Source organism: Fringilla coelebs (genome assembly GCF_963513975.1).
Source record: "Fringilla coelebs genome assembly, chromosome: 21".
In the NCBI taxonomy this organism is placed as follows: Eukaryota; Metazoa; Chordata; class Aves; order Passeriformes; family Fringillidae; genus Fringilla; species Fringilla coelebs.
In genome coordinates this window covers 7,605,229-7,664,423 of record NC_140047.1, presented here as the reverse complement: position 1 = coordinate 7,664,423, position 59,195 = coordinate 7,605,229, and the positions used below count along the sequence as shown (strand labels likewise).

General features: G+C 59.7%; 2 protein-coding genes across 3 annotated transcripts; both read right to left on the bottom strand.

Annotated features, from left to right (window-relative positions):
• Window positions 1-213: 213 nt before the first annotated feature.
• ASS1 (argininosuccinate synthase 1) lies at window positions 214-26,154 on the bottom strand. 2 transcript variants are annotated; one of them, XM_084219509.1, is made up of 15 exons: window positions 26,124-26,154; window positions 23,604-23,715; window positions 23,092-23,160; window positions 22,670-22,858; window positions 20,766-20,822; window positions 20,275-20,349; window positions 17,331-17,401; window positions 16,910-16,940; window positions 13,117-13,207; window positions 11,257-11,341; window positions 10,204-10,268; window positions 6,364-6,495; window positions 2,652-2,808; window positions 953-1,018; window positions 214-466 (listed from the first exon to the last, which is right to left on the bottom strand). In XM_084219509.1, the coding sequence occupies exons 2-15, from the start codon at window positions 23,709-23,711 to the stop codon at window positions 412-414; spliced, it is 1,251 nt and encodes a 416-aa protein (XP_084075635.1). In that variant the 5' UTR covers window positions 23,712-23,715; window positions 26,124-26,154; the 3' UTR covers window positions 214-411. The 2 variants fall into 2 exon arrangements, with proteins under 2 accessions (XP_084075635.1, XP_084075636.1); XM_084219510.1 differs by lacking the exon at window positions 26,124-26,154 and adding an exon at window positions 24,343-24,392.
• A 1,247-nt stretch (window positions 26,155-27,401) lies between these two features.
• Window positions 27,402-58,963, bottom strand: HMCN2 (hemicentin 2; the record flags this gene model as incomplete). The annotated part of the gene is made up of 79 exons (XM_084219693.1): window positions 27,402-27,744; window positions 27,864-27,990; window positions 28,223-28,342; window positions 28,560-28,880; window positions 28,980-29,108; window positions 29,197-29,259; window positions 29,370-29,607; window positions 29,703-29,824; window positions 29,949-30,086; window positions 30,299-30,448; window positions 31,138-31,407; window positions 31,535-31,616; window positions 31,708-31,898; window positions 31,969-32,103; window positions 32,260-32,473; window positions 32,756-32,940; window positions 33,100-33,234; window positions 33,497-33,631; window positions 33,708-33,815; window positions 33,904-34,068; window positions 34,301-34,422; window positions 34,523-34,679; window positions 34,807-34,934; window positions 35,152-35,299; window positions 35,512-35,653; window positions 35,752-35,888; window positions 36,110-36,191; window positions 36,267-36,457; window positions 36,555-36,827; window positions 37,127-37,224; window positions 37,389-37,593; window positions 37,656-37,780; window positions 38,101-38,260; window positions 38,361-38,504; window positions 38,625-38,756; window positions 38,863-38,976; window positions 39,385-39,546; window positions 39,788-39,884; window positions 40,067-40,254; window positions 40,320-40,433; window positions 40,657-40,875; window positions 41,098-41,248; window positions 41,403-41,545; window positions 41,657-41,770; window positions 42,142-42,309; window positions 42,706-42,891; window positions 43,373-43,459; window positions 43,635-43,748; window positions 43,915-44,082; window positions 44,626-44,907; window positions 45,110-45,271; window positions 45,435-45,554; window positions 46,579-46,755; window positions 46,863-46,958; window positions 47,465-47,634; window positions 47,902-48,010; window positions 48,119-48,246; window positions 49,525-49,687; window positions 49,870-50,026; window positions 50,270-50,382; window positions 50,492-50,636; window positions 50,911-51,035; window positions 51,384-51,479; window positions 51,683-51,877; window positions 52,509-52,658; window positions 52,776-52,889; window positions 53,115-53,242; window positions 53,791-53,932; window positions 54,020-54,292; window positions 54,386-54,507; window positions 54,777-54,921; window positions 55,058-55,330; window positions 55,425-55,545; window positions 55,753-55,859; window positions 56,183-56,354; window positions 56,448-56,570; window positions 56,748-56,906; window positions 57,755-57,825; window positions 58,735-58,963. The coding sequence occupies 79 exons, from the start codon at window positions 58,961-58,963 to the stop codon at window positions 27,402-27,404; spliced, it is 12,207 nt and encodes a 4,068-aa protein (XP_084075819.1).
• Between the last annotated feature and the right edge of the window lie 232 nt (window positions 58,964-59,195).

Sequence of the window (59,195 nt, the reverse complement as noted above, 5' to 3'; positions counted from 1 at the left end):
GAGAGGTATTTCCCTCTCCCCACCTTCCCCACAAGGTGCCACCAACCCCCCACGTCCTTCGCAGCCACTTAATCCATCACAAATTCACAAAGCCGGCCTGGGGGAAGAAGCGCTGGCCCGGAGGAGCGAACAAACGAGGCAGGAATAAAGCAATAAAGCCCGGCTCTCAATGCCGGACCCCGCGCGTGGCTGGGGTTTATTTCTTTCCCCACTTCTCCTCCGATGGACAAACCTCTTTTTTTTCCCCCTCTCCCCGATTTCATTTCACTTGCAGCCCCGTAACAAAGCCGTCACCTCCGCCGCCACTCCGCTCCAGGGAGACGAGTTACAATTACCAATTGCCACCACAATTAGTGCTACTTCTTCGAGAAATTAGAAAGGGGAGCGGGGAGGCTCGCGTGCGATTGATTGCTATTCATCCTGCTTTACGGTGACCTTGCTCTGGAGACGATGATATTCCTTCAGCCTGGAAACCGGGATTTGAAAAAAAAAAAAATAATTGTAAATTAACAGTAAGAACACACATTTCCTTTCAATTAATTTAAGCAGAATGAGGGGGCGTGAAGAGCGGGCGTTTGTTAAGGCCTGTACAGTTTAATTATTTTTTTTTTTCCCCCACGAGATAATGTAATTAATCTTAGAGGAGTCGGGGGGACACGGAGCTTCGGGGAGAACAAAGCAGTTAACAGGGAAAGGAAAAATTAAGAGCCCATTATGTAAATGCGGCGTGTTTTACAGCCCTGGAGTTGGGAGGGGTCTGAGAAATAAGTAAAATAACGAGGCTGGCTGTGCTGGGGAAGGCTGCAATTAAACAGGGCTGGTACTGGCGGGGCTGGTGGCACCCCACTGCTCAGGGGGAGCTTGCAAAGGGGGCTTGGTTCACCCCCAGAGCCTGAGTGAGGACAGGGGGAGCCCCGGGGGGCTGGGGAGGGTCGCACTGGACCCCACAGACCTGAGGGAGTTGATGTTGATGAAGCCGGTGGCGTCGGCGGGCTCGTAGTCCCCTTGCACGTTCATGCTGCAGAGAGAAAGGCACTGTCACTGCCACGGGACTCCCAGGGGAATCAGGGCTGCCCTTTGGGAAGGGAGAAGGTGTGGGGGACCCCAGAGCTGGCTGCTCTCCCCTGCTGCTGCCTCCTGATCCATGGGTGGCTGCGGGGGGCTCAGGGCAGGGTCCCTGCCAGCCCCTGGGGAAGGGGCACACGGCTCAGCCATGGCCTGGCTGCACGGGCCCTGCCAGGGACACAGCCCCAGAATTCCCTCCTTGGTCCCTCATGTGCATCATCACCCTTCCATCACCATCACCCTTCCATCATCATCACCCTTCCATCGCCATCACCCTTCCATCGCCATCACCCTTCCATCGCCATCACCCTTCCATCATCATCACTCTTCCATCACCATCACCCTTCTATCATCATCACCCTTCCATCATCATCACTCTTCCATCACCATCACCCTTCCTCCCCGTGCTCTGGCACTGCCCAGGGTTGCTCACTCTGCTCCAGAGCAATCCTACAGGTTTGGCTCTAGAAAAGGGATGGGATCCTGGGCAGGAGACACCGGCCCAGGCACAAACAGGACTCCAGGCAGGCAGGGACAGCCCCACACTGGTGTGGGGGTTTATGGACCCGGCAGTGATTCCTCAGTGCAACCCTGAGCACAGCCCCTTTCCCAAGGCAGCAGCCACCCACCGAATCCCTGCTCCAACAGTTTCCTCCATCCCCAAAACACACGGCTCATTTCCCAGAAACCACAAACCTTAAAGCAGGAAGTGGAGGGAAATAAAGAAGAAAAAATAAAAAAGAGTTTACAACGATTTTACCTCCCCTGACGGGCTACAGAAAAACCTCTGTGCTTTTATTTTTGCTCATTCGAGTGGTTCTGACCTGCTCTATAATTACGTTACTTTCTACCTACTGTGCAGAGGCATTTCCACACAGCTCTGCCTCTCACAGCTTTCTCTCGGGTTCCTGTGACGCCGTCACTCAAAGGCTTTCAAACCAGCGATGTAGAAATCAAAAAGAAAAGGAAAATGGTTGGAGACGCAGGGAGAATAAGTGCCCCTGCTTTTCTCTCCCTCTCTCTTTTTCCTCCGTCCCACCCCCCCCATCCTCCTTTTTTTTCTTCCCTCTCTTTTTTTTTTTCTTTTTTTTTTTTAATACTTTATTCATTTAATCTCTCCAAGTGAGAGTGCAAAGCATAATGAAGGGTTGGGACGGATTATTAGGAGCTGTTGATTTTGAGGGGGAGGGAAGGGGGGAAAAAAAGCCAGAGAAGAGAAAGAGAGAAGATAATTTGACTCCGACTGATCTAAACTCATTCGGGTGTATTTATGGCTTATAAAGTGTTTAGAGAGATTGAAAGGAGTTGAGGGAGGGCTGAGGGGGGAGCGAGCAAGCGAGAAAACAACACGAAGAGAAAGGGAAAAGCCAGAGGGGAAAAAAACCAATATTGACTTGAAACATGGCTCATGCTTCAGCTGGATGCTGGGCTGGGCCCACGGTGTCACCTGTGCCACCAGGGATGGGATAGGGTGGGATTGGGTGGAATGGAATGGGATGGGGTGGGATGGGGTGGAATGGGATGGGATGGGGTGGAATGGGTGGGATGCTCACTGTCACCACTCCTGCCCACCCTGCCCCACTCACCTCACCAGCTCCTCGTTGTAGAGGGACCGTGGGGACTGCCTGCCCAGGATGTAGACGTGGCCCTTGAAGACGGAGAGGCGCACGGTGCCCGCCACGGGCTCCTGCGAGCGCCCGATGCACTCCCGCAGGAACTCACACTCAGGACTGTGCCAGAAGCCTGAGGACACGAGATGGGATCAGCAAGGGGCTTGGGGAGGGCCAGAGGGGCCTGGGATTCCAGGTGAGACCCCAGGGCAGCCGAGGGTGGTCCCCAGGCTAAGCCTTACAAGGCAGAGCCTGGGGAATTTCCAGGGGAAGGGATGCGATTGCAGGGCTGGGTGAGGAAATGAGACGCTGGGAGACACAGGATGAGCCATGAGGGATGGAGACCTCAGGTGTTTCCTTGGTGGCCCTCAGGATGGGACAAGAGGATGGAACAAACCAGAAATAGGCCATGAGGTCATCCTTGTTCCTGCTCTGCTGGGCAGGGGTGATCATGCAAACAAAAAGATTTGTTAGGCAGGTATGAAATTGCCACTCAAACACCACCATCTTGGGAAGGCCAGGTGGAGACAGACAGATGGACACAGAAATGGGGAGGGATCAGCTCCCAGCCCCCAAAGAAAGGGATAAGCCATTCTCCCCTGGGATGGGCAGAGTAGGAATCTGCCCCAAAGGGCCAACCCCAGCCTGTGCTCAGGGGGATGCAGCCCCACAGGAACACCTCACCCCCAGCAGCTCTGGGGGTCCCAGTGGGGCAGTCACCCCAGCAGTTCCCATTCCCCATCCCAGAGGGGAGTGCTCCCCCAGCTCACACAGCCTGGGCTGGCACTGGCTGTGCTTTGGGGCACAGGTGTCTCAGCAGCCCCAGGTGGGCTCTCCACCTTCCCAGCCCCCAAGGTCAGCGAGGCTCAGCTTGTCCCTGCTGCCCCTCTGGGGAAGTTTGACTTGTCCCCAGCACGAGGAGCTGGTGGCACACAGGGAAGCAGTGCTGGCACCCCAGAAAACTCCATCCCACCCCCTCCTGCCCTGGCTCCAGGGGGGACAGCAGCCCCTGGCAGCCCAAACGCCCTGAGCTGAAGCCCAGGCTGGGTGTTGGGGTGATGTGCAGTCACACCCTGGCCCCCAAAACACATCCTGGGGGAGCGGCTGGTGGCACTGCAGGTGCATGGAGGGGCCGTGCCCTGCCTGCCACCCCCACACCCCTCCTGCTCCTAGGCAGGGTTATTAGCCAGGGAGTCCTGGGAGACCCGGAATAAAGCCTGGGAGATGTAGAAGGAGATAGAGGTGGAGAAATAAAGAGCCCATTCACCGCCCTCCAGTCATGCCCTGGTTTTATCTCTCCCATCTCACACCGGTGCCCTCTCACCTTTCCCTTCCCAGCTGGGCTCTGGGGCCGAAGCCATTAAAGAAACAAATATTTTCTTTTGTTGTTTGGCCTCCCCAGCCCCTGAGCAGGGCTGTATCCTGCAGCCTTGTCCCCAGGGTCTGTGTGGCCCTGCTCCAGGGCACAGCACCGTGGTCCTGCAGCCCCTCACCACCAAACCCACCTGCCTGAACTGACCCCCCTCAGCTGCTCCACCCCAGCACGGCCGGGGGGTTTGGGGACCCCTTCCCTAAAATCAGCGCTGCCATGCCAGTAGCAACCCCAGCTCCAGGCAAATACACTCCTTTTTTTGGCATCCACCCTCCAAGTACAACTCTTCAAATAGCAGGATTGATGTAAAAATCCCTGTAAAAATAAACCCCAGACACACTAAAATAATAACCAGCTGCTTAAATCCCGACTCTGACAGCTCCAGGTGGGAGGAAGCATCCCCCTCTCCCGACCCCCCACCGCAGACACTGGAAGCGATCCCCTTTAATGACCTTCCCTCCATCCTGCCCTAATCACGGCGCAGGCAGGGGGACAATGGCATTTCCGCACCTGGAAAGGAGGGAACTGCCTTCAAAGCCGCCCCTCCACAATGGGATCAATAGGAACAGGGGGAAGATAAACACTAATTCTCCTAAAAACGGGGCTGGCCGCAATAATGAGGTGTTAAAGGAAGGTGAGCTCGAAAGCCTGGCCTCGGGCACGGGGACCCACGGGTGCTTTTTGCACCCTGCTGGGGTCGTTCCTTGGATTCAGGGCTGGCTGGCAGGGAAGTCTAGGACCAAGCTGGGAATCTCTGGGGATTCAACACGTGGAGCCAGGGAAACAGCAGCCTCTGGCTGGCAGACATGGGGAGGGAGAATTTAAATCATGATTCCCTGAGTGGATTTTTAACCTGGTGGCTGCACAACAAGCCAGTGGTTAGGAATAAACAGACAAACAGGTTTAGGCTTGAGCTACCAAAAAAAAAAAAAAAAAATCAAAAGAAAGGCAGGCCAGGTCAAAGTCTAATAAAAATGGCCAGAGGCAAGAGTGGCACTGGAGAATGAATGAGGGCAGGGGCTGTGATCCAAGAGGAAGGTGACAAAGGCTCCCCCAGCCCCTGTCAGGGCCCTAAAATGTGATTTAAGCAGCAAAGGGGCTCAGGCATTAAATGCCAGTTGCTGAGGAAGATGCAAGAGGGAATGTCCTTGGAGGGAAACGTGACAAGCACTGCCACAGAAACTGCAGGGGAGAAAAGCCTGACCCAGTCCTACTGATCTGCTGCTGCCCAAAGCCTGAGCTCCCCAAACCAGGTTATTTCAGGGTATCTTCCCATTGGAAACCCCGCAGGAATCATCCCAGACCTGAAAAGTGATGAGAGGAGGAGCTGGGAGGCTGACAAATGTTTGGCCACTGGGCAGCAATCTCCTGCTGTGGGGCCTCCAGGGGTGACAGCTCTGAGCCGAGCACCCAGCTGTGGGCAGTGGGGTTTTGAGCCTGATTTGGGCGTTTTGGGCTAATCCTACTTCCTTCAGCTTAGCACCAGAGCCTGGCTCGGGGTGGATCCGGGGAGCAGCCCCCAGGGCAGTGCTGGTTCTCCTCCCAGGCTGCCAGGACAGGGAGCTGCTCCTATGGCACAGGGGAAACCCTGAGCTGGGACCCTTCAAACTGAGCTGGGACCCCTCAAACTCAACGCACGGTCTGGGGCTGTGGCTGCTGCCCAGGAGGGAGGGCACGGGGCTTCACCCTGTCCTTCACTGCCACCTGAGTCACTGTCCCCTCGTTCCTCAGGGCTCCCAGCCCTCTCCAGGCAGTGCTGTCCTGTCCCAGAGCGGGAGCCCCAACCCGCAGTGCCCCTGTGTGGGCTGTGCACCACATAGCACAGCCAGGACCCTCCATCCCTCCAGAGAGAGTCCCCTGTGCCACGCTGCCAGGGCACAGGGACAGCTCCCCAGCTCCAAATGCCATGGCAGGGTCTGAAGTTTAAAGTTTGGGTGCCCCCTGTCCCAGGGTGCATGAGGCAAAGGTGGAAGGGGTTGGAGGTGAGAGCTGGGGAAAGGTGACACGAGAGGGGACAAAAGGATGGTGAGTTACATCCAAAGGTGCTGGCTGGGATGAAGTGGTGGCACTGGGCTGGGAGAGATTCCATGAGCAAGCCCTCCTGGAATATGACACTGCCTCCCAAAGAGGCACAGAGCTCCCTGGGCAGGAAAGCAGGCACAGCGTGGAGTTTTGCTCAGCCCAAACCCACCTTTCTCGCCAGGAGCAGCCTCAAAACCCACACCTCAGTTTTACAACCAAGGGGACCCGTAAGCTCCAGCAGCAAGGAGGGAGGATGAGGAGGAAGATGCTGTGGCAGGACTGGACTGCACCTACCGTTGTACACCAGCTCTGAGAATTTCAAGGAGAGCCCCTGCTTGATTTTCCTCACTTCCCGGTCCATGGTGAAGGCCTCGATATCTAAATGTGCATGGTATAGGATCGTTCCTGCTGGGGTCTCATAGATACCTAGCCATTTTTCCAGGCAGGGGGAAAAGCAGAAAAAGAGAGAGAAACGAATGAGACCAAAACTGTCAGCAAATGACAAAAAATAATGACTTGGCTGACAGAAGGAGCCGTGGTCGAGCGCATTCAGTCTCAGCTCGCTGTAAAATGCATCTGTCATTATATTCATGCTGGGGCCGAGACAGTCCACTCCGCACCTTGCGGAGAAAATTTCTAGATTCCCCTCTTTGAAGAGGCACTCTGACGAGGCTAAATGACAGGGTTTGGGAACCGATCCCCCCACCCATCCGTGCCCAACGGTCTGCAGCTGAAAACCTGTAATTAGCAGAACGAGCGGGGCACAGGCATGGGGAGCGCGGGGCCCGCGGTGCCGAGAGGCAGCGAGGCTACCTGGGGGCTGCCAGGGCAACCTCCCTCGGGGCTGGCAGGGCCCCCCCAGTCCCTTCCTGCTGCCCCCCATCGCACGAGGCCCGGGGATGGAGGATGTTTAATTATTTTGGCGTGCTGCTCCTTTGTTCTAGCCGTTCAAGGCTTGTTTTGCGCGTGGTGGTTAAATACGAGCGTGGCCAGGCGGTTCTGCCGTCCTTGGGGGATGCAGGTGGAAATATTGTGGGGAAATGCTGAGCTGGTCTGGCAGGGAGTGTGTGATGGGAAAGGCTGGGAGCTGTCCACAGTCAGGGCTGCTCTGCCAGCATGTCCCTGTCCCCTGCCTGCAGCGATGGTGCCTTCCCAGCATCTGCTGTGGTGCAGTCCTGGGAATGGCAAAGGGCACAAAGTCCCCACTGAAGGGGATGTGTCCCCAACCAGCCCCAGCCCCAAGAGGTACTGAGGGGAGCCCACAGGGCTCAGAACTTCACCAGGCTCTGCTCTGTCAGTGCCCTGGAGGGTGGCACAGGCTCAGCACATCCTGTGCCAACAGGGCCACAGTCCCACAGACAAAACAGGAGCCACAAGGGCAGCAGCCAAAGGCTCTTCCATCAGACCTCGTCCCAGGCAGTGTCCATGATTTCAGCATCCCACAGGCACAGAACACATTCTGACTGTCCCAAAGGAGAGCCAGCCCCTCCTCTCCAGCCACCCCAGTGAGGGTGCAGCCTAGTCCCTGAGGGAATGTTCACCAAACATCCATTCCCTCAGGATGTGGGAGCAGACAGCCAAGTTAACACCAAACCCCAGCTGTCCCCATGGGCAAAGCAGTGACAGGGGCACAGGGAGCTGCTTGTTGTCCCCTCCAGCCCTGGCTGTGGAGCTGAGCCCACTACTAATGCAATAAATACAATTACAATTAATATTCCCTCTCTTTCCCCTTAGGGGCTGTTAAAGCCAGTTTGGGCTGAAGATTTGGGTACATGCCTTGACCCCCACCTCCTGCCACTCTGGGGGTGCTGGGAGACAGGACCAGAGCGTGTCAGCTGGGGCAGAGGGGAGGGCAGCTGACAGCCACTCTCCAGCCTCTGCCGAGGAGACAAGAGACACCTTCAAAGTGACACTCGCACAATCTCCAAGTGTCTATTTTCCTCTCCCCATGTTTACAGGAAAAAGACAGAGGTGTCAGCACTGCAGCCCAACGATGCTTCAATCACCCCATAATTACTGCTAAGGAAGGGGGGACCGGAGCAGGGGGGACATGGAGGGAGGCAGCGAAGGAGACAGCTGCCGCTACTTAAAATTTTCTAATTTGTAACCTCGGCTGTCACTTCACCTCCATCCGAGCAATTCTGCTGTGCTGAGTGCGGGCTGTCACTCCCGACGTCATCCCCGGGACAGGAAGGGATGTGCTGCCTTCCCGAGGTGAAGGGCAGGGTGATGCTGTGCCCGCGGGAAAACGCTGCCCAAATTTCCACCCCTGGTCCGGGGCTGAGGCTGAGCCATCGGGCCGAGTTTGGCCTTTTCGTTGCAGGGAAAGGGTTTTCTACTTTCCTCATCCATCAGCTCAGCACAGCCAGAGGAGGAAAAAGGAGGGAGCCAAGGGGAGGAAAAGCCCCAGCCGCCGGCAGCGCTCAGCTTTTGGCAGCAGCCGTCCCCCTCCTTCCCTCTTCCTCCCCACTGATTTCATTTACTTCACTTAATTAGCCCCCCTTTGGAGTTAAAAAGATAATTTGATAATGAGGATGTGAGCGGGAGGCAGAGGCAGGGCCGTGCCCCCCGGCCCAGCCGTGCCCCCCGACCCTGGCACCCTGTAATTAGCCACCCTCCTGCCACTAAAACAAATGGGGCAAACCCGAGTTAATTGGGCTTGAAAGGTTCCGTGTGCCCTGCGCCCATTAGGCCTTAACGAAGTCCAATTAGGAGCTTAGTAAAAATCAATGCAAATGAATTTTTCCTCTTCTCTGACTTCCTGGGACTGGGAGGTGAGGAAGAGGAGGCACATTCGCCGCCACCTCCACCACAGGGAAGGCGGCTGCCCGTGCCTCAGTTTCCCCTGCAGAACCCCAAATCTGCGGGGCAACCTCACACTGCTGGTGTTTAAAGGATTGTCTCCTCCAAGCCCAGCTCCCATCTCCTACACCATTGATCCTAAACCCATTTGGGGTCCAAAATGCTCCAGGCAGTGGTGGGGTCACACCCTGAGTTCCAAAACCCTGGGAGAGAGCAGGTGCCCGCAGCCCCCTCCTGCTCTGGCTGGCTCCCATCCATCCCACTCTCCCTCTCACCACATTTCTGGGTGGTTTCTCTCAATCCCAAAAAGCCAACCAGGGGCAGAATCCTGCTCGAAGCAAAGGAGGGAGGCTACCCCAAGGTGTCATCCCCATGGGGAGCCACCCCAGGGTGTCATCCCTGCAGGGCTGGCCCAAACCCCCCGGTCCCCCGGCGCAGGGACGCGGCAGAGATCGCTTGGCGGTGTCACACGGGAGACAGACGTGACAGTTAAATGGGGTTTGGAGGAATTATTAAATGCTGGAAGGGTCACTAGAGCGTGTCAGTGGCTCTTAAAAAAAATAAAGTAGATTTTGACAAATTACTCAGCATCCTGAATGCAAATGCACAGGCTGGCGTGTGCGGGTCGGGGTTGGGGTTTTTTCCTCGCTTCTTTTGGTTTTAATTTGATTATTCAAACTCACATCAAATGATCTGGGATTTTGTTTCTTGCCCAGGAACACTGCAGGCTTAGTCTTACCAAAATATTTGCTGTTGTCCTGCAAGTTTAAAGAAAGGATGCATCTGATAAAGTATTAACGAGATTTAAAACAAGAGTTGGAACAAGGAGTTGGGGAATGATGCTGAACCACCTCCTTACTTTGTTTTGCACAGGGCAGCTTGCTGCCTCCAGAGGTTTCCATTGAAATTGATCCCAATGGAAGATCAATATTAGGAGACATGGTCTCAAAAATGTGTGGATAAATCAAATATTTGCTTTTTAAAAAAAAAATCAAACCAGTAAATTGTATCAGCTTCCTGTGGTTTGTACTGGTATTGGAGAGTCTGGCACCGTCCAGGACCTTCCATGAGCATATCCCCACAAAACCTGGAGCCTGGTGTGTTTGCTGTGGGGACAGGTCTCACCTGGGGGCACTGGGACCCCCAGGCTGGTGCCAGCAGAGGCAGCTGCTGTCATTAGAGAGACACGAGGAGTGCCTGTCACAGGGAAATCTCTGCCAAAGCTGATGGGGAGGGAAAGGCTGAGGGCTGACCTGAACCAGAGCACCCCAGGATTACTGAGCACCACCATGGTTTTCCCATTTTTTTGCCTTTCCAGGGCAGTGCTCTCACCTCTGGACTTCATCCCAACGAAGCGGTTCTCCACGATGTCGATGCGCCCAACGCCGTGCTTGCCCCTGTGGGGAGAAGGGAGGGTGCAGCAGTCCCAGCCCCACAGGTGGGTCAGGGCGGTGGGCAATGGGGAAAAACCCCAAATGACAGCAGGCAGCACTGCTGACCAGCAGCAGGGACCCCAGATAAGGCAGGTGACAAGGAAATGGGTTTTTCTCTCCACCAGTCTCTCACGTGTCACTGGGGCCACCAGTGCTGCAGGCAGCTGTGGCACTTTGACCACTGGGGAATGAACTGGGCAAGGAGACAGGACATGGCACAGCTGTATTCCCAAAGTACTTTTAAAACCACTTATTAACCATTGAAAAAGTGAATGGAGTGGAGAAGTTCCTTCCCATTCACCACCAGAAGGATAAAGGCTCAGAGGAGGATGGCCAGGGACTGGGTGGCACTTAGGGGGGTGGGTGCCCTTGTGGGTGCCCTCATGGGTGCTGCTGTACTTTTGGGCAAACCCCTGAGGATGGTTCTGTGCCAGCAGCAGCAGAAACCAGGCATGGGGTGGCACATAGAGAGAAAACCCCAAAGGAACTGCTGCTGTGGAGACAGGAAGAGAAAAGGGCAATGAACCTGGCCAGCAGGTCTCCATTCCCCAAAAAGTCAACTCTCCACACAAAAAGGACCCAGAGCCCTCTTAGGGAGACAGGGCAAGGCAAGATGTGAGAGCAGGGGCTCCAGGACTGAGCTAGCAAAGGGTGCCCTGCAGTGGGCAGGGCAGCTGGGGCACACAGGAATCTGAGAACGCTCAGAGGACTTTTTAATCCTCCTCATGCCCAGTGAGCAAAACCTGAGGTATTTACACCCTTGTGCTCCTGGCCTTGGTGCCCAGCTCTGCTTGCTGGCATTTATGGCACAGCTGGCACCATCCCACCGCTGGCCACCGTTCCTGGGCTCAGCAGGACGTGTCTGCTGCGAGCATCCTACTCCCACCCCGCGCTGGCTGCCCTGGGGATGCTGCCCTCGTCCCCTCTGCTGGCCGGACAGGGTGGCACTCACGCGATGTCGTTCAGGTACACAAAGAGCTCCAGCGCCGAGGAACGAGTGGCTCCGTCCCCAGTGTTGGTGACCTTCACTGGGACACCTGCAGAGGCGGGGAGAGAGGATGGGCAGGATCAGCCGGTGTCGGGATCCCTCCGGAACATCATCCCCTGGGCGTTAAATAGATGTGACAGATATGAACTCTAAATAACTTCTTAAAAAGGCATATCCAAGCTGGTGCGAGGGGGAGGCGAGGGGAGGGGGACCCACCTCGGGAGAGGAGCGAAATAAATAAATAAAAAAGGCCATAAAAACGTCACCCCCCCCTTTTCCTCTCTCTCCTCCCTCTCTTTTTTTTTAGGGCCTGTGAAATTGCAACCAGGCCCTTAACTAATTGAATTTCACGCTCCGCAATTGTCTTACGGCGCAGCACCTTCTGTCCCACCAGCCCTTGCTGGGGAGGGGGGACAGAGTGACAAATGTGTGCCACCCCCCCTCCCCTCGCCAGCATGGGGGGTGTCTGGGGGGGACCCCCACCCCGGGGCACGGCTGCTCGCACACGCACGCACACGCACCCCGCGGCGGGGTGCTCCCCGCCATGAATTAATTATTGCACCTTTTCTTTCTTTCCCCCCTCCTTAATTTTTTTTTGTTTTTTTTTTTCTTTTTTTTCTTAAGGGCACCGTGCAGGAGCAAAGCAGAGCGGGGTGTTGGTGGTGGTGGGGTGGGGATGCTGAATAGAAAGAGGCATTTTTCTTTAGCGGTGTGAAATGAGCAATAAATGTATTAGGAAGCTGACAAGGGGGCTGCGGAGCCCACAAAGAAAAGCGGTGCGGAGTTGGAGGCTAATCCCCCCTCCATCTGCCCTCCTCATTACCATTTAACGCACTATCAGTTGCCAATCAGCCTCAATGCCTCCCTTTCTAGTCTTTATTATATAGGCGCCCGCAAGAGCCCTGTCTAGTGATGGGGGCTGTCAGATCCCCCCCACTGCCCCCCCCTTAAACCCCCTATTTTCCAGGGGTTTATAAACTCAGTTGTAAATTGCTATTAAATGTAAACTCGCGGCCATAATGAACCTTAAGCTGCTTCTCGGCGTGGGCCCCCCCACCCCGCGCCCTCCCCTCGCCCCGGCTCTTTCTCTCCTCATCCTCCACCGGGATATTGGCCGGGGTCCGCTCGGCGAAGAGCCGACGTTGTCGGGGCTGTTGTTGCTGAAAGCTGCTTAGCCTTTGAAATAGTTAATAATTAGATTAAAACTTCAAATAAATTAACTAGGGGCTGAATGGGCTGCCGGGAGGGGGGCTGCTCCTTGCAGGGGGATCATTATAATGGAGCAGGGAGGCTGGCGGCGGGGAGGGGGTGTCCCCTCCCAGCAAGGTCTCCCCCCAGCCTGTGCTGGGCTGGCCACTGCTGCCAGGATGGGTGGTGGCACGGGGATGCTGCTCAGTGCTGGCTGGGCCCTGCCGTGTGTCCCCAGGGATGGAGCATCCCTGTCTCCTTCATGATGGCATCCCCAGCCACATCCTGCTGAGCAGCTCCCCAGCTGTCACCTGGCCAGCATCCCCTGCATGCCCTCAGAGCCACCTGCAGGAGAGGGGACCCTGTGCCTGCTGTGCCCTGGTGGCAGCTGAGGGAGCTCAGAGCCCTTTCCACTCTCGGGGCGGGTCCCAGAAAGCCCCTAAAATCTGAGCAGACCCTCTGCACACCTCAAAGGGCCCCGGTGTGCTGCAGGCACCATCCTCAGCCCCCATGTCAGGGCCCACCCTTCTGCCCTCACCCTGGGGGTGCTCCCAGCTGCCAGAGAACCCCAGTCCCAGCTGGGAAGTGATGCTTGGGGGCCCAGGGACAAGGGCCTGGCAGCAAGGAGGCTCTTACCCCGCTCAAACTCAATCTCCAGCACGTCTGGGGTGTCAGGAGAGTTGGCTGGATCACAGGTCTTGGTGTAGAGCCCGGGAGGAGCCTGGTTCTGCAGGGAGAGGGAGAGAAAAGGGACAGTCAGTGGCATTGCCATGGCCAACGCTGCTGGCAGACCCAACCTGGAGTGCATCCCCCATCCCAAAGCACATCCTCCTCCAGGGGTGCATCCTGCATCCCAAAGCACATTCCCCATCTCATGGGGGCATCCTCCGTCCCAAAGCACATCCCCCATCTCAAAGCATCCCAAAGCACATCCCCCATCTCACAGGGGTATCCCCTATTCCAAAGCACATCCCCCATCTCACAGGGGTATCCCCTATTCCAAAGCACATCCCCCATCCCAAAGCACATTCCCCATCCAGGGGTGCATCCCCCGTCCCAAAGCGCAGCACCAGCACGGCACCGACGCTTACCGGGGGCCCCGGGAACAAAGGGGTTGGCAGAATCAGCCAATTTTTCCCCTCAACTTGATCTCATCTTTTCCTCCAACGCCCCCACAGCTGGAGGCGGGATGGCTGAGGAGAAGCAAGTCAGGCAGGGAAAAGCAGGACGCTGGCAGCGGGCGGGCGGGCCCCGCACGTCCCCGCACCGCGGCCGGGCTCATTCGGCACTGACCGAAAAAACTGATGAGGGAGCCTGACCCCAGCAGGTGCTCCCGGCACACCGGCTCTTTCATGGTGTCCCCGGGGTTAATACACACGGGGGAAAATAGAGCAGCAAAGCAAAAACCCATTTCAGAGCACATCAACCTTTATGTATATATATATATATTTTTTTTTTTTTCTCTGAGATTTATAGGGAAGAGGCATCTTATCTCCATCAGAGCCAGGCCAGCGGAGGCTCGGGTGCCGATGGTGAATTGCTGCAATTGAAGTGCGTGCCAGAAGGGGGGTGGGTGGGTGGGAAATGTAATATAAAAAAGCTTTCCGTCCCGGAGAACAAATGCTTTGCAATTTCACGTGGCCCCTCAGCACTCACCCATGATGCGACTGCACAGGCTGACCCCAAAATACTTTCAGATCTGTGTTTGTAAACTCCTGCCTCCAGAGGGACTCCCCACCCAGCCACAGCTCCAGGGGTGGAGGGGAATGGAGGCACAGAGCAGCCAGGGCACTGCAGCACCAGGGAGAGTCCAGCTCCCTTTTAAAGGTAAGGGCAAACTGGTATTTCCACACCAAACCCAGCTGGGCAGAGCTGGAGCTCTGGGTAGCTCTGGGCAGGGAGGCCCTGCCTGCACTCAACCACCCAATGCCTGCCCCATGCTCCTCTTTTCCTTTTTTAAGCACAATTCTGCTCACTTAATCAAATAATGAAATAGTTTGGGATGGAATGGACCTTTTAATGTCCTTTTTCCTGCCTTTCTTGCATTCCAGCAAGGAAAAAAATGATAAGGTATAAAGCAAGTTAGGAAAAAAAAAGCCCCAAATAATCCAACCAAAAGTGATTGCTTTAAAAAAATTTAAGCTTTTTAAATGGAAAAGTAATTTCTCTATGGCAGAAGTTTTCATCTAAAATTTTTCCAGACTGGCAACAAGAATTCTAGTGAAAACTTCAGTTTATTTTTGTCCAAATGCATTTACATTCGCCGAACCACTGCCAGCACCTGAGGGAGCCCCACGCAGCTGCAAGGGAACCCCATCCCACCCTCCACACTGGGGGGTACCCCTTGCCTCACCCCAAACCTCGGGGTGCACATCCCAACACCAATCCTGGGAATACAGACATAGCACTCACTGCAGCAAACCCCTCCTCAGTTCCCATTTAATGTCATTTTTGTCCCTTTCCCTCACTTTAAGGGACGGGCACTGGCAGGCGGGCACATCTCCCCCGTGCCCCCACACACAGATTACACGGGCTGTGGATTTCAATTTTACATCGTCTGGCCTTTCCTAGCCCTGATCACACTTATTAACTAGATGAACCTGTGAGAGATGATGAAAAACTTTGAGTTCAAAAGGAAAAGGTGAAAGGGGCTGGGAGAAAAAAGAACGGAAAGTATTAAAAACTCTTTACTAAACATTGGAAGTCAAAGTCAGGTAGTTTCCAATTTTCCGAGCCAACTATGAAAACCCCTATTAAATAAAATAACTAAATAGAAATAAAAGTGACATTTGGCTTGCATTCCATCATTACGGTGTGAGTCTGTCCTCTTTTTATTCTCTCTCCTAAAAGCACAGTTCAAATGACAAATAGTTTGTTGCAGTGTATCAATGCCTTCTATTTATCCCTCCCCGCAGGGGGGCTAGTCCTGCAATGTCATCTTTAAAGGGAAGAGAGAAAAAAAAGGGGGAGAAAAAAAAGGGGGAAAAAAAAGGAAGAGTGTGTGGAAAGTGAGAGAGGGAGGGGGGAAGAAAGAAGCAAGAAAAACGGGGCAAGAAGAGAAGAAATTGGAAGCAAATGGTCCATGAAGTAAACCATGATGCAGAGCTATCGATGCCGCAAATGGTTTATTCATCCGGCTGATATTGTTGTGCCCGGGACTGAATGAACTCTTTCAGAGTGCCATATGAAGTTAAAGCAAGTAAATTTCTATCTTTCTCCACATTAGCTGCCTCATTGCCCTTCAATCGGGCCTCACAGAGGCAGAAAATAGCTCAACCATCTGCTTTCAAATCCCTGCGTTTGGCAGGTCCCGGGGGTTTGGGGAGGGGAGCCGGCCGTGCCTGGCACCCCGGATCTTGCCAGGGCCACCTTGTGCCCAGCACCGCATCCCGGGCCGGGCGGGGGACAGCAGTGACGGTGACAGCAGTGACACCGCGCTCTGGGAAGCCACCCCCCAGCACTGTCGCAAGGTGAGGTGCCCGAGTAGGGGATGCTCCAGATGGGGTCAAGGCACTGCTCAGCCCCGCTTGGGAAGGGAACGGGCTTGGCAGAGCCTGGGGAGCGCGGGGGAGAGGAGAGGCGCTGGGTGCGGCGGGCTGGCTCGGGATGGGCGCGGGTCAGGCCCGTGCCGCCTTCAGCTAAAGCCGTGAGCGCCCATCCCTGTGCCAACCACTCTCCGCGAGGCGAGACCCCACGGGAACCCGGCTCTGAGCCACAGACACCCCTCCGGAGGGCACCAGAGTTGGAGCGGGACCCCCTCTGCACCTTCACCTTCCTCTTCCTCCCGCCCCCGCCGCAGGCACGCGTCAGCCCCGCTGCGGGAGCCGGCTGCGGGCACGGAGCTCCAGCGGCTCCGCTCGCTCTGCGCTGCCTTCCCCTCCTCTCCCCGGGCTGTCTAATTAGGCCTGATGGATAGTTTAAATAGATCGTTTAAATAGCGGCCGGGCTGGAGCGTGAGCGGCGCAGGCAGCGCCAGCAGGACGGCGGGCACGGCTCGCAGCGGCCGGAGATGCGGCGCTGTCACCCGCGGCGCCCTGCCCCGAGTCCCGGCTGGTAGCCAGAGCTGGTGGCCCCATGGGCGCCCACAGGGTCTCCAACACCGCCACCCACCCAAAGGGAGGTTTTACCCCGCGCCCCCATGGGAGCGGGCTGGCAAAGCGAGGAGGGCCGGGCGAGTTGCAGGGGACACGCCGAACCTCTGCCACCCGCCACCAGCACCGCGCCTGTCTAACTGCTCCTTTAGCGCTGCCCGCGACACTGTCCCCTCCGCTGTCACCCTGAGACGGTCCCTTCCCCTCTTCGAGCAATGAACGTGCCGGGGGCGGCGGCGGAGCCTCCCCGCACACACGGACGGCCCCGCCGTGAAATTTCCAATTAGGCTGCAAATACACGAGACGCCCCCGGCCCCGTGGCTGGTGTGATCGATTACCTTGGGGTTCTCCAGGATCCCGGCTTCGTAGCTGCAGCAGGCAGGGATGGAGAGAGAGGTCACTGCAGCACCTGCAACTTGCAACCCCAAAACCCACCGGGACGAGACCCCCGCTCCCACCCACCCCATGAGGATGGACATAAGTACACGTTATGGATTTCCAGAGTGTTTTAGCAGCAACCCTGAAAGGAGAGCCAGGCTTAGGAGAGTCCAGGAGATGAGTGCTGCCATGTGGAATGTGGACAACTAGATAGAAAGGGAGGATGGAGGATTTGGTGTCACCCGTGGTTAGCAAGTGGTGGGGGAGCCTGGGGCAATGGATGTGCAAAGGGCTGTTCTGGACATGTAGGTTGGAGGGGACTGGGGCTCCAGATCCCAGGTCTTCACCTCATGGGAAATCCCCACATGCTCAGCTCCTCACCTGATGTGCATTAGGTTCTCATCCATGCTCCAGGGTGTCTGAGGTGTCACAGGCACTGGGATCCCATGTTTCTGCCAAGAAAGGGAGAGTGGGGGTAAGCCAGTCTGCAGGGAATGCCAGTCCTTATTGATGCTGGTTCCCAGCAGGATCAGCCCCAAAAGCACAAACCATGCACCAGCAGGGCAGCACAGAGCAAGGTGCACTCCCATGTCCCTGACCCTGAGCAACATCAGCTCCCACCACAAGGGCCACCTCAGCAGGGACACAGTGTGGCTGGGTGGGGGGAGAACAGGAGAACAGCCATCCCAGCCCTGCCACAGGCTGAGAGCACCCAGTGAGCCCCAGACATGGGGACACCAGCACAGAGGATGTCTGCTTCTCCCAGCTCCAGGGCCAGGATGGTGCCATGCTCTCAGGCACGTGGTGGGATTGTTGGGGGGTTCTTTGCAGGGCCAGGAGCTGAGCTCGAGGACCCAGTGGGTCCCTTGCAGCTCAAGGTGTTCCATGATTCTCTGATTCCCCCAGCCAGGCTTCTCAGCAAGGGGAGGTGACGCCGGGACCCGAGTTCCCAAACCCACAGGACACTCTAGAGCCTAGAGAGGACAAATGCCCGGTCACGAGGGGACAGCAGCACATCCTCCCAGCCTCGTGCAGACCCCTGGTGAAGCTGACACACCCCGAGCAGGCTCAGTGCCCAGGGCACCTCGAGCACGCCGTGCCCAGGGACGTGTGGCCCCACAGCAGCTGCCTGGCCAGCAGGATGTGCAGAACCGAGCCCAGCTCCCTAACAGGGTCACCAGCGTGCCATTTATCCACTGACACTTCAATGGGGGAAATTGCCTGTGAAAACGAGGTGAATACGTGGGGGAATTAGCGGCAGCAGGCTGAAACTGGAGCCAGTGGGGACGTCACCCACCCTGCAGGGACACTGAGTCACAATGTGCTGGCTGTGGCATGGCCATGGCAAGACAGGGATGGGGACAGTGGCTCCCACTGAGCCTTGATGTGCCTGTACAGCCCGGGCACTGCTGGGCAGCTCTGGCATTTCAGTGTCACCGCAGCAGGGACTCAGTGGAGGGCTCAGCTGGGGACAGAAGAGCAGGGGCTGAGGGGACATTTCTTATTTTGCCAGGAACAGGGGAAGGAAATGCTCGTGGTTGTTGCATCACAGTCCTCAAACCATTACCTGAGGTGGAAACAAGATTCTGAGATCTCCTAATGCTGTAGAGGGACTGACTCAGCCCTGCTTCTGGGGGGACATGGCCTCAGGCTCATGGGTTCTGGTTTGCTGGTTCCCCACCATAATTCCAGCTGAGACCCCCCATTATCCAATCTAGATCTTCTCTGTCACAACTTAAGGCCATTTCCTCTTGTATTCATGAGAGGAGACCCAGCATTGGCACACCCACCTCACCTGGGGTGCACAAATCCATCTTCCAGACCTGAATGACCAGTGATGTTGAGCTGGCTTGTGCCCTCAGCCAGCCCTCTCCTGGCAGCTGGGGAAGCTGGAGAATCCAGTGCTCCCCAACCCATCCTCACCCCATTTCAAAGAGGATCCTCCAGATCCAGACCAAATATCTACAGAGCCTAGGCAGCCTTTGCAGGAGCCAAAGGTGCTAGAACCAAAGAGAGATTTTGTTCTCAGCTTCACCTGTTCTGCACCTGTGGCCAGGCTAATCCTGGAGCAGCACCCAGGAGAGTTTGGCTCTTCTCATTAAGGTGTGTGAGAATGAAGTAGCCACTGGCACAAATTTGCTGCCAGAGCAAGGCTGGCTTCAGCCCCTGGGCAGCAAATCCATGGAAAGAGCTGTGCCACAGTGAAACAGCCTCACTTTCCCTGGCACCAATGGAGCCCCAAACATCAACATTTTCTAATTCCCCCAGCACCAAGGTGAGCACACACCTGTGCTCAAAGGACCTGGCCATGCATCTCCCTCTCCTCAGGATGAAAAAGAAGGAAAGCCACCTTTTCTTTTTGCAACAGATAACCAAAGACTGAAAAGTACTTAAACCCTCACCCCACAACCTCTTGCTCTTGGAATGGGGCCCCAACCCATTTCATTTCCCTTCCCCCCCCCTTCCCAAACAAACAAAACAATCCCACAACCAAACAAAACCCCCAACCCCAAAACACATGTTCCATTTTCCATATAATAAAACCGCGGCACTCTTAATAACTCCCCTATTTGACAATTTGTTTGGCAACATATGGAAAGCTCTCGTAAACTCTCCCCCTCATAATACAGCAGCAGATGGCAAACACAATCCTCAACACACCACGCTCTCCTGGCAGCCCTAATGGGCTCAGAGGGCTCCTCACCCCACGCCACATCCCTCCAGCTCCACACCTTTCCTTCCCTGAGATTACCCAGGCAGCTTCAGTGGCAGCTATTTAAAAACTGAAGCAATTTTCTGGTTTATGCACAGAGCTGATTTTTCCCTTTTGATTGATTGAGCTGAGTTGTCAAGCATTTCCATGAAGTCGCTAAAAAAGAAAGGTACCCTGGTGGGCACATAAAAACCTGATGCAAAACTTCTAATATGTTTTATTGTAACTTGTACTTCAAAAAGGAAGGGACAACAAAGGTGAATGTATTTGCTTTGTCTGTTACACAAGTCAGGGAGCTGGGACCCGTTTCCTTGGAAAGAGGGCTACAATTAATAGCCAGGTAATTATGGGGCTTTTAGAAAGGAAGGAGAAAAAGAAATAGAGGAAAGGGGGGGTGGGGGAAACTCTGACCAGGAGGCTCCTGAGTGGTGCTGCAGGGATGTCGTGCAGGGTGTGCTGCTGTCACCTGCCAAGTCTGGTAAGCATCCTGTGGTGACCCTGAGCATCCCATGGTCACTCCAAGAATCCCACGGCTACCCTGAGCTTTCATAGCCACTCTGAGCACCTTTTGCTGCCCTGGGCATCTTGTGGCTACCCCACACCAGCTCCTACCTTGGCATAATCCATCAGCTCACAGCGTCCAGGAAAGCGCTGGTAAAACTCGGGCAGCCTCCACGGTGCAACAACCTGGCAGGAGGGCAGGAGCAGGAGATGAGAAGCCCCCTGCCCTCTCGTAGCCCCTGGGAGCCAAGACCCACAGGGTGTTGCTCCCCCAGCTGAAATTTAATCTCCCAGCACAAGGTGGGAGTAAACCAAACCCCGACCCTAACCAGGCACTGGATGCAAAGGGAAACAGGCAGCATCGATTATCCAGCAGCTGCCTTGGTACTGTCTCCTCTGTGGCCTCGTGGTGTTTGGGGTAAAAATAGGTCAATTAAGGATCATTACAGCCCCCTGAAATGCCAAAACGTCGCTGAGTGCAGCTGGTGGCTTGTTAAAGTGAGGCAGGGCCATTTGCATCGGTGTTAAAACAGAATTCCCAGCAGCTGCAGAGGGCCAGGAGCCCGGCAGTGGGGAGGCAGGGGATGGTTTTGGTGCCTTACCTTGATCTTGGGACACAGGGCATAGCAGCTGAGCTCAAACCGAACCTGGTCATTGCCCTGAAACAGGAAAGGGAGGTGCTGAGGGGTTACCCCAGCCCAGGCTGTGACCACACACACACACACATACACACTCTGCCTCTGAGGAGCTGCTTGGCTCCAGTCACAGCTCCCCTGCTGGTGTTGGAAACCACCTTGGGCACAGAGGGCAAGGATCCTCTGCCCCAATCATTCCTGGTCCGTCTCCACGGCTGGTTGGAACCCAAACCACCTTTCCTATAGCTCCTGATGTGTGTTCAAACCAGATTTGGGTATTTTTTCCCCCAAAGACATCAAAGGAGAAAGAAGAAAGAGGGCAAGGTGGGGGTAAGACCACGGTGAGCAGAGGGACGCAGAAATTCATAATTAAATAGCTCCAAACCTCCCTTTGCCTTAATTGTCCCTTGCTGATTAGATCCCACTAATGAGTCCAAGTATCTGGGAAGGAGCAAGGAGCAGCAGGAAGGCTGGGAATTACGGGCACTTCCAAGGGAATAGCACTCACTGAAACCTATTTTGCACCCTCACCAAGGGGTGTAAGGACCCCCACTTCCCTGCCGTGGGCCCGGAGGATACATTTACACCGGGCTGGGCATTCCCAGAGGGCTATTACACACATCCAGCAGAGCACTCATCTCCCTCCCGGGCCCGGGGCTCGTCCATCTGCTCGGCAGCGGGCACACCGCAGATGGTCCCATTTAAGGCTCCGGGTCGAGTTACCGGCAGTCAGTCAGTCCGTCAGTCAGTCAGTCCGTCAGTCCCTGCCCGTGCCCGCGGCTTAATGGCTCGGGGAGTGAGCCACCGAGGGTGCCCCTGCCAGCAGGGATGGCTGGTGGCACCTGGGGGCAGAGGGGACACCGTGGCTTTGGGGGTGTGTTACTCCAGGGCATCCCTGAGCCGGAGCTTTCAAGCAAAGCGTGCTGGGGATGGATGGGATGGACAGAAAGGGGTGCAGGGACCCGATTGCAGCAGGAGAGAGAGCAATTCTGGTCATGTGTCCCCCCCAGCTGCCCCTCTGCCCCATCTCCTGACTGCACGGTTCCCACCGTGGGGACCCCCAAACCCCCCGGGACGCTAAGGGATCCCCGGGGACGCCAAGGACCTGGCCTTAGCCCGAGGCAGGGGGTGTGGGAAGAGGAGAAGGAGGCACCCGGCAGGTCCTGGGTTCACCCGCTGAGCCCTCACCTGCCCCAGGTGTCCCCGCCCCGGACGGGGCAGCGGCTGGAGGTGCCGGGGGTGACCCACGGTCACGTCTCGCAGGTCCCACGCCCCCACCACGGTCCCCGAGGGGGATTCCCCCTCTCCAGGAACGGGCTGGCCCCGAGCATCCCTTTTCCACGGTCTCTGGCTGCCTCTAGCGGCAAAGTGTCCTCCCTGCGGCCAGCGGGGACAGCGGGGACGGGGACAGGAACAACAGGGATGGGGACCGGCACAGCCGGAATAGGGACAGGAACGGGTACAAGAGCGGAACAACCGGGATAGGGACAGGAACAGCCGGGACAGGGGCCGGGAGAGTCAGAATTGGGGAGAGGAAAAGGGACAGAGCCTGGGACAGTCGCACCAATTCCAGGACGCCCCTGACCCCGCCGGGCTGTGCTGGCTCAGTCTCAGCCGGCTCCTGGCCCGGGCAGCCTCAGCATTTTGAAATCCTTGCCAGCGTTCAGCTGTGACTCCAGCCTTCCCAGCAGCGAGACGGAACCGAAATTGGGCACAGAAATCCCAGAAGCGAGGAGGAAGTGTTGAAACACGGCTGAGTTTTGCACAGTCCGCCCAAAACCCCCCTCCTGGCACCCCCAGCCTGCCCTGCAGACTGAGCAGCTCCCCCATCCGAGCACCTCGAGCCATCCCGGTACCCGGGTCCCCCTCACCTTGCCCGTGGCCCCGTGGGCGATGTAGGGCGCTCGCTCCTGCTGGGCGATGCCCACGAGCCCGCGGGCGATGCAGGGCCGTGCCAGGGCCGTGCCCAGCAGGTACCGATCCTCGTAGAGCGCGTTGGCCTGCACTGCCGGCCAGATGAAGCTCTCCACGAACTCCCTGCTGACGTCCTCGATGTAAACCTGCCAGCAGAGGGACCCTGATGGAAAGGTTGCTGCAGGGGAAACCCGCTCCTTTGCAGTTTTAGGAAGAGTGCAGAAAATCTCTTCGCCTCTTTTTTTCCTAAACGCTGCTAAAATGCTTTGGGGCAAATCCTCTGGAGAAGGGATTTCTCGTTGGCACAATCCCCTCCCTGGGGTAGTGAGACCCCAAGGCTCACTCCGATGGTGGGGAGCAAGAGCAGGGACACTGTTACCTTCTTGGCCCCTAGTGCCAGTGCTTTCTTCCGTGCTGCCTCAAAATCTTCCTTCTGCCCGATGTTAGCCTGGAAAGGAGTGAAAAGAAAAAAAGGCTTGGTGTGAAACAAGATCACAAAGCCCAGAGCAAGCCCAGTTTGGCACAGGGCATCATGCGTGGCATGACAGAGTCCATGTGGCTGGGCTTGAGGACACTCAGGGAGGGGCAGGAGGGGAGTTCCACCCCCTGAGCAGGATATCTCAGGGCCATGCCCCCCTCTGCCAAACCCCTTGGCTCTGCCCTGATTCCCTGCCTTCATTAGCAGAGGGTCATTAGCGGGCAGGGACAAGCTGTGCCACGCAGGGCTGGCAGCTCAGCAGAGCAGCAGTGAGCTGGGCCATGGTTTACCAGTGCAAGCAGGGTCAGCACCAAAGCACACACCCACACACAGCAGGACCCCCCATTGCTCACCCAAGCCCCCCAGAACAACGGCCCAGCACCCCCAGCCCCTGGGCACAGCCCAGAGCTCACCAGGTAGGCGATAACATCGTAGCCCTGCTCCTTCAGCCACACCAGGATGCAGGAGGTGTCGAGCCCCCCGCTGTAGGCCAGGACCACTGTGCCCTTGCACTGAGCCATGGTGCTGCCAAAGCAAAGGAAAAGGGGGTCGTGAAGCTCCTGCCCTTACTGCAGCCATCAGCCACGGCATCACGAAGGATCAGCTGAAGCAAGAGCCCTCCCAGGCTGCAGGGAGCCAGGGCAGGGTTGGGGGCAAGAGGAAAAGCCACAGCACTGTGACCATGGCCACATTGTGGCTCTCAGCCAGGGGGGACACCCTGCCTGTGCACCAGCCTGTGCACCCTGAGGTGGCTGGACAACAGAGGAGCCAAGGGCAGCCAGGAGGGTGGTTTTGCTCTTACCTGTTCTCCATGCTGGCAGCCCCAGCACAGCCTGCCCCACACTCTGCACGTGCCCTGCAATGCTGGGGAGCCCAGGCACAGTGGCAGAGGCACAGCTCAGTGCCTGGTTATGGCACAGCCCAGCACGTCCTGCCCGTCTGCAGAGCTACCACAGGCTCAGCCCCCTGTGCCCATCAGGACAGCGATGGCTGCAGGGCTGGGGGGCTTGGCAGCATCCCCTAGAGCCCAGCCCAGCCCCAAGTCTAATTAATGCTTACAGAGCATTTGTTCTAATTATGCTGCAGTGTTTTCTGCCAGCACCGAGCACCTACGTGGGGATCCAGCACCCCTCACCCTCCAGCCAACGATACTGAGCACTTCAGCCAACAACAGGAGACGGTGAAGGATGCAGCAGATCCCCTGGATCTCAGGGGAGGCTTGGGGCTCCCGGGCAGGAAGGGGCTCTGGACTGTCCCTGCAGTCCCCGGGCCAGGCTGTGAGTCCCAGGGCCCCACGAAGAGGCGATGCCAGCTGACCCTTGGCCGGGGGAGGCGGACGTGGAGCCGGCCAAGCCCTGTCCTGAGCAACTTTCACACTGCTGCTGCTGCCAAGTCAGCACAATCCTGCTCCTGCAGGCCGCTGCGGGCCGTGCTGCCGCTCCGGGCTGGCCCACCCAGCAGCTCTCCCAGGGATGCGGCTATGCCGGGGTGTGCCCAGCGCCCCGCTGCTGCAGAGCCAGCATCCCACCGGGTAAGGCTCGGAGCCAGCCGTAGGCAGCTCTGCCCTGCTTCTGCCGGGTTCTTGCTGAGGAACAAAGGGGTCTGGCAGCCCCGTGCCCTCCCCTCCGGCTCCCCGAGCCTGCCCGTGCCCGTCGGGCTGCCGCGCAGGCCGTGCCCGGTGCCCAGGCTTGTGCAAGCAGCATTTCCCTGCTCGCTGCCCGTGGCTGTGCCAAGCTGGGTCCCTGCCCAGCGAGCTCCAGGCGTCCCTTCCTCAGCGGGGCATTTACAGGAAGGCAGGCACGGTTCCCAAAACGGCCCAGCCCAACCCTGGCGCTGCTCCTGCGGCTCCTTTAGAGACAACTTCCCTCCTTTAGTCCCGAACTCATCCCCGCTGTGGCCACCAGCATCGCTGCTGTGGTTGCCAGCCTGAGTAAGCACCTCCGAGAGCAGGCACACTCGCTCTACCAGTGGCCCAGCAGGGCGATAGGGAAATTACTCCAACTTTTGCCTGCCCAGACGCATCCCTATGTCGCAATGCCCGAGGGGCCCGGGGGCGCTTTGTCCCGGAGACGCATCCTGCATCCCAGAGACGGGGTGGGACCAGCAGCGCTCCCAGCTCGGGAAACAGGGTTCGTGCCAAATCTGCCTGCCCAGGAAGGGAGAGCCCCGAAGTTTCAACGCTCGGTGGCAATAAATCAGAGCAAACAAAGCTCGGTGAAGGGGAACGCGGCGGGACTTTCTCAGCCCTTTTTATTATTCTGTAGCAATTTCCGTGTGAGTTGGGGCACGGATTTTGCTGCTGGAGAGGCTGGGGCTGCCCTACGCCAAAGGAACACCACGCTTTCAGTTTTAAAACCAAGAAATAAACAGAAAGAGGGAGGGGAATAAAAAGGCCGAAACTTTGGTGAAGAGAGGAACTGTCTTTGCCAGGCGGGTTGCTGCCTGTGGGCTGGGATGGAGCAGGCAGGAGAGGCTGGAACAGGCAGAAGGGGCAAGGACGGGGGCAAAGGCAGGCAGGGAGGACAGCAACAGCCTTCCCATCAACAGAGGCATGTGCTTACTGGGCTGGGGCTTTCTTCAGCATCAGTCCTCCACCTCATGGAGGTCCCATCCTGCCCTCCAAAATCCCCAGAGCAAAGAGGGCGCGAGGAGGTACCAGCTGAGGTCTCAGTTCCCCTCCCTGAGGTGGCCAGGGGGACTCTCAGGGATGGGATTCGCTTGGAAAGGCTCTGCCCATCCCAAACTGAGCTAGGAAGGGCTTGACTGCAGTCTGCACCGCACCGGGAAGGGGCTGGCACCCCCCTGCCCTGCTCCAGCACCCAGGGGTGGGGGACACCCGTGGGTGGGTGGAAATGGGACAGACAGGATGAGGGGACATCCCCCAAGGCAGAGTTCTCCTTTCCCCTCCCGCCCCGTGCCGTGCCCACACTCACACACTCCCGGTGTCCGGCTGCCCTCGGCGCTCTGCTCCGGTGCCTGGAGCATCCTCCCCCTCCTGCTGCTCCTTTGTACCGGGCTCAGGCAGGTGGAGCCGCCGCAGGACAGTCCCCTCTAGGGCACCAGCCCCGGGAGAGGCCCTGAGCTCCTCCTGCCCCGCAGAACAGGGGGAGAAGCTGCCCCCGGGCAGGGATGGAACCAGTGCCCAGCCCCGTGCCCTGCCAGGGTGGGCAGGAGGGGACAGGGCAGAGGGCTGTCCATGGGGCCAAACTCACCTTTCCCCCCTCACACATCCCCAGAGCACCCCAGACCCACAGCAGGCCTGGCTTTGGAGGACAGGAAAGCTCCATCCCAAAGGGCAGAGATTTTTAGGGTGATCTCAGACAGGTGCAGCAAGAGCCAGCTCCAGTGACAGGATCTGACCACCGAAGGTGCATGGCCACCATCAGTCTCTATGGCCCAGCCCTGGTGGCTGTGGGCTCGTGTCTCGTGTCACATCCCACATCCCACACCACCAGCTAGCACTGAAACAGTGTTTTGGGAACGGCCTCCACCTTCCCCACATGCAGAGGGGCCACGTCCTGCTCCTGCTGCCTGAGGGACTCGACAGCGGGGCAGGATTGGACCTTCAGGGGCTGGACATTGGCCTTCTGGCATTGCCACATCCAGACAACCTCCCTTCTATGGCCCAAGGCCAGGCAGGGAGGTGTCCAAGCCCTGGGAATTCTCCCACACACTGAAGGAAGCTGCCTTCTTCAGGCACAGCTAATATTTAGCCACAAAACACCTTCATAAATCAATGAGTGCACAGAGACCGAGTGGATTAAAAATCAAACAAACAAACAAACAAAAAGACTATTTCAATTTAATAATGGTTAATGCTGGGGTGCCCCACACCCTCCCCAGCCCAGGAAATCCCTCCCTGCACCCTGGTGGGACCCTTGCTGGCCACTGTCACCCAGTTCATCTTCCCACCCCCCACATTTGGGGACTGATAGCGGCCAAGGCCATCCAAACACATCCAGAGCTGTGTTTGTGTTGGGATTTGGGACCTGATTGCAGGAGATTGGTGGAACATCTTATCTCCCCGGGATCCTGACTCTCCTGCTGAGTCAGGGCCCGGCCCTGGGTGAAAGGAACACAGCTGAGAGGGGAAGGGGTGTCTGGGAGGGACAGAAGAGGTACAAGCTCAGCATTCCCTGAGCCACGTGCCCCACCGACGGGGTGGGGAGGGACAGGAGGAGAAATGCGTCCCCTCCTGCCCCTGGGCTGTGTCAGTAAGGGTAGGGCGAGACAGAGATGAGGAGGAGGAAGACGCTGGGTGCTCGCTGCCCGTCTGGGACCAGCGCCTGCACCTGGAGCCGGTGGGTGCCGGGCTCCCGCAGCGGCCGCAGGGTGGAGATGATGCCCTGGCCCCGCTCGCTGCGGAGGGTGAAGGGGCTGGCGGGGTCCTGCTCCAGCAGCCTGAAGACGGGGCGGTGGCGCAGGGCGGCGGCCGGGGTGAGGCGCACCACGTCCCGGCGGGCAGCGATGCCGAGGGGCAGGGGCAGCAGCTGGTACTGCAGCGAGGGGGGGCCGGCCGGGCTGCAGAACGGGGGGCAGCGACCCACGCACAGCCTGCGTGAGAGACGGGCAGTGTGGGATGTGGTGGGTGCCGGAGAGTGGGAAGGACACTCGGGGTCGTGGTGAGATGGGGAGAGCGGGATGGGCGCTCCCAGCCCCACAGCACGACTCACCCTGGGCTGGAGCCCCTCCGGTACCCAGCCGGGCACAGCACGTCCATGCAGCGGGCACCTCCGCGGGTGTTGAAGCACATCTGGCTCGAGCCACACTGGATCGTGCCCTCCGTGCACTCATCCACATCTGCAGGGAGAGAGGGGACAGGTCTGAGGGTGCTGAGGTGGTTGAGATGGGCGTTCAATCCCCAGCTCCCCCACCCTCCCACATCTGCCTTGACACTGAGGCAGTGAGACATCAGCACTGTGGAGATAGGCTGGGAGCAACTGTCCTGAGAAAGGAGAAATACTTGCAGCCCCAAAAAGATGACCATGGGCACCATGGGGACGGGGCACCCCCTTGGCCCCCCTGCACTGACCGTGGCAGGTCTTCCCGTTGGACAGCAGCCGGTAGCCAGTGGGGCAGAGGCAGCGGTAGCTGCCCGGGCTGTTCCTGCACTCGTGCTGGCACTGGTTCAGTGTCTGACACTCGTCAAGATCTGTGGGATGAGAGGGGTGAAGGCAAGAGGGGAGGACCGGTCCCCTCTGGTGCCACTGCCTTGGGCCAGCCTGGCTCTCACCTCCCCTTCCCAGCACAGCAAAGACCACAGGGTGCAAACAAAGCGGTGGACGGGAGAGCAAGAAGGACACGAGGCACCTTTTGGGGACAAAGCAGTCTCTGAACTCCCTTCAACACCCTTCCCCAGGCAGGCTCACCAGTGCAGGTGCCATTCCTCCTGATGTAGCCCGTGGGGCAGGGGGGGGCCCGGGCACCCCTCCCTGCATCCTTGGCCACGCGGCGCAGGGCGAGCTGGGTGTACAAGGATCGTCCCCGTGGGCGGCTGCTCGGGCCCGGCCGGCGCAGGGGAGTGTCCCGGGGCACGCTGCTCGCCGCGTCCCCTCCCTCCATCCCCGCTGTGCCACATCGCCCGCCCGGCAGCACGGTCTTGCCAGCGGGGCACAGGCACTCGTAGGAGCCGCGCAGGTTGCGGCACTCGAAGGCACACGGTGGGGGAAAATCCAGGCACTCGTTGACATCTAGGGGAGGAAAGAGGTGGGGAACTGCAGCTGGATGGGGAAACTGAGGCTGGAACAGGGCAGGGGCGTGCCCACGGGCCCTGAGAGCCCAGCTCGTACCCAAGCACGGCCAGCCCGTGCCCAGCGTGCGGTAGCCGGGGGGGCAGGAGCAGCTGTAGGAGCCGGCGGCGTTCTGGCAGACCTGGTTGTAGCGGCAGGCGTGGGACCCCTCGGTGCATTCATCAACATCTGGGGACACAGGGCAGGGTTGGGGGGACAGGGAAGTGGCAGCAGGTGCCCCTTGCCATCCTCGTGTCCCCTCAGGAAGGGTCTGTACCCGTGCAGTACAGCTGCCCAGGGTCCGGGATGAAGCCCAGTGGGCACTGGTCTCGGTCAGCACCTGTGAATTGAGCAGAGAGAATGTGACACGTCACTGCAGGGACGTGGCCTTTGCAGACAGCCAGAACGTCAACAGATCTCCATCCCCACGCTGGGGACTCCCCTGCTTACCTGCATCAAGCGAGGCACGGAGCTGGAAGCGGAGCTCCTGTTTGGCTGGGTCATAGGAGGCTGTGATGGCTCTGGCCCGGAGCTGCTGCACCCGGGGGGGCTGTGGCCCCACGGGGGGGTCGAACACGATGGTGTGGTTGCAGTGGGCACGGACGAGGCGCCCGTCCCGCAGGAAGTTCTGCACCGAGCCCCCGGAGAGCTGCCCCGCGCCCGTCCGCACGTAGCGCTCGCTGAAGTCCTGGGCAGAGGCAGGGAGCGGGGTCAGGCCATGGACCCGCCGTGCTCCCGGCATGGCAGCCGTGGTTCCCATGGGATAACAGGCAGTGCCAGCACCTGCAGCAGCAGCACGGCATCGCCGAAGCCCTCCGGCACGGAGCCGCTGATGACGCTGTCCAGCCGCAGAGCGCCGGCGCCACCCGCGCCCCGGGCGAGGTGGGTGACCCGCAGGAGCTCCCCTGCCAGGGGACACGCTGATCAGCACCCCACAGCACCCAGACACAGCTCCACTCTGCATCAGGGATGGTGTATGGGGGAGGTGGAGGCTGAGCTGACCAGGCTGAGCTGTCAGGGACCCCTCACCTGTGGCAAAGTGCAGCAGTGACTCGTGCTGGAAGGTGCCCTGCGTGAGCAGGAGCCCGTTCTGGGCTGCCCCGCGGGCGTGGGCCAAGGACCAGTAAATGGGGGCGATGATGGTCACCAGCACCCGCATCAGTGGCCCTGGGAACAGGGAGGAAAGGGTGTCACCATGGAGCCAGCACCCTCCGGGGGGAGCACCCACGTTGTCCCATCCCTCCTTGCCCACAGTGGAAGGTTTGGAGAAAAAAAGTTTACTTTTGGGGGGAAAAAAGAAATAAAAACCTTTCCCCCAAGATTTACATCTGACAGAGGTCGAAACTCTCACCAGGGTGAGGGCAGAAATGTCCACCCACCTATGGCAGGTGGAATGCTCCCAAAGCTGCTCCGGAGGGTGGTGGTGCCGGACTGAGAGTCCCCCAGCACGCTGGCATCAAGGCTGGAGACACCGAGCTCGTGGCCATTGATGACACCGACCAGGCTGCCCCGCACCTGGTGCAGCTCCCCTGGGGCAAATGGCATCAGGGGTCAGGCAGCAACACTGGCACTGCACTCCCTGGCCTGGCTCCCCTCTCGCTTATTTGCATGTCAAAAAAAATCTCATTTTCTGGAGGTGAAAGCAACCAGAGCAAGGCAGGCAGTGTCCCTGCCTGGCTGCAGCAGTCCCCAGGGACCCCACGGCTCCAGGCACAGTGCCATGTTGACAAGTGATGCTGTGAGTGTGGCCCTGTGCCTTGTCAACACCAACAGGCACTGACACCCCAAACCCTGCTCTGTATCAACCTCAAGGTCCTGGCATAGCCCCAGGCTTTTATTTGCTTCTCCAGCGTGCCTGGCAGTGAAATGCCACCAGCCACACCAGGGCACATGGGGCACCTGGCACTTCCTCCAGCCTGGCTCTCTGCCCCCGAGGGGTAGCAGGAAAGGATGTGTCTGTGCATTCAGCAGAGCCCTGGGAGAGGGGAATTTAATCCCAGGCAGCTAAGGCAGGAAGGCTGAGGAGAGAGAAGCAAGTGAGGGAGAGGCTGCTCGGGACAGGGCCTGCTTGGCCTCCAGTGGAGCAGTGCAGGAGAGGAGAGGACAAAGCAGAGTTTGAGTCACCGGGGGTAGAACAAGCAAGGCAGTGTCACTCTGCAGCACCGGGTGGAGCAGCCCCGCAGGCAGCCCCGGCCCCCGGGGCAGGGCACGCACCCACCTCGGACAGCCAGGGAGGCGTGGGCCACTGCAGAGCCCAGGGCACTGCGGGCGAGGCAGGAGTAGCTGCCGGCGTCACGGTGGGCGACAGAGGGCAGCAGTAGGGTGGCATTGGGCAGGACACGAGCGTGGGGACCCTCGGGCACGGGCTCGCCGTCCCGCTGCCACTCCACGGAGGGGGTGGGCTCCCCTGACACCGCACAGTGCAGCAGCACCTGCTGCCCGGCGTGGACCGCCACCTCTGCTGGTGTCACCGTCACCACAGGGGCACCTGGGCAGGGAAAGGGGTGCAGGTAGTGATGTAGCACTCCCCACGGAGCAGGGGGAGCTGGAGGGGCTGAGAGGCGACATGGTTTGCAGTCCCTTAAAAGAAAGATGCGGAGGGGACCAGCACTCACTCTGCAGAACGAGGGTGACAACTTTTGCTGCTGTGCCCGCATCATTCTCTGCCACACACCGGTACTGCCCCACATCGGTGCTCTAGCAGGACCAACAGCATCAGCACGGCGTTTTGCTTTGCCAGGAAAGCACCCTGCAAAGTGCCAGCCCCCCAACCCCGGGCCCTGCTCACCCTCACAGCACGGATGGCCAGGGAGCCGTTCTGCAGCTGGTGCAGGCGCCCATGGGCCACCACCGGCACCCCGTCCTTGCTCCAGCGGATGAGGGGCTCAGGGTGACCCTGGGCGTGGCAGTCGAGGAGGACATCACCCCCGGCGTGCTCCACCTGGGAGGTGCTGGTGTCCCCCTGTATGACGGGCACCTCTGGGAAAGGGAAAGGGGTGGCAGAGGAGGGGGGCTGGCCGTGCTCCCCAGTTTCCCTGCCAGCACCTACCTGTGACAGAGACGAGGACAGTGGCCCTGACGGCCCCGGCGCTGTTCTCGGCGTGGCAGACGTAGGAGCCGCTGTCCGTGGGTGCGGCTGCCTCCCGCCGCAGGATGCTCCGCCCGCTGTGCCCCGAGGCGCCATCTGCGGGGTGCAAACCCCCAAAAAGGGCGGTTGGCGATCAGCTGGTTGCAACCCCGCGCGGCCAGACGTGCTGGCACCCCGGGGACCCTGAAAGGTGGGACAAGGGTGGCACCAGGATGGCATCTGCCCCGTGTTCAGCATCCCCTGCCCGGGTACCAGTGACGAGCTGCCCGTTGGCCATCCAGGAGACGCGGGGCTGGGGGCTGCCCACTGCGGCACACACCAGCTCCAGCCTCTCGCCCCGGCTCAGGGTGACGTCTGTGGGCAGCTGGGTGAAGGTGGGCAGGGTGTGGATGGAGAGGGAGAGCCGGCGAACGGCCCTCCCAGCGGAGTTCACCGCCGTGCAGGAGTAGCTCCCAGCGTCCCCTTCCTGTAGGAGGATGAGAGGGAATGATCTCGAGTCTGTGCTCCAGCTGCAGCCCTGGCTCGCTGAGTACAGCTCTGCTGGTTCTTGCACACCTAAAAAGTCACAGAGCCACTTTTTCTAGTCCACATTAGAAACGTCACACTGCCCCAACCCTCCGGCCTGCAGCACAGGACTGCATCTCCCTCTGCCAGATGCATCCACAATGACCCAAAAGCTCTTCAGTGGCAGAAGCCACTCGTTCATCATCACTCCAACCTGCCAGCGGTCCTCGGGGACGGTGCTCACCTGGACATCCCGGAGCAGCAGCTCCCCGGAGGGCAGGACTGTGGCCTTCCCGCCCCGCACCAGCGCTCCCTCCCGGCTCCAGGACACGCGGGGCTCGGGGACACCACGGGCGGCACAGGGCAGCAGCACCTCCAGCCCCTCCGGGACCACCAGCTCCAGTGGGCCGGCAGCAATGATGGGGGGCACTGCACGGGGCAGAAGGGCAGGGACAGCTATGATGGGGGGCACTGCACGGGGCAGAAGGGCAGGGACTTGCTCACAGGTCGGCAGCCACGTTTTGCTGTGAGGTGCTGGGGAGGGGCTGAGCAGAGGGGGGAGCACCGGGGCTCTGATCGCTGCTGTACCTTGCACAATGAGCCTGGTCCTCCCCACAGCCGTGCCCGAGGGGTTGCGGGCCACGCACAGGTAGGTACCTGCGTCCTCTGGGGCTGCTCGGAGGAGCCGGAGCTGCCCCCTGGGGAGCACCTTCAGCCCAGACCCTGGCAGAAAGGAAGGACAGGATGGGGCAGTACAGCTGAGCCAAGGCACACAGAGGGATGATGTGCAGGGACTGCTTCCCCCACAGAGGGGCCTCTTCCCAAGGAGTCTCCATGGAACAGCTCCAGCGGCCACCACACCCACCAAGGACAGCAGCCAGCAGGACCCATGCACAATGACAAACCCCTGGCGCCTAAATCTCCCCTTAGGTAAAGGCTGAGAGATAATGTGGGCTCTGCCAGCCCCCAGCTCACTCCTGCTCACCTCCAGTGATGCCAACACCATCCTTTTGCCAGGTGACCTCTGGCCGGGGGATGCCTGTGGCCTCACAGGACAGCACCACGCTGCTGTTGACCATCACCATCACCATGCCAGGCAGGGGCTTCAAGGCAGGGGGCTCTGTGAAGGGCAGGAAGCGCTACCCCGGGAAGAGGGCGCAGGACCCGCAGCAGCAGGACCCCGGGGCTGTGTTTACCATGCACTGTGAGCCAGAGGTGCTTGCGGGCCGTGCCCGCGGCGCTCCGAGCCGTGCAGGTGTAGCGGCCGGAGTGGGCGGGCAGCGCCTGCCGGATCTCCAGGGCTCCTGGAAAACAGCAGCAGGCAGAGGGGAGGCGGCGGCAGGGCTGGCAGGGACCCCTGTCCCCGCGGGGCCGTGCTGCCCCCGGCTGTACCTCTGGGCAGGACACGGTAGCCCCCTCCTCTGCTGCCCAGCTGAGCCCCCCCCTTGCTCCAGGACACCGTGGGCGGGGGCACGCCCGAGGCGTAGCAGGTGAGGACTGCAGGGGACAGCCGGGTGACAACCACATCGGTGAGGTCATCAGCGATGGTGGGGGGCACTGCAGAAAGGAGGGAGGGAGGTGAGTGGGCTGTATGGCAAATGTTGAAGAGGATTCTGTCCCTGTTCTTATGGGCATGAGTATTTCTCTTCCCCTCTTTCCAACCCCAAGCCCAGCTCTTGAGTGGGCACCCAACCCAGTGCGGGGCTGGAGCACACCCAGGTCACAGCCCAGGTGGTGACAGATCCTGGGAAAGCCACTCTCAGCAAGACCCCCAGCCCAAGGAGCTCACCATGGACCGACACGAGGAAGGCCTTTCGAGCCTCTCCAGCAGCGTTGGTGGCGATGCACTCAAACCTGCCCTCGTCCCGGGGAGCAGGGCTGGAGATGAGCAGTGACCCTAAGGACTGCAAACTGTGCAGGCAGAGCACACATCAGGATCCCCCCTGTCCCCCAGGGAGCAGCAGGAGGGGCAAACCCCACCCTACAGGGGAACCCTTTGGTGTACAGGTACCTGTAGGTGCCGGGTGGGAGGTGCAGGCTCAGGGGATGGCCATCCTTCTCCCACCTGATGTGGGGCTCCGGGGACCCCCAGGCATCACAGCCCAGCGTGGCTGGCTGCTGAGCCAGTAGGGTGAGGTTGGAGGGCCCAGGTGTGATGGCAGGAGGGACTGTAGGAGGGCATGGCAGCCATCAGCAGAGGACAGCAGGACATCATTGCCCTGGTGAGGGCAGCCCAGCAGTGCTGGCTTGCAGGAGGGTGAGCCCAGGAGGGATCCATCTGACTCTCCCACTCACCCAGGACTTGGAGGTCCAGGCCTCGCCGGTCAGAGCCAGCAGGGCTGGATGCCATGCAGAGGTAATGGCCCAAATCCTGGGCCTGGACAGGGTTAATTTGCAGGGAGCCACCTGGCAGGAGCTGCAATCTGAGGAGGGAGAGCAGGTGAACGAACCCTGTGGGGGAGCAGGAGTTGGGAAGGTGACAAGCACCATTGCAGCCACATGCAGCTCTTGCCCTAAACTGGTGTGAGGACAGAGGACAACAATTCACAGGGTGACTGGCACACTAATCACCCGCTGCTGTGGAGGGTGGCACGATCTGAGTGCCAGCTCTTGGTGCCACCAACCCAGAGAGCCTCATACCTGTCACTCCCGGGCAGGGGCAGGAGCTGGCCGTCCTTGCGCCACGTCACGCGGGGCACGGGCCACCCCTGTGCCCGGCACGGCAGCACGGCCGAGGTGTTCAGCAGCGCCTTCACCTCCTGGGGGCCCGCCTGGATCTCGGGGGCCACTGTGGCAGCACCCAGAGACAGCACCGAGAGTGTGGGACAAGGCTCAGGGAGGGAGGGCGCCAGCCCAGAGCAGCACTGGGGGCTGGGCGCTGTCCAGCCCTGCCATCCCTTCACCCGACCATGAGACACCCTATAACATCCCCCATCCTGGATTTAACCGGGAAGGAGCCCGCACTCGGGGCAGGGCAGGGCAGGGCAGGGCAGCACTGACCGTGAACGCGCACCCGGACGCGCGGGCCGCTGTCCCCGGGGGCGCTGGTGGCCCTGCAGCTGTACTCGCCGCCGTCCGCCGCAGCCACCGCCAGGACCTGCAGGAAACGCCCCTGGGCCAGGACCTGCCTGCGGGCATCCTCCTGAAAGCGCCGGGAGCCGTCAGCAGGCACCCAGCATCATCCCCAGCCCCGCGCTGCTGGTGACGGTGGCCCTGACCGTGACTGTCCCGGTCCCGTACCTGCAGCAGGGAGCCCTCCCAGTGCCACTCGATGTTGGGGTGGGGCTCAGCACCCTCTGGGCACTCCAGGAGGAGCTGCCCCCCTGGCACAGCCGTGATGATGGGGATCTCCCCGGCGCTGGCAGGGCTGTGGGGGGCTGTAGGATATGGACCAGGAGGGTCAGGGTGTGCTGGACACCCCCATCCCTGTCCCCATAAGTCATGCACAGGCCCCCACTCTGCAGGACCAGCACTGTGCTCCAGATCCCTCTTTAGGAGCCCACACCAGTCCCAAAAAAGGAGGTGCTGGCTCTCTGGGACCATCCTGCAGGCCCCCCCTGCCAGCCCTCTCCTGGCTGCTCTGCTGGGATCATACTACCTTGGATGCTGACATGGAAGGTCCTGCTGTCCTCCCCTGCAGGGCTAGTGGCCAGGCAGGTGTACAAGCCAGCATCAGCCACCTGCACAGCCAGGAGAGGGAAAAATTGAGGCACAAAACCAAAACCCAGGTAGGGATAAAAGAGTGGAACTCCTACCTCAGTGCTGTCAATGTGGAGGGTGCTCTCATTCCCTGACACGAGCGAGGGCCCTGCCAGCAGCTGCCCATCCTTCTCCCAGGTGACAGTGGGCGTGGGGACACCTGTCACCACACACCTCAGCCCTAGAGGGGTGCCCACAGCGATGGATATCTCAGTGGGATGGGACCCAGCCTCAACACGGGGTGGCTCTGCAAGGCACACAGCAAGGCAGGAAGGTTCATCCCTCATTGCTCCCAAAAAATTGGCTAAGCTGCCCTTCTGAGATCCCAGAGGGATGACACGCACCCATCACCACGAGGTGGAAGGCTTTGCTGACCTCTCCCACTTCATTGGCCACCAGGCATGAGTAAATGCCAGCATCAGCTGGTGCCACGGCCACCAGGCTCAGCTGTGGGCCACCAGGCACCTGGGCCCTCTGCTGCCCCAGGGGCTCTCCGTTCTTCAGCCAGGTCACTGACGGCGCTGGGGACCCGGTGGCTTTGCAGGTGAAAGTGACGTCGGAGCCCTCGGCCACCATCTGCTCCTCACTGCTCTCGGGGCTCTCCAGGACAGGGGGCACTGGGGAGAAAAGTCAGGTCCCCGGACACCGGGGGTGGGTTTGGCCACTCCCTGCTGTCCTGCGAGCAGCCAGAGGTGGCTCAGCCCTCCTGCAGGATGCTCTGGGCCTGCTCTCTGGCTGGTCCTGCTTTATTCCATCCTGTCCACCCCACCCCAGCAGTGGGACGGACAGGATGGAACAAAGAGGAACGGCTCAGGAGCCTGTTGGGGATGGGGTGCAATGCACAGGGTGTGCTCTGCCAACCAAAGCAGTGTCCAGGTGCCCCCTGCCCCGCCCTCCCCAGCCCCCTGCCCTGTACCCTGGATCTGCAGGATGAAGCTGCGATCGGCCACTCCTGCCCGGCTGGAGACAATGCAGGTGTAGAGCCCAGCATCGGAGAGCTGAGCCTGGGAGATCCTAACCCGTGGGATGGGACACGGGGATGGGGGGGAGACATCAGCTCCGGGTGACCCCCTGCTCCCCAAGGTGACACTCTGCCACTTCGGGGGGCAGCTCTCATGCAAACCCGGCTACCAGCCCCAAAGCCTGAAGCTGACCATCGCTGCAGGGCCACTTCTCACCGGAGGATGTGCCCAGCCGAGAGCAGGGTGACACGAGGGGACAGGCGGAGGGGCAGCCCGTCCTTCAGCCAGCTGACGTGCAGCGGAGGGGACCCCCGTGCCCAGCACTGCAGTGTCACCGCGGCGGACAGGACTCCACGGGCCACCTCCGGGTCATCGGCGCCTCTCTCGATGGTGGGAGGGACTGGGACAGGGGACAGAGGGGCTGCTGGGACTGTCGGGGCGGGGTGGCCCCGGCGCTGCCCCGCAGGTCCCAGCCCTGCTCACCCAGCACGTTCAGCGTGTGCAGCCGCGTGTCCTCGCCCAGGCTGTTCCGGGCCAGGCACGTGTAAGCCCCGGAGTCGGCAGCTCGCAGCCCCTCGAGGAGCAGGGCGCTGCCATCCGGGGACACCCTGCGTGGGGAGGGTGGGACAGTGACCCGTGTGCTCATCCCGAACGTGCCCATGGGGCACAAGTGTCTGTGCTCAGTTTACAGCCAAGGATGAGGACTCTGGGCACGCTGCAAGGTCAGGGCAGCACCTGGGACCCTGCAGGGTGACAGTGGCCATCCCAGACTCCGAGGTCTACCCCAGGATGACATTCTCCCAACCAAGAGCCGGGATGAGCGCATCCCAGACCAAGCACCGGGAAGAAGCAGCACAGCTCTCTGTGCCTTGCCCAGCAATTTTGCACAGGAGGACCCTGAACCCCAGGGGTGTCCCCCCCGACTCACCGTGCATGTGAAGGGGGCTGCAGCCCCAGGGGCTGCCCGTCCTTCAGCCAGGAGATGTGGGGGGTGGGCTGCCCCTCTGCCCGGCACTCCAGCCTCACCCTGCTGCCCTCCAGCACGCTGTGCTCGCTGGGGTCCCCTGCACCGCTGATCCGGGGAGCCACTGCACCGAGGAGAGAGGGAGGCTGAGGAAGAGGAGGGGGAGGAAGGCTCACCTCTGAGGCAGAGCCCACGGGGAGCAGGCTGCCTCGGGGAAGCCCTACCTCGCACCAGCACCATGAAGTCCTTGCGTGTCTCGGCCCCCGGGCCCTGTGCCAGGCAGGTGTATCGGCCCTGGTGGAAGGGCTGCAGGGGGCTGAGCAGGAGCTGGGCCCCCCCAGACACCAAGCCCTGCTCTGGGTTCATCTCTGCAAGGAGACAGGGTGAGGAGGGCTGAGCAGTGCTCCTCCACTCAGCCCTCCCCAGGCTCATTGTCATGCTTCCCCCGGCATGCGTGGCAGCCCGGCACAGCGCTCCCCTGCACACACCCAGCGGGTGCCCGTCCTTCAGCCAGGTGACAGAGGGCACGGCCACCCCAGTGATGTGGCAGCTCAGCACCAGGGGTGTTCCCAGGTCAGCCTCAAGTGTCTCCTGCTGTGGGTCCTGGACGCCTGGGGGTTCTGAGGAGGATGAGTAGGGTCAGAGGTGTGAGACAGACCAGGGCTCACTGTCGGCTCCTCAGTGTGGGCTCAGGGGACAGCTCCTGGCTGAGCCCTCACCACCTACCATGGATGGTGAGGATGAAGCTCTTCTGATCCTGGCTGGGCACGTTCAGTGCCATGCACGTGTATGTGCCTGAGCTGGAGAGCTGCAGGTGAGGGAGCTGCAGCACCCGAGAGCCTGGAAGAAGCAGAGAGCAGGGAATCAGGACAGCCTGGAGCAGAACCAGGTCTGGGCCATTATTCCAGCAAGCTGACTGATCCCCCAGCACCCGGCCAAGCTCCATGCAAAAGGAGTCTGGCCATGGAAGTCCCATCTTTGAGGTGCAAAGCCTTGCTGTGCCCCACAGGAAAGGGCACTGAGCTCCCAGGAAGCAGCAGCGTGGAGTGCTGCAGGATGCTGCCCTTGATCCTCTCCAGAGGGGATCACTCAGCAGCGTGTCATTAATGTGTCATTAGCATGTCACACATCACAAAGGCTGAGCTTGAGACCCACAGGTGGCATCCATAAAAGGGGATTAGGGGCCCTAGAGCTCACTGTCGAGCTGGGGCACTGATCAGGCAATGATCCTGGCTGATCCCAACACACCTCGGGTGACAGTGCCCTCCTCTCCGAGCCGCAGGACGTGGCCATCCTTGTACCAGGTGATCTCTGCAGCCGGGTGGGGCTGGATGTCACACACGAGGGACACGCTGCCATTGACAATGCCATCGACCTTTTCGGGGTCTGTAGCCACACTCCAGGGAGCTTCTGCTCCAGTGTACCCAAAAGACAGTGTCAAAAGGGAGCCATCACTGGGGGGTTGATGCCTCCCCAGGAGGAAACACACACCGAGCCTCTACCCTGCTCAACCTCCTCACACAGGGGGAGTGTGACCAGCACAAGGGGACAGAGGCAGCCATGCAGTTCCAGAGCCAAAGGAAACTCCAGTTGGTGGACAAAGAGGAGGAGGACAGTAAATCAGCCACCCAGGGAAGGGGAGATGCCTTACCCTGCACAGCCAGGGCAAAGTGCCTCTCGGCTGAGCCGGCAGGGTTCTCAGCCAGGCACGTGTAACTCCCAGTGTCACCTGCCTCCACCACTGCCACCTGCAGAGCGGGAGCAGAGCACCACTGAGGGCTGCCCCGAGCTGGGGAGATGCTGGGGCTCCCGTGGGGACCTTGGTGAGACCAGGGCAGCCTCTTTTGGGAGGAAAGGAAGCCCCATCCCCTCCATCCAATGTCTCCTGTGTCTCTCCCCAACACCACCACCTGCTCAGGGGCACACCAACCTGCAGGACTGTGCCACCCTCCAGGAGCTGGTGCCGTGGGCCAGCCTCTATGGGGAGATCATTCCAGAGCCAGGACACTGTGGGCTCTGGGTGCCCAGTAGCTTCACACTCAAAGCGGACAGTGCTGTTGATGGTGGCCGTCACCTCCTCCAGCAGGCCCTCGGTGCCACCACGGATGGCTGGGGCAGCTGGAAGCAGCTGGTTATGGGGCTGCCATGTGCCTGAGCCCGATGTCCCCTGTCCCTGTACTCACTGAGCACCTCCAGCTCGTAGTGCAGGCGGTCCCACCCCGCAGCGTTGGCCGCCTCGCAGGTGTACGTGCCCCTGTCCTCCTCCTGCACCGCCTGCAGCTGCAGCACCCGGCCCCCTGTGACACGGGACAGCCTTGGGGCAGGGCACAGCAAGGCTCTGTGGGGTATCCCCCAGCCCTGCACAGCCCCAGTGACTCAGAGGTCCCAGGGGTGCTGTGTGTGGTGGCAGGAAGGGGACAGGATCCAACCTCCTCCGTGCTGTGGATGCTCTCCAGCCACAAGGCTGCTGCAGGACCACCCCCAGGCCCCACAGGGGGGTTCACACCCACTGCCCATTACCTTGCAGCATCAGCACCCCCAGGCCAGGGGAGAGGGGCTCCCCATCCTTGTACCAGGTGAGCTGGGGGGGTGGGATGGCACTGGTGTCACAGTAGAGAGCGGTGGGCTGGCCAAGGACAGCCTGTCGGTGCTCTGTCACCTCCCCATCCTGGTCTTCCTCCCGATAGAAGATCTCAAGGGCTTCTTTGGGGCTTGTTTGCTGCTGGAAGATGGGGGGCACTGCGGGGACAGGCTGTGGTCAGCTGTGGGGAGCAGGGACATGGACCCCCAGGTGCACCCACAGCATCTGCCCTCACTGCAGCTGAGGAGACGTTTGTTGTTTTCCAGCAGGCTCGAGCTTTTTTTCCTGCTCACCTTTCTGTGCTCCCACGAGTGGCCCTGAGGACCCCTGCTCTTGCTGACATCCCCTGCTCTGGTGCTGGCTGTCTGCCCAGGGCTCACCTTGGATGTGCACAATGAAGTCCCTGTCATCCTCCCCCACGGCATTGGTGGCCACGCAGGTGTAGTGCCCCGAATCTGAGACACCAGCTGCTTGGATCTGGAGGACCTGCCCCTCACTGAGGATCTGGATGTGTCCAGAGCTTTCCAGAAGCTGAAGGGAAGAAAGAGAGGAGGCAGGAGGAGGATTACACACCCAGGAGTGGGACAGAGCCCAGCCAGCCATACAAAGTGTATTTTCCCACTCCATCCAGCTGGGACAGTCCCCAAAGCCAGCAGCCCCTCCCTGGTCACAGCTGGCACCTCACCTGCTTGTCCTTGTACCAGCGGATGGTCGGCTCGGGCACAGCCCAGGTCTCACACTCCAGCACCACCGTGCTGTTCACCCTGGCTTTCACCTCTTTCACAGCAAATTCCCCCAGAGGATCCTCTCTGGCAATCCAAGGAGGAACTAGTGGGGAAAGACAAAGGGAAGCAAAAGGAAGCCAAAGGAAGCAGCGCTGGGCTGGTTACAGTGGTGGGGTCACTGCAGGAATTAGGAAGGATTGGGGAGCTCCCTCACCCAGGACCTTCACAGCATAGTTCTTCACAGCCTCCCCATCTTCGCTGGCCACGATGCAGCTGTAGGTGCCTGTGTCCTCCTCCTGGGCGTTCAGGATCTGCAGCCCGTGGCCACCTGGGCAAAGGGGGTCCCCTGAGAGGGCCGCTGCTCACAGCCACAGCTCTCTCTGCCCATGCACCATCTCTAGGGACCTGCTGAGCACCTGCAAGCCTGGCTGGAGGGGGCCTAATGCTCTTCTAGAGCCCAGTCTCAGGTTTATAAAAACCAGCACTGACGACGCTCATTATTATCAGAGGATGCAGCACTTGGAAGAGCAGCATCCAGCTGATCCCTGAGCCCTCAGGTCCTGCAGGATGATGATTTCTCACCCTCCCACCGTGCTGGACCCCTGCCAGACCAAGAAAAAGCCCCACTCCCACTCCCCAAGGCATGCACAGCAAGGGGCCACCACAGTCATGCAGAGCCAGAGGACAGCAGCACGGTACCAGGGAGCAGGAGGACATTTCTAGATGCCTTGAGAGGAACCTCATCCTTGAGCCAGGTGATGTTGGGAGATGGGTATGGCAGGGCCTCACAGAGCAGGGAGATGGGGTTGTTGATGATCACTGTCACTTCTTCTGCAGCAGCATCATCTTGAGCAAAGGTGGGACTGGCTGCAGAGACGTGGCTGTGTGTTAGGTCAGCACTAGCACACACTTTGGCTTCCCAGTGCCTCATCCCCCCACCAGAGAGCACGATCCAAGTTCAGGGAGTTGGATTTGACACAGCCTGTGCCAGCTTCAGACTCTGCTCGGTCCTGCTGCCCTCCAAAACCACAGAGATCCAGAAGACACATCCCCCCTTCCACAAGCCCCCACCACAGGCAGATCCTGCACTAAGCACGTGCTTTCTGCTCCTCCAAGAGGTCCCACAAGGGCTTTGGGACAGGTCCACACCACGCTTTGGCTGCAGGACTAAGGGATCCTCCCCACCTACCTGGGACAGGCCATTAAAACCCACTAAGTCTGCTCACACCTGAGAGCCTGCCTCCACCCAAAGGCATCTCATACCCAAAACATCCAGCAGGTAATGCTTGGTCTGATTTGCCACAGAGTTGGAGGCCACACAGGAGTAGTGACCAGCATGGGCCAGGGAGGCTTGGGGGATGTGGAACAAGGAGCCATCAGGAGAGATGGAGAAGGTGCCAGGGAGGGGGTGGTTGTCTTTCATCCAGGTGATCTTGGGTGGTGGGTTGCCTGTGAGGGATGGAAAATTGGTTTTGGCCTTTGTGTGAAGTTTTTCCATGTGTGAGCACAGCCTGGCTGGGGTCACTGTAAGAGCTTTTCTGGAAAGCAGAGACATCATCCCAAATCAGAATTATCATGACCTGGATCAGTATTTTAGAAGCTGCTGGATGAGCCAGCAAGAAGAAAGAGAACTGTCCTGAGTGGGAGGTGATTAATTACTCCCATCACTAAAGGAGAAATGAGATTAGAGGAATTTTAGCTCCATTTGGGAAAGATTGGATCTTACACTGTGGAACAGGATCCCCATGTGGGCGTCCCCTCCCCAGTGCTTCCCGGACAGCACAACTGCAGAGCCAGGAACCATCCCAACAGAGCTCTGCAGCCCATTTCAGCTGTTTTCCTGTCTCTGGCTGGAGACATCCGTTTGTTCCACACCCCAAAGCGAGACTCAGGTCTCTCCCTGAGCCCCATCTCACCCCCTGATGCTCACCTGAAGCCAGGCAGGACCAGGTGACAGGGTGGCCCTCGGGCACCTTGAAGGTGTCTTCTTCATCTGCATTCTCAATGTGGGGAGGAACTAGGAACACAAGCCCCCAGGGACTTCAGCAGCTGGCCAGCTCGGCCTCTGACCTCACATCCTAAGGACTCCAGCACACCCAGCATGTCCAGTCTTAACTCATGTCTGTTCCTGCAAGGGTGGAGCTCTGAATACCCAGCAGGAATCCTGCAGCAGGCAGAAGACCCCTCCTTACCTAGGACCTCCACATAGAAATGCCTCCTGGACTCCCCAGCTACATTGCTGGCCAGGCAGGAATAGTGACCACCATCCTGGGCTCGTGCACGGGTGAGCCTGAGCAGCCAGCCCCCTGCAAGGACACAGCAGAGGGGTCTCAGGGCCCTGATCCAGACACCAGCACATCCCAGCTGGGTGGGAGGGGTGTTTGAACTGTGCTCCTGCGGAGCTGTAGCTCCACCATGAGTTTGAACTCATCAGTGTTGGGGCAAAACACGTTCCCAAAGCAGAGCTCTGACCTGAAAGCACTTGTGTGTGCTCGCTGGGGGGGACAGGAGAGCCATCCCTGAACCAGGTGACACTGGGCTGGGGAATGCCAGTGGCCTCACAGGTCAGTGTCAGGGATCCTTGCAGGGAAACGCTGACATTGGTTGTCAGTCCTGAGCCTTGAATGAACTCAGGGGGAACTGGGGATGCAGAAGAAGATGGACATCCGTTTGCAAAGCAGCCAGGACATCAAAGGAGCAAAGCAAGGAGGGGAGAACTGGGTGAACCTGGTTTTTCCCACCTTCTTGCTTTGTACAGCTTTAGGACACAAACCCAGAAGGACCATTAGCATCACCTGGAGATGGTGACTTTAAATGTGTTACAGGACAGGTGACCCACAGCAGGTCTGTGCCACTTACCTGCACACCTGAGCCCAGGCTTACAGGCTCACACTGGGATGGCCACACAGCCTGAGCCACCTCAGCACTTTAATAACTCAAGTGACCTTGACCCATGAGGTAGCAGAGGACTTTATATGGGATGATCTGCTGTGATGGCTCTGGAAAGAAACTCCTGCCAGATGGACACGGTTCTACAGCTATTCCTGAAGCACAACCCTGGGACCTGCTACATGCTGGATTGTCCAACACCTGCTGCACACCAAATTGCTCCCCATCACCACCCTCCTCATCCTGCCTGCATCCACCCCACCCCCAGCCACCAGCCCCATCCCACATCCTTACCGTGCACCACAACATCAAACTCCCTCTGCTCCTGCCCCTCTGCACTGGCAGCCAGGCAAATGTAGTGTCCTGCGTGGGCCAGCTCTGCCCTGGGGATGTGCAGCCGCCTCCCTTGCTCAGTGAGCAGGAGCCCATCCCCAGCAGCCACGGGCTGCCCGTCCTTCACCCACGTCACCCACGGCGCTGCTGTCCCCGTGGCCTCGCACTCCAGAACCGTCTCGCCACCCTCGATGACAGAAACCTTCCTCAGGCTGCTGCTGCCGCCCTGGAGCCTTGGCAGTGCTGTGGGCAGAGGGACAGGGGGTGGAGGGGATGAGTGCAGCTCCCTCAGCCGTGTACAAAGGGAGGGGCAAAGCTGACCAAGGTAGCAGCATCCCTTCCAAAATATCCAAGGAACCAGGAAATGGCTTTAGGGTCCAGCTGGACCTTGCATTGAGAGAAGTCCCAAGACTTTGACCCACCCCCACAGGTCTCTGGTGCTCACCTTGCACCTCCAGGTGATGCTCCTTGCTGCTGCTGCCAGCAGCATTCCTGCACTCGCAGGTGTACGTCCCCTGGTCCAGCAGCTGCACCTTCTCCATGTACACCACATTCCCTCCTGGGGACACCAGCTTTGGGCTCCCTGGCTGGGTGGAGAGGGGCTCACCTGCCCAGGGAAAGGGACAGCAGCTTCCCCTCAGGCTCCCAGCAGGACAAATTCCCACCCAGAAGCTGGATTCTGCTCAACAAAAAACGCTCCTTGCTCCAAGGAGATCAACAGCTGGGTCAACACATGTGGGGAGAGATGAGGCTGAGGAACAGGGCCCTACCGTCCTTCCACCAGCTCAGGGTGGGCAGGGGGGTCCCATGGCACTCGCAGGCCAGCTGGACAGGCTGTCCCTCCAGCACGGACACGGCCTCAGGCTCTGGTGAGGAGAAGGATGGAGGCACTGCAGGGATGAGAGGAGCAGCTCATTGATAGCACTGGGCAAGAGCAGAAGGGCAGCTCCTCACTGGAGCTCCATCCTGCTGGGTACACACTCCCTGCAGCCCTGCTGGGTGCCACAAAAACCCCAGTGACATTCCCTTGTCCTGCCTTCATGTGGAAACAACAATGTTGTCTCTCCAGCCAAGCGAGGGATGCTTTTAATTGCACATGGCCAACAGCAGAGGATGACCAAGCATTCCACGAGCAGGCCAAGGTCAGGTTGGCCAGACACAGCCACATTAGGCAGCCCTGCTCACTGAGAAGGTTACCCAACTCTTTCCATTATGGGGAGATGTTCTCAGCTGCTCATAAATACAGCTGGCTGGAAAATGGTAACTCCTTCCCATGAGGGATATCAGTTTGGAGAAGAAAAGCCTCAACACCCAGAAACCCTTGAAAAACAAAAACAGCAGAACCCAAACAATGCACCCGAGCCAGGACGGCAGACGTGCAAACATTTCCCTGGGAAGAGATTGCAGGAACAAGCCCAGAGCAGGAGAACTGGATCTCCTCCACGCCCTGGCCACCTGCCTGCAGGACTTCCACCAACTAGAGCATCCCCAGGAAAAGCCAGAGCCTGGCTCAGCCCCCGGAGCTGTGGACATGCTGAGTGGTCTGGGAAGTTGCAGGGATGCTTGGATGAGGTGAGAAAAAGGATCCAGTGCCTGTCTTGGCAGCAGCCCCAGAGTCACCACTGAGCCCAGGGGGACAGGAATGTCACCAGGCACACGGGGTGCAGAAGGGACAGGGTGGGTGGGTGACCCCATAAGGGGACCTGGCAGTGCCCATCCATGGAGCTTTCCAGGATATCATTTGGGATGAACACAGGGGATTGCATGGCTGGAATTGCAAGTGAAGCAGAGGACAGAGTTCTGCTAGAGCCATCTTCCAGCGATGTATCCTGAGGGCTGGGACAACCCCACGGATCCCACACAGCATTCCAGGCAGGGAGCCCCCATCTCTCAGGGAGCCACAGCTGCACTCACCGGTGACCTGCAGGCTGTACCGGAGCTCAGCCACTCCGGCCGCGTTGGAGGCCACGCAGCGGTAGCTGCCGGCATCGGAGGGTCGGGCACGGGCGATCTCCAGGCGCTTCCCATCCCCGGACAGCGCCAGTCCTGCCCCGGCCGAGAGCTGCTCCTGCCCCTTGTACCAGGTGATGTCTGCAGGGAAGCAGAGCTGAGCTGTGAGGAACGGTGCTGCTGCCCCCCTCAGCCAGGGAAATCCCCAGGGATTCACGAGCAGGAGCTGCGGGACGGGACTGACTCACCGGGAGCGGGCAGCCCCGAGGCCAGGCACTCCAGGGATGCCGAGCCGTGCTCGGGGATGGCCAGGTCCAGCGTGCTCGGTTCGATGTTCGGAGGCACTGCAACCCAGCGGGCCCTGTCAGCGGCTCTGCGGGACCGGGCTGCCTGCAGCCAGCACAGGGCAGGGCCCTGGGGCACAGCCAGGCTCACCCATGGCTCTTGGCACACACCAAGTCCTGGCCACAGCTCAGTCCCTGCTCTGTGAGGGGACCACATCTCCCCACAGTGCCACCACTGCTGCCCAAACCAGCCAGAGGTTGGGTCCCTGCCCCGATGAGAGATTCATTCTTCGCAGGCAGGGATCTCTAGTTTGTTACCTGGCAGCTTCAGAGTCACATCCTGCTGCTGGAGGACCCTCCAGCAGGAAACACCGGTCAAGGATTTACTGTGGTGCCAATGCCATCACCTCTCAGCTTCACTGACAAATTACAAGACCTCAAGGAATCGAGCCAGTGACCCTGCACTTACCAAAAAACCGGGCCAAGAACCCCCACCCCTTTGGCCAGCCACATTCCTCCCAACACATGGGACAGACAGCCCCCCTCACTACAGACACTGCACTCACCATGCACTGAAACCTGCACCTCTGCCTGGGCCTGCCCTGCCCAGCTGCTGCCCTGGCAGATGTAGAGCCCTTGGTGGCCAAGCCCCACTCGGGTGACCAGCAGAGTGCCACCGTCCTCGGACACCAGCACACCGTCCTGCCCGTCCAGGGGGTGCCCATCCTTCAGCCACCTGCGGGCAAGGGGCAGGCAGCAACTCCTGGCTCTGTCCTGCCACCACCCACACCCTCTGCACACCAACAGGGTGAGCAGTGCTGGCAGCAAGGACTGTCCCCTTGTCCCCTGGAAAGGGGCTGGCAGTGCCAGCAGAGCACTGTTGAGCAGAGGACACCAGGGACAAGGAGGAGGAATGGATGCCTCCACCCTTAGGGACACCCCAAGGCAGAGGCCCCTGCCGCCCATCCTGGGAGCAGGGGAGCTTCAGCAGTGCAGCACTCACTGGATCTGGGCCGGGGGGGTGCCCCTGGTGTGACACTGAATCCTCAGGGAGGTGTTGGCCACGGCTGCCAGGTGCCTTTCCCCATCGCCAATCCACAGCTGGGGGGGAGCTGGGGGAGAGGGGACCTCGGGCTGGGACCACCCTCGGACCCTGGCACAGGGAGGGGAGAGAGCCAAGGGTGTGGAGGGTCAGTGGCTCAGGGGCAGGGCGTTGGAACCTTGCACGTGCAGGCTGTAGCTGAGCGAGGCGTTCCCCGCGGCGTTGGTGGCCGTGCAGGTGTAGAGGCCACTGTCTGTCACCTGGGGCTCAGCCAGGTGGAGAGATCCTGAAGGGAGGATGCTGAACCTTGGGGGAGAAGGAACAGAAAAGCTGGATGGGAGAAACAGCCGTGTCATCCATCACCCGACCCTGAGCAGGAGCTGAGGGCTCAGAGCTCACCATCGCTTCAAGACAGCCAAGAGAAGGTGACCATGGCCACCTCCCACTCAAAGGGGGTGGCACAGCTTCCCATGGGGGCAAATCCCCTTTGCTCAGCCCCTGCACGAGCTCAGCACGAGGCAGCACATGAGCTCAGGGGGGTGAAGGAGGACAAGGGTCCCCTCAGAGCACGGTCCCTGCAGCTGGAGCTGGCCATGCTCTCATTCCCAGCCCCATCTGGGCTCCACAGACATAACATCATCTCAGCCCACGGCTGCAGATTCCTCCTGGTGTGCTCCCATAAATCACCCAGCATGGACAAGCCAGCTGAGATGTGGGGAGCAGCGTGGGTCAGCCAGGAACAGCCTGGCAAATCAAGCATTAACAACAAGGCAATGCATCCCCCAAGAAGAGCAAAACCAAGATGCCTTCTTGCTTCCCCAGGCCACAGCAATCCTCAGGTACAGGTAAGAAGTGTTTAACCCCAAGACCAGGACCTGTGGTTTTAGGGATCCTTTGCAACATGGTGCTAACATAGGGGGAAAACATTGAAAGACCAAGACACCAGATAACCTGGAGAATGGTTGGATATGAGTTTATCCTTGCCCATCAGATCACATTAACTGACTGCCTCATGGCTGTCATCAGCTTCAACACCATCAACAAATTGATTTGTCCCTCCAGAAGTCACTCACTGGAGCAAAACTGGCCTAAACCCCCACATCCCGGGGCAGACAAAGCCATTGCTGGACTAAAAACTGTGTTTGTGCCAAACCTTGTCCCAAGAAGCATCAGACCCCGGTCCAACACTTCCCACAGGGATCCACCATCCCCAGGCACCTCCTTGACCTTGTGACAGCACAAGGCAGGAATGTGCACGAAGGCAGGCAGACAGCAGGCTGAGGAGCTGCCCTGGAGCTGCCTTTCCTTCCCAGCCCCGTGTCCAGGGTAGGCACATGAATGATTGGAAGCAGCTGCTTGGTCCCAGATGTTTGGAAGATGGAAGAGAAGCCTGGGGCTCTCCAAGGAGAGCAGAGCTAGTGCAGCACTGCTCGGCTGCCTCAGCTCCTGCATTGCCCACAGGGTGCCAGGGGTGCCCTTCACACCTCCCTGCCCAGCAGCTGAGCCCCTTCACAGGCCTGGCATCCCTCTGAAGAGACAAAACCCCAGGAGATGGTGGCTCCCAGCACCCACAGCCCTCCTTACCTCGTAGTGGCGAGGGGCAGGGGCTGGGGCTCCCGGCTCCACACCACCAAGGGAGGGGGATATCCTTGGGCCTCGCAGGGCAGGGTGGTCTCCTGCCCCAGCACAGCCAGGATGGGGACAGGGTCTGATGCCTGTGATCCATTCGTGCTGATCCTGGGCTTCGCTGCATGGAGAGGGAGCACAGCTGGTGCAGGGATGCTTCAGGTGCCCCACAGCCCTCATCGCTCCCCTTCCCACCCTCCAAACCCATCTGGCACCTGGGTTGGTGCTCCAAGGAAGCCAGGAGTGTCCCTAGGCCATTCTCTTTCCCTGCCAGTCCCCTCTGGAGCTGTCCTGAGCACTCACTGCTGATGGAGAGCTGCATCTCCCGGCTGGAGAACCCTGCTGCGTTGGTGGCTGTGCAGAAGTAGGTGCCAGCATCCCCAGGGGACGATGAAGGGATCAGGAGGGTCCCATCGGGGTCCAGCTGGTAGTGTGGGCCCAGTGCAACGGGCTCTGTGCCCTACAGAGGAGAGGGAAGGGAGGAAGGCAGAGATTCTCCCATGAGCTGAACATCCCAAGGGCAAGAAGAGAGCTCTGGACACACCAGAGCAGGCCACGCCCTGGTCCCAGCTCCCCAGGGCACTTGGTGCCACCACCCCAGGCAGCCACAGCCATGCTGGAGAGCTACACCCCTTCAAACACATTCCCCTGAGCCCGAGGATGGCCCCAGCCGGGCACACAGCCACCCATCCCTGTCCCCTACCTTTGCCCAGGTGACAGTGGGGGGGGGCACACCGGTGGCGTTGCAGCGCAGGGTGACAGGCGCTCCCTCGGTGGCAGTGACCAGAACAGGGCCAGGCTCGATGCTGGGAGGAGCTGGGAAGGGAGAGAAGCCTCATCCTGCATGGCCAGGGCCACGTCCAGCACAGAGAGCCCCTGCCCCGTGTCACTGCTGGGAGGGGACAGCCAGCTCCCTGTCACTCACCATGGATGAGCAGGGACACGTCCTGCCTGTGGGAGCCCAGGGTGTTGGTCACCTCACAGGTGAAGGTTCCTGCATCCCCCTGGGATGCCTGCTCCACGTGCAGGCTCCCATCAGCCCGGATGGAATAGCGCTCACCTGGGGCTACCTGGGCATGGACAGAGAGCAGAAAGCAGGACAGGTGGCAGGGTCAAGCACCAACACATCCCTGCATCGTTGGGGCACATCCAGAAATGAGTCCTTGAGCAACATCCTGATGTGGAGATGAACCCACGGTGCCTTCCCAACACAAATGATCCCTTGGATTCCTTCACCAGCAGCTTTTGCCCCAAGGGTTGGGGGACCCATCCTGCAGTGAAGCCCCCCCAGGGGGCAGGTGTCCACCCACCCACCCAGGATCCCAGCAGGCAGGGAATTCTCACCATCTGCCCATCCTTCAGCCAGCGGCGGGCTGGGAAGGGGCTGCCAGCCAGGATCACACAGGGCAGGGACACGGGCTGGCCTGGGAGCACACGGACCACAGGGGATGCAAGGGCTATTTCTGGGGCTGCTCGAAAGAGGGGAAGGGAACCAGCATTAATCAGTGATAAACTGGCCAGGAGCGCTCAGGAGAATGGATGTAGATCACCTTTCTTCCAAGGTGTGGATCCTGGCTCAGCATGAGCCAGCTCTGATCCCACTCCCCAGGAATTTGGGGACATTCACTGCCGTGTGGGTACATGACAGCATATGAAGCCAAAGAGGGCTCGGAAGGGCAATGCCCAAACCCTGCCCTGGGGTCACTGAGCATTCACTGTGGGCAGCTCAGGGCCAGAGACAGCTGCTCTGGGCTCTGCCACTCACCCCTGCCAGCACACTGGGATGGGTTCACTGACCAAAGCACAGAAAAACAAACCCTGGCCGGTGACTGTGAGCTTGACCTCTGCATGGATCTTCCCAAACTCGTTCTGGGCTTCACAGATGTAGATGGCTTGGTCATCCAGCGAGGCACCTGGAGCACAGTGGGGAGAAGGCTCAGCCTGGTGGGGCTGGAGAGCCCTGAGCAAATGCCAAGACAGGGACCACCCTCCCCTGCCCCACCACCATCTCCAATGGGGCACACCCCTCAAGGCTGGATTCTTGCATGCTGTTACTGCACACCTAAGCTTGCACAAGTCAGAAATACAAATAAATGCATGCACACTCAGTCCTTACTGTCAATGAGGAGCTGGGCAGTCTCCAGCTGGCCGGAAACCTCCCGTGGTCCCTGCCAGCCCACCACGGGCTTCCCATCCTGCCGGGACCAGGTGACCTGGGGCAGGGGAGATCCCTCGACACGGCAGGGCAGGCTCACTCTCTCCCCAACCCTGACCTCCATGTCGCCCAGGGGCTCAGGAAAGTGAGGGGCAGCTGGAGGAGAGAGCAGCAGAGAAAGGGCTCAGGCAGGTCCAGCATCCCAGCTTCCCACAGCTGAGCCTGGGGAGGGGAGGGGGCTGCAAAACCAATGAGCTGGGTGCCCTGACAAGTTACAAGACCCACATTTGGTGCTTTTCCAAAACTGTCAGAGCCTTTGCAGTTTCCACCTCTTCCAGTTACACTCACTGGCACCTGGCTCAGCAAAATAACTTGCACTTTTCCATCTTTAACTGCTTTAAACCCTGGTGCCCTTAACACAGAGCCATCCCTCCTCCTCTTCATGCTCTTTCATCCCTTCTGCCACCCGCAAACGATTTTCACCTGGATTTTCAGACCCACAGAAGTCAGCACCCACCTCTACCTAATCCCACTGAATTCACTTTGCAATCCCAGTTGCATCCCAAGCCCTCATGTCCCCATGCAATAACAACTGCCTTGTCTTTCCCCACTTGCTGGGCCTCTTGCATCTTCCCAATACTTGGAACTCCTGCCAGGCTTCCCCTGTTTGTACCAAGCACCGACACCTCCCTGCTGGGAAGCCTCAGAAAGCAGCAAAGGGGAGCTGAGCCACAAAGGAGAGCTGTGGAAGAGGCTTGAGCCCTCGGTTGGACGCAGCAGGACTCACATCCCACGTGCAGCTCGGTGCTGTCCAGGGCGCTGCCCGCCTCGCCCAGGGCCCGGCAGCCGTAGAGCCCCGCGTCCTCCTCCCGCACCGCCTGCAGCCGCAGCACCGCCCGCTGGCTGCCCGCCGGGAACGCGGCCACCGCCTGCTCCCCTGCCCAGAGCCCGGTGTCAGCACCCCGCGGGCCTTCGGGGGTCCCTCCCGTGTCACTGCCACGGGTGGTGTCCCCCGGGGGCAGAGGAGGGGTCCCGGTGAGCGCTCCTGTCTCACCTTTGTACCACACGATGAGAGGTGGGGGTGCCCCCGACACCCAGCACTCCAGGGTCACGTCCTCTCCCACCAGCACCTTCAGGCTGGGTGTCACTGCCAGGATGGCAGGAGGTTCTGTGCCGTGGGGAGAGGTGACTTTGGTCACCCTCTGCTGCTCTGGGCGCAGTGCCACCCAGCCCAAGGGGACTCTAGGGCCCTGAGAGCTGTCCCCCTTTATCACACACAGCCCCATCCCCAGTGTGCTGACCCCCAATGCATTTTATCACACACAGCCCCATTCCCAGTGTGCTGACCCCCAATGCATTTTATCACACACAGCCCCATTCCCAGAACAGGTACCAGTGAACTCCAGGGTGACCACTTGCTCATCCCAGCCCAGTGTGCTGCTGGCATAGCAGCTGTAATTCCCTGCATCCTCGGGGACAGCAGACCTGATGTGCAGGGTACCCTCAGCATCCCTGAAAACCCTGCAGCAAATGGGAGAGAAAGGGAGAAACGAGCCCTGTGGAAACAGGGATGATGGAAAATGTGTTGATATAAATTAGCAGGTTTCAGACCGTGCTGGGCATGTGGTGGATGTGGGTCAGCACTTAGAGCCAGCTGCTGCAGGGAAGGCCTTTGCTTTGAGCCAGGAAAAAGCACTGAGAATTGGGCTTTTTCATCTCAAAAGTCCAAAAGCCTTCCCCGAAGTCAACTCCTGCACTCACAGCCTGACACGGGCAGGAGTTGAAAGGCAAAAAGCAGAAGAAATTAAGGGAATGTACAAGGAGTATTTTGAGACTTGAGCTCACACCAGGTGTGCAAAGTGGGGACAGTGACCTGGATAAGGCAGGACAGCTTAAAAATAAATATAGGAAATTAAGGCCAGCAGCATGCCAAGCATCTCAGGAGCATGGGCTGGGACACTGCAATGCCTCCCTCTTTCCAGAGCCACGGCAGCCCCAAGCCTCCCTCCCTGAGCTCGTACATCCCCATGGGAAGGCAGGATGGAGGCTCCTGGCTCCCCAGGGGTTACCTCTCATCCTGCTGCAGTGGCCAGCCCCAGTGCCTCCAGGCAGTGTGGGGCTGGGGGTGGCCCCCGGCCGTGCAGTTCAGCCGCAGCTCCTGGCCCCTGCTGAACCGCTGGGGACTGGGGTCCACCTTCACCCACGGCGCCTCTGCACGGGGTTGGAGCAGGGCTCAGCCTCCAGGTGCCATCCACCACCCTCCCCCAGGGCAGGGTCCCACCCCGGGGCACAGCCTACCCTGGATGAAGAGCCACAGGGAGGCAGTGGCAGTGCCACGGGCGCTCTGTGCCACACACTCGTACAAGCCCCCGTCCCCCGGCTGCACGTGGCTGATCTCCAGAGAGCTGTTCTGCAGCAGCCGGGTCCTGCCATCCCCTGGCTGTGCCACCTTCCCATCCCAGCTCCAGGTCAGGTTGTAGGGCACGTCCCCCAGCACCACGCAGGACATCACCACGTCTTGGCCCGGTGAAGCCGTGATGTTGCCCGGGGCGATGAGGCGCGGTGGTGGCTCTACAAACACGGGATGGATGCCTGGGTGAAAGGAGCCCGTGCCCAGACACAGACGTGGGAAGGGCTCTAAGGCTTGGCACAAGCAGCCCCCACCTGAGACAGAGAGGTAGGCACGGGCCCGGGTCACTCCGACCTTGCTCGTGGCCGTGCACTCGTAGAAGCCTTCGTCACTCTCAGACACTGCAGGGATCAACCAGCTGATGTTCCCTGAAATCCTGCAAAAAGGGAGAGATGAAAACATGGATCACTCCCACCTTGGGACTGCCATGCCACCATCCTAGTCCTACTCCCTGGGACTTTTTTTTCATCTGAGTCAGGCAGAGGTGCATCCCCACTTGTTGCAGACCTGTCCCTTGGAATTTGCTTCTTGGGATGCTCAGAACCTGAAGGCACTCGCCCAGCCCACAGCACCCCCTCAGCTGGTACAGCTCAGGGACTCACTCGGGACCCTCCTGGGGCTCACTGGGCCAGACCAGAGGCTCACCTGAAGAGCTGCTCTTCCCCGAGCTTCATCCTGCCACGGCTGAGCTGCAGGTGGAAAGGGATCTCACTCCGTGCAGAGCAGGAGATGAGCTGTGGCTCACGGTTGTAGGCCTGGATATTGCTGGAGATGTTCACTTTAGGCAGACCTAGGAGGGGTTGGAGATGTGCAGATGTGCAGCACCCTTGGGAGCTCGCTGGGAAGCAGGATGCCCAAGGAGAAACCAAAGCAGAGGCGGCGCTGCAGCCTCTGGTCCCTGCTCAGCGCCCGCAGGTTCCACTCACCGGGGACCACGCTGGTGTAGGTGACCCCTGAGAGGCGGTGCAGGGGGTGGCCCTGGCCATCTTCACCCTTCACCTTCAGCAGAAAGTCACCCGGGGGAACCCAGAGCGGCGAGGCCACCCAGAGCTGCGTGCCGGAGCCGGAGGAGGAGTTGAGGAGGGGCTGCGCGGGCAGCGAGAGCAGGAGGTGGCCCGAGGTGTTGAAGAGTTCGATCTCCTGCAGGCGCCCGGGCGGCCTCAGACCGGTGCAGTTCAGCAGCACAGAGGTGGGCAGACCTGGAAAGCGGCGAGGGAGAAAAACACCAAGCACATTCCCGGCTGCAAAAGGCCCAGGTGCGACACCCAGCCCCCCGGGCAGCACCACCCTCACCCTGCACCGGCCGCTCTCCGGGCTGGCTGGTGTCAAATTCCGGCTGGGTGGAGAAGCTGGCTTGAAAATTGACGTTGCTGATGCCCGTGATCCTCAGCGAGTGGCGGCCACTGCTCCGGGTCTGGAAGCAGATCGAGAGTCAAGGGCTGAGGGCAGGGAAGGCAGAGGGGATGGGAAGGGAGAGGTTGCAGCTGGCCCCTTTTATCCTGCTCACACATCCTCTGCCTGGCTGGAGATGGATGGGGATAGTCCACACCTGGAAAAGCCTGGCAAGCTTAAACATCCATCAGGGAAAGGCAGAGGATGTGCAGGCCTGCCAGCAGCCTACCGTGACCAGCCACGTCCCTGGCTCGTAGGGCTCCACGGCCACCACCACGGCTGAGTTGGGGATGCTGAGCAGCTCCTTCAGACCTCGGCCTTTCTCCAGGATCTTTCCTGTAACAGGAAGTGAATGTCTCAGCTGGGCAACCCGGGTCTGTCCACTGGCTCCTACAGCAGCAGGGAATCACCTCCCTCAGGGCAGTGCACAGCCCACCACAGCTCACAGCCAGGGAAACCCCAAAAGGCAGTGGCAAAGCCAGCCTGGGAGGGGAGCAGGGAGATGTGCTGGTGTTTACTGAGGGCTTTGTACCTCATCACCTTTTCATTTGAGTTTTAGGGCAGGTTTTGTGGATCCCTTCCTGCTTGTCCTCACCTGAGGTCTTTGTGGCAGCCAAAGGCCCACCCCCCCTTGCTGTCCCTCTCCCCTGGGCTCCTACCTGCTGGATCCTGGACCCTGATCCCTGGGGCAGGGCCACTCAGGGAGATGGTGACCTCCTTCAGGCTGGGATCAAAGGGGACCTGCCACGTGTTCTCCCCACCATCCTCGTGGTCTGTGGACAGCAGGTGGACCTTGGAAGCCTGGATGGCCTCTTCCACCCACTTCAGCACCTGCAGGCAGTCAGGGGAGGGTTAAACCTGGATCATCCCTCCCCAACCAGCACAGCCTCACTTCAGCACAAGGGGCCAGGTGCCCCCACTCACCTCTGTCACCTGCTGCTTGTCCAGGTGGAAGATCTGCCCGGAGCTGGTGGCAGCGATGCGCTCGTACACGCGGTACCCGGGGTGGCTCCTGTCCCCGCAGTCCCCCGTCAGCACAAACACCACCTGCCACAGCAACCCGCGGGAGGGGACACAGCTGGCATCCCCCGGCATCCCAGGACATCGAATGGGCCCGGGGGGGGGGGGGAAATTCCCCCAGCCCGGGGTTTTATGGCCGCCTCTCACTCCCTGATGCGGTGCTGCTGTCGCAGGAGCCCTGCGGGCCGCGCCAGGGCCGCTCACCTGGCTCTGCTTGTGCTGCAGCAGCCGCAGCAGCTCCTCCTGCTGCTCGTAGTCCTTGGCCCGAGCATCCGAGAAGACGTAAATGAAGGAGCCGGGATGCGAGATCTCCACGGCCACCCTGATGGCGCCCACGCTCATCTCCGGGCAGTCCCCCCCGCCCTGAGGGACACAGGCAGGGACCTGGCACAGGCTCCAAGCCACCCAGAGCTCAGCTCCCGGCAGGATCCCACCCGGGGGATGCTCACGGGGAGGAAGGACCCCATTTTCCTGGAGTCAGCGGGATGGAACTGCAGGCACACTGAGGATCACACGGACCCAGCCCTGTCTCACTAACGAGGATAATTAAAGCACCCATCTGGGGATCCGTGCTCAGAGAGGCTTCCCACAGACACCTTTAGTGGGCACATTTGTGCCAGCCACCCCAGGGAAGCCTCCTGGCACAGAGAGGACCAGCTCCCACTTTCCCAGGGCTTGGCACCCCGAGGGGCTGGGAAACCATTCGCAGCCTCAACATGACACCTCCTGCCAAAACAGCTGCATCCGAGGGGAAACACCACGGGGATTTAGCAATTCACGGGAGGCAGGGCAAGAGTGGGGATGGATAAAGCAGGATTAAGCTCCTGGGGAACATTTCAGCTGGCAGAAAACAGAAGAAGTAATTTAAAATTAAAAAAAAAGGACAGAAATTAAAAACTCAATTATCAGGCACTGGTTGTAGAAAAGGAGATTTTTGGTTCCATGGAGAGTCTGTGCAAACTCTTCTGGGAGCAGCATCTCCATTAGGGACAAGAGCTGTGGGCTGGGAATTCTCTGCCCTGTTGCAGGACTCTGGGGCCCAGCACCAGTATTGCCCATCCTCTCCCCTCCCAGCCTGTGTACAGCCCCCAGGCTGTCTGGCTCAGCCTGAACCCCCATCACACTTGTGGGGGCTGCAGGGATTGCCCCCAGAACCCAGCCCCCTGCAGTGCCAAGGCCTGGCAGAGCAGCGTGGGGCTGAGGATGCCTACCTGCACATGGAGCTCCCGCAGGCGCTGCTGGAAGAGCTGGGGATCCGTGGTGAGGGTGACAGGTCCCACCTCTGTGAGCACATGGATGCCACCACCTCAGTCCCCTGAGCCCAGCACCAGCTCCTTCCAACACCCCCCATGCTGCTGGTGCTCCTGGCACCTGTGGGACTCTGGGTCCAGCATCTACCCTGGCTTGGCACCAGCAGAGAAGTGGGTTTGGGCAGACCAGCCCCTGTGCCCATACCGTGACCACTTTGGCAAACCATTCCTATGCCCAGGAATTTCTCCCGACACGCTGGGTGGTCCCAGCCAGGGTGAGCTGCAAACCCTCTGTGCCCTTTTCTGCTGGGGGAGGCTCCCAGCAAAGCAATGCAGGAATAAATTCACTGCCTCTGTCTCCTTCCCTGTGTGGCTCCAATGATTTCACCCAATTCAGTGTTTCTGCTGAAAATAAAGCTTGGGTCCCTCTCTCCTTGTAGGAGGCCAGGGCTCTTTTGGGGAGCAGCTGCCCTTTTACTGGTGTGCACAAAAAGAAGACAAAAGTAGGGGCAGAAAGAAATTATTCTGCTATCACAGCAAGTTACCAAAGCCTCTTAGCAAGGGCTGTTCTTACTGAGGTGACCTGGAAGCACGTTGTGGAGTTGGACAGAAATACCCCCGTGATTACTCCAGAGAGATAGAGCAGGACGGAAGGGGAAGAGCCACCCACAAAGAAGTGTCAGCACCCCTGGGTTTAACACAGTGGAAACAGCCCACCCTGTGCCCCCAGGGTGGCTTGGGGACAGGAGCCCCAGCGCAGCTGGCAGCTGTTGAGGTGCCATCCCCACCACAGCAGTCACCAGGGCATTAAAAACAGCGAGAAGGGGCAGCGTGAGCACTTGTGAAGTGCACGCTTCAAACGCGGACCCAGCCAGAGCCGCAGCCCAGCTCCCCCAGCCCCACCCCAGGCAGGACACACCCTCACCGCGTCCCGGACCTACCTGGGTCATGGAAGGGCACCAGGGCGTAGTTGCTGATGGGCTTGGTGCTCCTGCTGCGCGTCCGCTCCAGGATGCGCGAGGCCCCGTCCATCACCTGCACCAGGTCGTCGTACATGGAGCCGGTGACATCGAAGACAAAGGCGAGAGTGGCCCACCCTGGGGGAGTCTCGGCCACACTGAGGGCCAGCAGCGCGCAGAGACCCACAAACACCCCTCCGTGGGGCGGCATGGCGGGGGGACACGCTCAGGTGTCAGCAGCACCCCTCGCGTCCTCGTCCTTCCCGCAGAGCCGCCGGGACCGTCCCCGCAGCAGGGAGGGACACGGGGTGCGAGGGGCCACACGCGGCGGGGACAGGGAAGGGACCCGGGCAGGGAACGCCCGGCCCTCCGCAGCTGCGGACCTGCTCCTCCAGCGCTCAACTTCTGGGAGGGAGCAGGGAGGGCGGGAGGAAAAAGCGGAA

What these genes read in the sequence shown, in the direction of transcription:
- ASS1 (XM_084219509.1), bottom strand. Translation starts at nt 23,711, where the DNA reads ATGGCTCAGTGCAAGGGCACAGTGGTCCTGGCCTACAGCGGGGGGCTC. An exon ending in GTGTACCTGAACGACATCGC is followed by an intron (nt 10,269 to 11,256) that starts GTGAGTGCCACC and finishes TTCTCCCCACAG; the next exon opens with GGGCAAGCACGGCGTTGGGC. An exon ending in ATCAACATCAACTCCCTCAG is followed by an intron (nt 467 to 952) that starts GTCTGTGGGGTC and finishes CCCGGTTTCCAG; the next exon opens with GCTGAAGGAATATCATCGTC.